The 71,801-nt window shown below is 47.8% G+C and overlaps 1 protein-coding gene and 1 pseudogene across 1 annotated transcript; one reads left to right on the forward strand and one right to left on the reverse strand.

Annotated features, from left to right (window-relative positions):
• Nucleotides 1-13,368: 13,368 nt before the first annotated feature.
• On the reverse strand, nt 13,369-40,625 carry OLFM4 (olfactomedin 4). Its single transcript, XM_075563572.1, has 6 exons — nt 40,209-40,625; nt 32,505-32,657; nt 25,463-25,675; nt 23,771-23,924; nt 15,410-15,415; nt 13,369-14,171 (listed from the first exon to the last, which is right to left on the reverse strand). The coding sequence occupies exons 1-6, from the start codon at nt 40,623-40,625 to the stop codon at nt 13,369-13,371; spliced, it is 1,746 nt and encodes a 581-aa protein (XP_075419687.1).
• A 5,895-nt stretch (nt 40,626-46,520) lies between these two features.
• On the forward strand, nt 46,521-47,102 carry LOC142461693 (farnesyl pyrophosphate synthase pseudogene; annotated as a pseudogene).
• The last annotated feature ends 24,699 nt before the right edge of the window (nt 47,103-71,801 follow it).

Raw genomic sequence — 71,801 nt, forward strand, 5'->3', positions numbered from 1 at the left:
GTCTGTTTGCAGCTCTGTCTTCTCTGGGCTATGTCTCCAGCACTCAGAGCTTGCTTCCCCATCTGCCTAAAGGAGGGATCCTCATTCCCCCCCAGGCCCAGGGGGCCCCCCTGCCCAGGCACCCCCCCCACATCCAGCCACAGGGTGCAGGTTGCTGGATCAGGAGGCAGGGAGCAGCACAGCAGTCAAATCCCTGCCACCAGCTGATTTGTATTTAAAACAGCATTCCAGAAAGAAAGAAAAAAAATGTCCATTTTATTGCCACCGGAGTATTTGATTTTTTTCCTGCTGGGAGAAGAAAGGCTCTGTGCATGCTGTATGCACTGGGGCACTGTTATTACATATTGGGTTTCCCAAACCTACTCCCTGGGCTTCTTCTGTCAGCATTCCTCCTCCCAGGGCGGGTCACCGGTGTGCCTCTGAGCTGCTGCGAGGAAACCTGCAGCCAAACCAAGAACCCCAACAAGAAGCAGCTCCTCCCGCGGGGCTGTGGGCCTCAGGCTGCAGGCCTGTCCTGGATGGCTCGGAGCCAAAGCTAGACCACGAGGTGTCATCTGAAAGGAGCACAGGGCTGCCCTCGTGACTGGCCAGGATTCCCTTTAGATGCAGCTCAGGGGCTGTTGAAAGACCCAGGCCTGTCCTGGGCTGACCTCCCATCTCAAGAACTCTAAGTGAAACACCACCACCCAAGAGCAGTCTATTGGCGGGAGAGGGGGGGAAATTATCTGATAGTATTTCCAGGGATGATGAACAGGGGACATGAACAGAGGCATGAGCAACCCACATCCTGGAAGCTCCTAGACGCACCACACATTGAAGAGATGGCTCTGGTTGTGGGCTGCCATGGGGTCAGCCCCCACTCAGGATGAACGCAGTGTGAGCGACAAGGTGGAATGCTCTCTCGGGTTGGCTGGGCTTGCAATGGTCACAGCTGCAGAGCACAGGCCCTTCTTCCACGGAGCAGCTCGGTCTGCTTGAATAACCAACCTCCGGTTATGAGTCGGGGACAAACCTCTGGCACCATGGAAAACTCCTAAATGAGGCTCTGATCCAGAGGCAAGGACCCCGACTCTCCATCGTGGTGGGTCCCTAAGAGGGGTGCTAGTCAAAGTAGGCTGGAGGAGGCTGACAGAGGGCTGCCAGGTCGCCAAAGCTTCCCTCGGAGTGCGCATCCGGAGTGGTCACCCACAGCTCCCAGGGGGATGGCTTCAGGCAGCACCCTCACTGGGCAGTGAACAAAAGATTCTTCTTTCTTTCTTTTCAATTTTAGCACTGGAAACTATGCCTACAGTTTTCAAATGCCAGCAGAGTGGGCCGGTTTTAGGAAAGTGTGCAGACTCAAACAGACGAGAAAGAAAGGCCAGGTGACAGGTTTTCCCATTGGGGAACACTGAGCGATGGGGAGGATTAGAAGCCGCCACCAAAGCTAACACGGGGGCAGCGCCAATGTGGACACAGCGCTCATGCAGCAAGGACGCTGCACCGGACACTGGCACAGAGAGAGGCTGGTGCATTGACACCATTTCCAACCTCGTTCATCATCTGCCCTGTGTCTCGGGGACTGGGCGGGTAAAGCTGCGTGTCCCAGGCTCCCGGGAGCTGCATCTCCGGGTGCAGTGAAGGCTCCGGCAGTGAGCTCTGGGTACCAGGTCAGGGTGATGGAGGGCATGTGTTAGTCGGGGGACAAGGGCATAAGCGAGCACCAGCCCAGGCAAGGGTCTGAAGCAGAGGGACTCCTTGTTCCATTGGCAGCTTCCCGTCTGGGGCGCGCGGGCAGCACCAGTAGCAGCGGCAAATGCAGTTTCGTGATTTCTGGATTCTAAGCAGTTGCGGCACTGCGAAGCCAAAGTTAAAAGCCAGGCGCTGGTTTCTGGGCCTTCCAATGGTATTGAAAATACAGAGTCTCTAGGCAGCCCTGGTGGGCCAATTAGTTAAGGGGCTCAGCTACTCCCGCGAAGGTTCATGGTTTGAATCTACCCAGAGGGACCTCAGGAGGCCTGGCGATTGCTTTGGAAAGGTCACAGGCATTGTACTCTCTGTGGAACACAGTTCAACTCTGAAACACCTAGCCTCACCCGACATTGGAAACTGCTTCTTTGTTTGTTTCTCCTATTGTTTAAGTTCTCCCTGGGAAGCCTGAGTGGGCACAAAGTGTTAACAGCTAGCTGTTAACTGAAGGGCGCCACTCAGAGGTGCCTCAGAAGAAAGACCTGGAAATACACTTCCCAAACATCAGCCATTGGAAATCCTACAGAGGACAGCTCTATGCTGATGTGAGGTCACCAACTCACTGGGCACTGGTATTTTTGTTTTTAAAACATTCTCTTGCAATACCTAGAGTGGGGAGCTCCGCTAGAGGCTATTCCTCAACCTGTTTTCCTTTCCCCGGTGCACGCTGCTAGCCTCTACTTCCCAGGTCCACTTGCGATTAGCTATGACCATATGCTAATGGATTGACTTGATACCACTTCTGAACCTGACCTAAGCAAACCTCCTACTTAAGATGTGCCTGCTCGTCTCCCCTCTCGCTGCCTGTTCTAGAAGCGCACAATGGCCTTGGGAGCCATGGTGGAAGGTGGAGGAGCCCAAGATAGAAAGATCCTGGGCCTGTGAGTGACATTTTGGAAGAACTTCCTTGTGCAAGGACCCTCCGTTCCATCGAGGAGGTAAGAAGTAGTTTGGCACCATGTCAGGCAAAACCACGTCTGTGCAGGAAGCCAAGGTTACTGACATGGGGGAGCGAATGCCGGCTATTGCAAGAGCGGAGCCACTGAGGCCATGAGATGCACCTCGTATAGCGCCTAGCAGAAGCCAGGTTAAAATCTGCTTCTGGGGATCCAGATAGGAAACTGATTGTGGCATCAAATGTCCAATTCTGCTGGAAGCGATTGAAATATGGAATAGTTTGATATATGCATTAAGCCCATTTAATAATAAGAACTGCTTCTGTTTCTTGCACTGAACCCTGATGGATACCACCCACCATGGCAGAGTAAGTTGCAGGTAATACTGATGTAAAAACCTCTTGGCCACTACTGAAAGAACACGTGGGCTGCCATAATTCAGCTGAAAGGGGAGGATGCTGAGGAGATCTTGAGTCGCTAAAGGTTAGGGAATCAAATTTCGGTAAAGACAATATAAACCTGGGCCCTATCCGTCATTCAGTCCGTATCTCCTACTACTTACTCTCCACAGACACAGAACTCCAGTCAAACCACTTGGAATCCTCCAGACACACACATCCAGGGCCTGTCCTCTACTAGTCCTCAGAGCAGCCGAGCTCTGGGAAACCATCCTCACATACAAGTCCTGGCTCCAAAGGGTACAAGGGTGGCGGTCTAGAAAAGGCTGCTCCTCTGGACAGACTGAAGGCCACTTTCTCCAGAATGAACCTTCAGCTTAAGAAGTACTCCCCACATGAGTTCCAGGAGCAGATGCAGGTCTCAGAGACAAGTGGGCGCCGCATCCTGAGCTCCAGATGTGGGCCTGGCCATGGCGCTGACAGCTCTCATCACATTTCTCATGGATGAGTCAGGACAGCTGGTCTGCTCCCCTGGCTGGGAGGGCGCCTCCGGAACGTGCCTGCCAGTGATTTTCCTGACACAGGACAACTCGCCCTTGGGTTGTTCCAGGACATTCTGCAGCACAAGGGGGCTAATCAATCGTCATGGCATGACATCTGTATTAGTCAGGGTAAGAGATATGTGTATATGTGAAAAATAGATATGCGTGTTTATTATGATGTATATATATATATACAAGGATCCTTCAAAAGGCCTGTGGGAAAATGGGATAAAAAGGTAAAGGAAATTTTCTATGAACATTTTGAAACCCTCTTTATGTGGGAGATAGGGAGGTGGGTTTGAAGAATTGGTCCATTCAATTACAGGAGATGATAGGTCCAAAATTTATAGGTCTGTTGGTAGTCAGGAAATGTCATCAGGATATTTTAGTCTTGAATCGGAATCCTTCTCTCCCAGGCATCCTGAGTTTCTTGCTTTTAAGGCTTTCAACAATAACTGACTGGGGCTCACCTACCTGATGGAAGGTAGTCTTTATTATCTATTGTCAAACAATGTTTCAATGGAACCACCTTCATAGAAACACCTGGCCTAGCCACCATGGTACATCACGTTAGCACCACAGCATCTGTGCGAGATGACTGTGTGCTCAGGGGACACTCAGTTACCTGTGCCCATCTCTTCCAGGCTGTCTCTTCCAGGCTGTCTCTTGGTTCATAAACCAAGAAGAAAATACTCATAAGGCTAGTGATATTGAGGAAAGTTGAATGATAAATATATGTTAGTTAAAGGAGGGTGCACAATAAAACCCCATTTCTGCTCTGAGAAGATTGAGTGATGTAACTAAGAAAGCATCCGTATCTATCTGGGTCCCAGCTGGAGGGATGCCATGAAAGCTAGCCTCCAATGAGGGGTTCAGAGACACCCCTGCGAAGAGCAGAACTGTCCTAGGTTTCTACTACTCTAACCTCATCGCTTTTGGGGTCAAGATATAGGAAGCATCAGAACTGAGGACTAATCTTGGAATTTAGGACAAAGAGAGGATATTCTAGCTTTTGGAACTCTTTCATGCCAAAATGGCCAAAATGGCCAGAATGGCCGGCCAGGACAAGTGATGGAGGAGAGAAAATACAATCCTGATCCCAGGGAAGTTTATTTATTGTTACATCGCGTTAACTTTATTTATTACCAATCCAACGACCACCCTGAGCCTCAAATTCAGAGTGAGAAACAGGGATCATAACTCTTCATTGGGGGAAGATCATGTGCCAAAGACTGTATTAATCTGTTTATAAATGGAGAAACGTCAAAAGGTTCACAGGAAAATTGAATTAAAAGATAATGGCATTTTTCCATGAAGTTTTTGAGGCCATCTTGTACTTAATATCACTTAATTCACCCCACAGCTCTCTGGAGTAGTGATTCCATCCCATTTGACAGCAGAAACGCAAATCGAGTCTCAAAAAAGTTAAAGAACCTGCCCCAAATCTTGTATGCAGCAGAAACAAACATTAAATCCTTTTACTTGACCTCTAACCCTACGTACCTCACCACTACACATCATTAGTTCGTATTCAGACTCCACCTAGATGGAAATTCTTGAGGCACAGGAATAGAGATTGGAGAATAGAAACCTTGACTACAGCTGGGGACAAGGGATCATCTGTTTGGGGAACTTAGGTGACACAGTGGATTCGGCAGTGTTAGACCGCTACCTCTGAGATCAGAGCTTCAAACCCACCAACCATGGGAGGAACTTAAGGCAATCCTGGGAGAGAAAGATGAGGCTTTCTGCTCCGGAAAAGATTCCCTGAAGCCTCGCTCTCACTGCCATGGAATTGGTACTGACACATATCGAGGTGCCCTCCAGGACAGGGTAGAACTGCCCCTGTGAGTTTCTGGAGCTGTAACTCATTTAGAGAGCTCGGTCTCCCTCCCATGGGCCGGCCTGTGTTTGAACTGCTGACTTTGCAGTGAGCAGCCCGACTCTTAGCCACTATGACACCAGAAACTCCTCTGTCTATCGGTAAGTATGAGTCAGCATCAACTTGATAGCAGTGGATTTGGAAGTGGGGGAAGGGAGGACAGCTGTTTTCTTTTGATAAACAGATGTCATGAATAGATCAAAGCCCAAATCTAGGCACTCCTGTCCCTACACAATTCTCAGTTTCTAGGAAAAGCAGTAGGCCCTCACAGCTCTCTACCGCCCTCTATCCAGTCACCAAGGCAAACAAGAACACGGGCAAATGCTGGTGAGTGTGCAGAGCAACAGACGCGCACTCATTGCTGGGGGAATGCCAAAGGAAACAGCCACTTCGGAAAACAGCTTGGCAGTTTCTTAAGAAGCTAAACATAGTCTGACCGTCTGATCCAGCAATCATGTTGCTAGGTATTTATCCAAATGAGTTGAAAATGTTACATTTACACAGAAACCTGCATGCAAATGTTCACAGCAGTTCCATGCACAGTTGCCGTAATTCCACACAACCCAGCTGTCCTTCAACAGGTGAATGGATAAACAGACTGTGGTACATCCATACCAAGGAGAATTGTTCCATGATAAAAACAAATGAGCAAGCACGCTATCGAAAAGGCTTGGAGGAACATTAAATCCATACTGCGAGGGGAGAAGCCAGGCTGAAAACTCTCCTTACTGTATGACTGCAACTAAATGACAGTCTGGGAACGACAAAGACTATAGCAAATCCAATGGCTGTCAGGGGAAGAGGTTAATGGGTGAAGAGCCTGGCATTCCAAAGGCAGTGAACTTCGTGATTCTGTCATGTTGGTTACATAACGGTATACATCTGCCAAAGGCCGTGACACCGCAAAACCAGAGTGAACGCTAATGTAAACTCTTATTATTGTTAGGTGTCATCCAGTTGGTTCTGATTAAAAACAACCCTCTGCACACCAGAAGGAAATGCTGCCCTGTCCTGCGACATCTGCAAGCACGTGCCTTATGGAAGCCCTTTGTTGGCAGCCCTCTGTCAGCCCATCTCCTTGAAGGAGTTCCTGTTTTCTGTTGGCCCTCGGTTTTTCTCCATGTTCTTCTTCGGGGACTGGTCTCTCCTGATATGCTGTCCAAGGTAGGTGAGATGAAGCTTCATTGTCCTCACTTGTTGGAAGTAATTGACTAGAAGGTCTGTTCACTCTTCTCGCAGTCATCAAGTTGATGCCGACTCACAGTGGCCCTATGGGACAGGGTAGAACTGCCCCCTGTGAGTTTCTGAGACTGTAACTCTTTATGGGAGTAGAAAGACCCCTCTTTCTCCCCTTTTTCTGAGATTCCAAGGCATGTTCAATATCCTTCAACATCATAACTCAAAGTCGCGATTCTTCTTCGTCTTCCTTCTTCATTGCCCAGCTTCCACGTGCATGTGAAATGATTGAAAATACCATGGCTTGGGCCAGGTAAGCGTTCATCCTCAGAACATCTCCTTTGCTTTTGCACACTTCAGAGTGGTCTTTGGGGGAGATTGGTCCAATGTAATACTTCATTTGACATCTTGACTGTTATTTCCAGGGCATTACTTGTGGATCTAAGTATAATGAGATCCTTGATAACTTCTATCTTTTCCCTGTTTATCATTATGTTGCTTATAGTTGCTATAAATATACAATCGAGGGGGGGGGGTTCTTTCTGTTGAGGGGGTTTTGCTCTCTTTACTGAAGACTGTCATCTTTGATCTCCATCAGTAAGTGCTTCGAATCCTCTTCACTTTCAGCAATCGACGTGTTTCATCTGCTTATCACTGGTTTGTCGGTGAATCTTCCTGGTCCTCGGATTGGATTATAGCTTCCAATCAGTTGGCCAGGTGGCTACTTCCAAAGTTCTTGGCACAGCCAGGTGAGCACTGCCAGCATTGTTTCTATTTGCTGAAACATCTCAATTCATCTTCTGTCAATTCCGGGAACCATGTTTTGGTCAATGCCTTCAGGGCAGCTTGGATGTCTTCCTTTGAATACTTTCCTACCATCTGTTCTGGCTCATAGGCCAGCTCTGTAAAGAGTTGACATTGACCAATACCTTTTGGTGCAATACCTCTGTGCACTCCTTTCATCTTACCTTGATGCTTGTGTCATTAGATATGTTGTGCATGGACTCCTTCGATATCGCAACTTGCAACTTCATGTTTTCTTCCAGCTCTTTCAGCTGGACAGCTGCTCAGTATGTTCTTCCCTTTTTGGTTTCTAACATCATGTTTGTGCATATTTTGTTATAACTCTTTACTTTGTCTCTTGAGCCACATTTTGGGATCTTTCTCCTCCGCTCTTCTTATTCTGTTTTCTTTTGAGTTATTCTACATTCGAGAGAAAGTTTCTGAGGGTCCCTTTGGCCTTTTCTTTCTTTTCTATCTTTTTAATGCCGACTTGCTTTTTGCCTGAGTGATATCAATCCACAACTCATCCGTTCTTTAGTCATTTGTGCTAAATGGATCAAATCTATTCTGATAAACTATGAACTTAAGTTAATAATAATGTATCAGTATTGGTTGATACATTATTCCCACATGCAAAATAAACATTAAGAATGCAAGATATTAATAACAGAGATTATGAGTCAGGGTGAGGTTGAAAGAGACCTATGGAAACTATACATTCTGTGTAATATTTCATTTGGTAATCCTAAAACTACTCTAAAAATAAAATCTATTTAAAGTATTTTAATTAAAATGAAATAATGAATCCCAGAATCCAAGAGCTACTATCACCATCCTGCTGCCCTCTGGGGCAAGAGAAACTTCCGGTTCTGTTTTTCAAGGAGAAAGCTGAGTAGTCGGACGCTAATGTCCACACACTGTGTGACTGCATTCCGATGACATTTTGGGAAAAGAAAACTCTAGGGACAGAATAACGAATGAGTGGAGGCCAGGGGCTGAAGGGTGGGAGTTAGGGTAGTCAACAAAGTGGCCCATGGGGAAGTTTAGGAAGAGAATAGAAATGTTCTGTTTGTTGCGTTGTGGTGGGTTTTTACATGACTGTACACATGTGTCAAAGTCGTTGAATGGTAAGCTCAAACTTGGCAAATGTTGCCATATGTAAATTACATATCAGTAAAGGATATGTGTTTTGTGTGTGTTGTGTGTGTGTGTGTGTGTCTGTAGACACACATTTTCAAAGGGGAGTTAATGGCTCGAGCTGAGATTTCTATTGAACAGCTGCATTGCAGTAACGCCGCATACACATATCCCTGGGTCGCATAGCCTTCCCTGCGGGGAGAGTTCCTGCAGGCAGCCGCTGCACCAGGTCCAGCGGGAAAGAGCCTCTGAAGTGGATCCACGGGCAGAAACGTCTGTAGCCGTTCCAGTAAGAGGCTGAGTGCTGGGGTTACCTTGGCTTCCTGTCTCGCTTCCAGAATTTTCAGAGGTCATGTTGTGTTCTTGGTGGAGACATTCATCTGGGAAAATTGCCTCCAGTAGATTAAATATACATCACGGTTTTAACCTGTATCTCACATGACATACATGTCTTTATCTTCATATCTTGTTGCACTGTGAAGGCCATACCTGTCTCTGCTCACATCACAGGGAAGGTGAATTCTGCTAAAAATACCAACAGTATAGCTACCACGTTCCTCAAAAGCTTGACAAAAACAGCCTTTCTGGAAGACTAGCTTCACTAGTCTATCTGTCCTTCTAATCTGTAGGTCAACTACACTCTGCACATAACACCCTACACACTACATAAAGTGATCTCTCACCCAGCTAAATCCAGTCAGTCCCTCTGTTTCCAGTCCCAGTCTCTTGTTTGGTGGCCATCCAAGGCTTCTGACCCATGTTAATAGCTCAATTGGAAAAGGAGCATAAGCCACAGAAATAAAGTCTAACACTGAAAAATCATCAAATCAGTCATGCAAATTAATAAGCACATGAGGTTATATCCCAAGAGAAAATAGGGTAGTTTCATACAAAACTGCCAGAAGGAACAAATAAATTTTAAAGGCAAATGAAAATTAAAGTGCAGCTCTGACTTTAGACTCCAGCCATTGGTGTGGTCTGCATCTGGGCATGAGAGTGCCAAGGCCCTGGTGTTGGGTCAGGACTGGCCCAGACTGACCCTGTGACACTGAGCAAACCACTAAAAGCGTGCAGCAGAGCAACCATGAGTGCAGAGCAGTGAGCCCCCGAGGGAGTACAATGGACAGACTCTGGGGCCAAAGCATGGTACTCCATCGGACCTGACTAAAGGACACGCCTAGAGATCAAAAATCAGACCTTGATCTATTTACGGGTTTTTCTTTTTTTTAATTTTTTTCTTTTAATTAATTTATTCTTCTATGGGCAATTGGTTTCCTTTTTCGTTTTCATAGCTGTGTTCTAAATCATTGCCTGTCTTGCTATGACTTGATTTTTTGTGCATATTATTATCTGTACAGATCTATCTGTATAAGATAGACTAGATGAATAGTCTGGAGGAGAAAACAACGGAAACAATGGTTCCAGGGGGACACGGGAGAGGGGTATGAGGGGGCAAGGAGATGGTGCTGACCAACCCAGGGACAGGGGAGCAATAAGTGATCCAAAATCAGTAGCAAGGAGGGTGTGAGTGGCCTGGTAGGGATTCAGCAAGGGCAAGGTAACCGAGAGAAATTACTGAAACCCAAATGAAGGCTGAGCATGGTAGTGGGACAAGAAGAAAGTAAAAGGAAATAGAGGAAAGAACTAGGTGACAAAGGGTATTTGTAGAGGTCTAAAGACTGGAATGCACCTATGTAAATATCTTTATAATAGTGTAGGGAAACAGATCTATGTGCATATGTTTACAGGTTGAGTACTAAGGCAGCAGATGGACACTGGGCCTCCACTCAAGCACTTAGTCAATGCAAGAACACGTTGTTCTATTAAATTGGCATTCCAGGATGCAAACCTTCCTGACAAGATTGCTGCAGAAAATGGGTGCATAAGCAAATGTGGTGAAGAAAGCTAATGGTGCCTTGCTATCAAAAGATATAGCGTCTGATGTCTTAAAGGCTTGAAGATAAACAAGCGGCCATTTAGCTGAGAAGCATCAAAGCCCACATGGAAGAAGCACACCAGCCTGTCTGACCACAAGGTGTAGAAGGGACCAGTTATCAGACATCAAAGAACTAAAAATAATATCAGTGTGTGTCCACCTTCCTGATATGATAGCAAATGTAGTGAAGAAAGCTAATGGTGCCCGACTATCAAAAGATATAGTGGCTGGGGTCTTAAAGGCTCAAAGATAAACAAGTGGCCAACTAGTTCAGAAGCAACAAAGGCCACATGGAAGAAACACACCAGCCTGTGTGACCACGAGCTGTCAAAGGGATCAGGTATCAAGCATCAAGGAACAAAATATCATATCATTGAAAATGTGGGTGAGTGCAGAGTGGAGACTCAAAGCCCATCGGTAGCCAACCGAACACCCCTTCCTGAAGGGTTGTGGGAAGGAGATCAGCCAGTCAGGGTTCGGGGTAGCAAAAATGAAACATATAACTTTCCTCTAGTTCTTAAATGCTTCTTCCCGCCCCTTCCCACTATCATGATCCTAATTCTACCTTACAATTCTGGCTAGGCCAGAGGATGTACATAGGTACAGATAGCAACTGGAAACACAGGGAATCCAGGACAGATGACTCCTTCAGGACCAATGGTGAGAGTGGCAATGCCTAGAGGGTAGAGAGAGTGTGGGGTAGAAAGGGGGAACTGATGACAGGAATCTATGTATAGCCTCCTCCCTGGGGGATGGACAGCAGAGAAAAAGGTGGGTGGGAGATGTTGGACAGTGTAACATATGACAAAATAATAATTTATGACTGATGAAGGAGGCAGATGACAAGGGGAAGAGGAGAAGAAAGAAGGAAAAAGAAGAGGAAGAAGAGGATACAGAGAAAAAGGTATAAGACCAGAGTTAATTCAAAGCACAATATAGTCATGTATTAAATGACTATAGTAAGGAGCCCATGTGATAGATGTACTTTGGACATATTTTCAGGAGATACTAGTCTCTGGGAAAAGACCTCTTGCTTGGAAAAATAGAGAGGCCACCCAAAAGAGGAAGTCCATCCACGAGATGGACTGACAGCGTGGTTGCGGCAGTGGGCTCCACCATAAGGGCTGGGAGGCTGGCGCTGGGCCGGGTGGTGCTGGTTGGGCTGTGCACAGGCTCGCTCTGAGTCAGAACCAGCTCTGAGGCACAAACAACAGCAACATCCTAGACATGAGGGTCTGAGAACGACATCCCAGGCTCTCCTACATCTCACCCTTGCAAAGAACTGGGGGGAGTCTCCACACTTTCTGAGGTAGTTAGTTTCTTGTGCCACCCTGGCCGATAAACACGTGTGGGATTAATTGAAGGGCAGAGGGATAAATGGCTTGATGAGCCTCGTCCTTTTAGTTCTCGGGTCCCTTGCTTTCTGATGGTCAGATCAGGGTGCAGCTGCCTTAGCCAGTTCCCTGCTTCAGCTGGCAAGGCTCACTTCCTGAAAGTCTTCCCCAAGGAGAAGCTACATGGACCTAGCCTGATGCAGCCCTGGGTGCTGGAGCAGCCATGTGGAGACCCCTGCCAGCGCTGAGATGCTTACATGTTCAGTTCACTGATTCGGTTTTCCTCTTGCAGTCGGCATCATAGTGTGTGTTTTGTGAGATGGAGGAGGACTTTGTGGGTTGGTGTCAGACATATGAGCTAATGTTAGACTTGTGGGCTTGGGCAGCATTGGGTTGGGATGTTTTCTTGATGCGCACTTAACCTTTATATTAAACTCTCTCTTATACATGAGTTTCTGTGGATTTGTTTCTCTAAAGTACCCAGACAAACACACCTTCTAAGTGCCAAGCTTAAATGAAGGGTAAAAACAAAAGGATACATTAAGAAGTTGGAATGTAACAATTGCTACAAGAATATTTAAGTTACCAGGGACCACTAAAAGAACAAACTAATCTGTCTTGGAGGATGTGCGACCAGAGTGCTCTTTAGAGTCCAGGATTGTGAGATTTCATCTGACATCCTATAGACAGGTTGTCAGGAGAGGCCAGTTCCTGGAGGAGGAAATCATGCTTGGCAAAACTGAGGGATCATTGAAAGGAGGAACGCCCTTGATGAGGTGGATTCACACAAGGAGCTCAGGCATAGAAACAATTGGGGTGGCAAATGACCAAGTAGTGTTTCCTTCTGTTACATATAGGGTTGCAACCCACTCAAAGGCATCTAACAAGAATAATGGAGTCCTGGTGACCTTGTCAAGTAATCATGGGATGGCTAACGGCAAGGTCAATGGTTCACTCCCACTAGCTGCTCTGCATGAGAAAATGGAATGTGTCTAACTCCATAAAGATTGACAGCCTTGGAAACCTTCGATCAGATTGAGATGAGTCAGAATTCCCCATAAAGCAGTGATTTGGGTTTATGAGGCAGTTCTACTCTGACCTATAGGGCTCCTGGGAGTCAGAGTTGACGCAGCAGTAATGGACTCGGTGTTAGTTTCAGTCTTGAGTTCTTTGTAGCCAGGGAAGATTTTGCTGGGCGACCTGAAGGAGAACTGGACTTTAAGCTGTCCCTACTGTACCCAAAATCCCCAGAAACCACACTGAGTTCGCTCGAGGACCTTCGATTTCCAGATCTCCCTGCACTCGCGGATTCCTTAGACCCATCGTGCCCCCATCTCTGACAAGCCCAACCAGGAAGCAGGATTTCAGTTGGAAGATGCATCCCAGGAGGCAGGCTTCCAAGAGAACTCATCAAATCCAGGCAGGTCTCCTGGAGCTGCAGTGTGGTAGCACCAGGCTCCCCACGGCTCAATGAGCATGCATCTGTGTACCCTTGCAGCTAAGTAAATACGCAGAGAAGTTCGTTTGGCAACACATTTTATTCCTCTCCCCTCCATTTACTGGGGTTTCTGCAGGAAGAACAGGTCATAATTCAGGAGGTAACCATCATTATAGACATAAAGCTTCTGCTCTATGGGGTGATAGTTAATACTCTGCACTTTTTCCTGCATCTTATACATGGGGATGCTCAGCTGGCCCTCCACGCTCGTGTTTGTGTCATAGTAGTAGAAAATCTCTTCCATTCTGGTGTTCAGAGTGCGAGTGGCGTACAGAACCCCGCAAACCACGAAGGCATTGGAAACAGATAGCTTGAACTGCTTGGTCTGCCAGGTGCGCAGCACCTCCAGCGTGGTGTCATTGAGTTTGCTAATCACGATGTTACCGGTGCTGGCTTCGGTGGAATAGATCACCCACAAGCCCGTCTCGTCCACAGTGAAGTCAATGTCTTGCCACTCGATGTTTGCATAGGAAAAGCGGTTGTTAAAGGCAGCATTGGGGAGTGTGTATGTCACATCCATCTTATTGGTGGTCAAGTTCAGCTTGACAATGTTCCGGGTGTTGTGGAGGTTGAAATACATGTTGCTGTTGTAGACAACAGCACCGGCGCCCTGGCCGTACATGACTCGGCTCTCCCGGGAATGCGTATACAAGAGCAAGTCATCCCAGGTGTTGTAGAGTCTGTAGTATTCCATATACCGCCCCTCCGAATTCAGAGGTGCCACCCAGTACAGCCCTTTCCCTGGATGCTGAGGAGAGTAGTCCTGGCCCCAGACCCCAGACTTATAGGGGAACCCTCTCCAGTTAAGCTGCACCACTGCTGGCTTGCTGATGTTCGCCACTCTGCCGTGAGCACAGCTCCCTGGATGAAAGAGATCAGAAGGCGTTCTTAGAGAAAGGAAATGGCAAGATACAAACCTTCCGACGCCTGCAGGAGCCAGGCGATGTTGAAATCCATTCCGACTCGTGGCGACCTCAGTAGGACACTGCGTGTCCGCAGTAGGACACTGTGTGTGTGCCGCAGTAGGACACTGCGCCCGGCAGTTCTCAAAGGCTGGTGTGTTTTTGCTTTTGTAAGATATCCCCAGGCCTTTCATCAGAGGCATTTTGGGGTGAACTCGAACTGCCAACCGTTTAACCATGAACTAAGTGTATCCACCGTGTGCATCACCCAGGGCCTCCTCTAAGCAGGCACTCTAACTGCCCTCCAGTTGATGGTGACCCGTTGGGACCGGGGAGGGCTGTCCCTGTGGGTTTCCAAGACCAAGAAAGCCCCCTCTTTCTTCCTCCTTACTGACTGGTGATTTCAAACCGCTGACCTTGTGGTTAGCAGCCCAACACGTAACCCACTACGGATCCATACATATTTTCCCTGTCAAGGTTCAGTGGCATGTTCTGATGGAAAAAAGCCAAGATCTCCTCCTCGTTTCAGTGTGAACGTGCTGTGGGTTCACGAGCCAAGAGCTGCTTATCCAGGGTGGGTTTCTGATATGGGAAATGAGGGTAACGAGACACCCATGTTTCCAAGGCTTGAGAGCCCAGAGTAAAGGAAGAGGGATCTGGGTAGAGTTCCTGAATATTTTGTCTGATCTGAAAGCATTTTGCAAATGTTACCTAATTTCATTTTCCTCACAGGAACATCAAAATAGTCCGACGGTCCCAAACCCTAGAAACTTCTCCCTAACCAGGCCAGCACCAGGGAAAATGTCAGGAAGGTGAAGATTATTCTGAGCAATGTCCATGCCCGTCCCCCTGAACCCTTCCATGGGACAGCAGGTACAGACCCACCCCAGGCACCGAGCCTGCTCCAAGAGTTTTGCAGAAAAGAGTATTGATGGAGTGAATTGTGTAGCCCGGAAAACGCATGCTGGGATCCCAACCCCTGTGGGTATAGTCCTGTTTGGGCGCTGGGATTTCTTTCTTATGTTAATGAGGGCAGAGCCAGGCAGGGTATCCTAACTCTAATCATTTCTGAGTTATAAAAAAGGCAGGTCATGCACAGAGACCAGAGCACCCACTGGGGACGACAAGGGACACGTGCAGGTCCTCTATAAGGCCAGCAGCCAAAGAACACAAGGCTCCAGAAGCTGAAACAACGACCAGGACCTTGCTTCCTGACAGCCAACAGAGAGCAACACTTCCCTCCCAAGCCTGTGTCCAGAATCCAGCCTTGTAGGCACGTAAGTAGTGAGGAAAATGTCTTTCTGTTCTTTAAAGCCACCTTTGGGTGGTAATGCTGTTAGCGCAGCACTAAGAAACTTAAATTTTAAATATAGACATCTAAAGATCCTGAAAGATGGGCCTGTATTATCAGGATTGCAGCCATGAGAAGTCATTTTAGAGGGACGGTGCTCATTCTGTGGCCAGGGCACAGCCCATTACAGGTGAGTACGGTGGCTGTGGGCAGTGAGGTCGCTCCTGAGGTATGAAACCCACACCCAGGTGTGCCAAAGCACAGCAGGCAACCATCGCACTGTCCCCATTCCAGTGCTGTTGTGGTCACGACATATGGGGACAGTCAAGTGAGTCCCAGTGTCACTGACCCATTGAATCGACATTCCCCATAACAGTCGGGGAGACGGCAGCCTGGGCCAATGGTCCTCCATATAGCATTCCTTCGGCAGTGCCTGCCAACTCAAACCTGTTATGAACTCCAAAACAATCAAATAGCATTCCTCCCATATTTTTATAGTGACTACGCATGGAGCTGAACACACATTTTGGGGGTTCTTAACGAAGACCCTTGGAAAAATGGATGAGATGGTTTATTGGTGAACAAAGAAAATTCAAACTCAAGTGCAGTTGAGGTCACTCCCCGCTGCTCGGAGCAGAGCAGGGGAGGGGCAGAGAGGGCAGACACTGAAGCGCTGGGCCTGGCTTTCAATGCTGGGAGGGAACCCAGGGGCCATGGAAAGCTCAGGAGGTGTGCTGGAGTAAAAGCAAAGCTCCAAAGAATGGGGGGGATGGGGGGCGGGGGGAGCCAGGTCAAGGGGAACCAGCATGCTAGGCTCTGCCTGCCTCTGACTGCTAAGGGAAAACCCACTCCTTTCCTTGTCAAATGCCTTCTCCTCTGGCTCAAGGACTGCTCAGAGGTGAGGCTGTTGCTAGAAATCCTGCTTTTATTTCCCCAAGCTGCCGGGGGCTTTCTGGTTCCAGAATTAAATACGTGCCTCTTAAATGCTCTCATAAATCTGCAGTTGGTGGGGAAGCCAGCCAACCATAGAACAGGTAGAGAAATGAAACCGCTCGGTACCCAGCCTCCAATAATTTTGCATATCATTAAGCAGAACACAGTCGCGGGTTTATTTTAATAATGCATGCTCCATTTCATAAATAAAAAAGCAACGTGGTGTTCAGCCAAGAGACTGCTCTTCACTAAAGAAATAATAAATAAAATTATAAATTATTATTTCTTCTCCTAAAAGTGATCTCTCAGATGAATGCCTGTTTGCTTTTGTTTATGAAACAATGCATGAATTATTAAGATGAAGTTAGCATGGTGTTCAGTTTAACGATAACCCCAAACTGCTCTAGTTTCCAGATGCTGCAAACTAAATTTACTCACTAGGATATCTTTCCAAGGACTTATTTATTCCACCATGTTACACTGTAAGGAAATAAAGAAACGGAACGTCTTTTCTTTCAGGTTGGAAGACTTAGGAATTGCTGGCTTCATTGAATCATGTCTTACCAGAAAGGGAGTATTGAGACCAACAGCAGCCTAATCTTTAAGGAAAACGTCCAATGCATGTTACCTACTCAGACATTACTATGGGACATAGATGAATAAGCGATTCTGTCTGCAGGTGTGGAAATCCTTAGACATGAAAGAACCAAAGTCAACTTCTCTCAGGCACAGGACCGGGCCACTTGTCACCCTGGTGTGCACGGGTCACCGCACGATGGCACTGACGGTCCTGCACCCAGCCGCAACAACCCCGTGACTCAAACAGAAAGGAGCCTGGGAGGAGCGCTGCTTCAGCACTGACCTGCCAACTGACAGGTTGCCAGTTCCAATCCACCAGTGGTCCCCAGGGAGAAAAGCCCAGGAGACCCGTTTCTGGCAAGATGAGCGCCTAGGACCCCCTGTGGGGCAGTTCCAGCCTCCCGAGTTGCTAACACTGGAACTGCATAAATGGCACACAAGAACTAAAAGTAAGCATGGCTTATCATGTCCTAAGTAGGACCAAAAAAAAGACCCACCTCACTGTCTTTCACAACCACCTGAAAGGATAGCACGGAACCTCTGCTTAGGGTTTTGGGGGCCGTTTCTCCCTCAGAGTGGCTGGTGGGTTGAAACCCCTGCCCTTGTGGTCAGCAGTCCAACATGTAAGCCACCCCCAAACCGGGGCTTCTTGAATTTCCCCCCAAACACCCCCCTGCCATCGAGTCGACTGGTCTCAGAGAAGCCCTGCCGGAAGGTGCTGTAACGTTTTACGGGAGCGGAGAGCCTCACGCTCCCTACTGCACAGCCGATCCGTTTAAACTCAGGCCCTGGGGTTAACGCTCCGACTTGCCCACAGCAGCAGCACCAGGACACACCTGGAGAGGACGTGAATAAAGGTACCCAATATAAACTGCAAGTGTATGAAAGAGAGGTTTCCTTTGCTCGCCTCTCACCCACTCCTGAACACCCTGCTCCTTTGCCTTACCCCCTCTCTATCTCCTATGAGCCTTTTTTGGGGCCCCTGCTGAGGCCACCGATGACTGGGTGGCACTCACAGGGCCACAGTCAACTGCTAGCCAAAAGGTAGAAAGCTGAGTCCACCCCGAGGTGCCTCAGAAGAAGAGTTTAGCTTCTTACCTCCAGACAACCAGCCATTGAAAACCCTACGGGGCAAGCTACACCGTGAGTCAGAATCAACCTGATACCGGCTGAAATCGGTCAAACCCCAAACCAAGTTCACTGCCACCGAGTCAGGGCTGACTCATAGTGACCCCCGTTGGGTTTCCAAGACTGTAACTGTTGCCGGGAGCAGCAAGCCCGTGGAGGTGCTAGTGGTTTTGAATGGCCAACCATGAGGCATGCAACCGTGAGCTGTCCTGGCTCATCCACCCTTCTAGGACACAATACAAAAGCTGAGAGACAGCTGGCCCATGATCCACTGCTCAGCCAGTCCAGCCAAGGTCCCGGCCCCTCATCCCTTCTACCAGGGCTGTTCCCAGAGCTCTTTGCCTCGCCGCTGACCTTCCCAACTTCCTCCTCCACTCCCAGGTTGTAGAGACACCACATTCCCTTCCTGCCCCAATTCCTAGCCCAGCTTTAGGCTGCCACTCATTGCCCAGCCATGGTCCAAGAATTCTGATAGCTCCATGATGCGCATCGCATGTTGGCTGGTGGACGAAACCATGAAGGCAGAGAATGGCCAGATTTAAAAAAAAAAAATCCCTGTTGAGCTGCTGCACCAGCAAGGGAGCAAAGATCATTTGGTGTTTCTGGGGTTGATGGATTGTTGGAACATTGTCATCCTCGCATCAGGTAGGATGACAGGCACATCCTTTTACAAGGCTCTCTAGGGACAGCAGCCCAGCATAGCTGAACGTATCACCAGCAGTGGATCAGACAGATTCCAGTTCAAATCCTGCCTCCTCTAGTTGCTAGCTGTGTGTCCCTGAGCACGTTACCAACCCTCTGTGAGCCTCGGTTTCTCTGGGTTAAAACAAATGATAATAATACTTATTCTGCAGGATTCTAAAGGAAAATAGAGAGATTCCCCCGATGTCTGCAAATGGTCAACATGCTTCCCTATAAACAAGTGTTTCCGTGGGGAGGGGTGGACTTCAAGTCTACCCAGAGGCACCTCAGAAGAAAGGTCTGGCGATCTACTTCTAAAGAAACAGACATTGACAACCCTACACAGAACACAGTTCTTCCCTGACCCACCTGAGTTCACTCTAAGTTGGTGTCATCTCAATACCGGGTTAGTTAGTTACCATCATTCTACGCACACTGGGCTCTCATTAAGGTTTGCATGCCTGTCTCCCTTGCTGAACTGTGGTTTCTTGAAGGTTTTGTTTTGGGGATTAGTTTGCTTTCCTATTTTTTTGTTTTTACCCATCCCGGTTACCTACCCCCAACCTCAGGACAGGGCTGGCCACACCATGGTACCTAATTACGTTTGATAAATAAAGAAATGAAAAAGCAACAAATCTAAACCCAGCTTTCCCTTGTGTATAAAGCTCCAGGCCTCCCTCCTGCAACACGTCTGTATGTTTCTGTGTATCCATTACTCCACAGAACACCGTGCAACGCTGCCCGAGTGGGGCTTTGGTTGGCAAGCATCATGGAATGTATTAATATTGCCACCAGATTCTGGAACTATCCTGGGATGCCTTAATTAAAATGGGACTTTGCAATACTCTACATTGACTTATTAAAAGCATTGCGATCGATCTAACTCGCAAACACACTGCCGTCGGGTCAGTGCTGACTCACAGCAACCCCCGTGGATCACCGAGGCTGTGACTGCTGCAGGGACAGAAAGCACCATCTTTCTAACAAGGAGCTGCAGGTGGTTTCCAACCGCTGACCTTGGGCATCGCAGCCCAGCACAGAAACACTGCACTGCCAGGGATCCTTATTGCAGTTCACAGTGTCCAGTAAATGAAAGCTAAAATGCCATAGGGCTGCAAGGGCCTTATTAAGCCTGTCACCTGGACAACGGTACTTTACTTAAGCTGAGAATAAAAGATGCTACTGAGAATTCGCCAATTAAAATGATCAAAACCATTAAAGGTTTGAAACGACACTGGATCAGAGCTACAGGCTCTATGCTCTTTGACATTGCACTCTTCTCTCACCTTGGGATTTCCATGTCATTCCATGCCTTCCTCCCACTCAGTCATCACTATTGACTAAGTACCTACTATGTGCCAGACACAGCCAGTATAGCCCAGCCAAATGATGAGCTAACCCTGACCATCACCATCCTATTTTGCCTACATGTAGTCATCCTGCTTCAGGGGAAAGTTGCAAGCCAGTTGTTTTAAGATTTTGTTTTGTTTTTTTTAAAGAAGTTAATGAGTAGAAGGTCAATTATTTTAAATTATATAAGTGTATTAAATGAAACAGGAAAGGATTCCATTTTCACATAAAATAATAAAAATAAAGCAGGTTTTTCTGAACCCAGAGCCATGGTGGCATGGTGGTTACACGTTGGACTGCTAACTGCATGGTCGGCAGTTCAAAACCACCAGGTGCCCCAAGAGAGATAGATGAGGCTTCCTACTCCCATAAAAAGTTACAGTGCCCGAAAGCCCAAGGAGCAGCTCTATCCCGTCTACAAGGTCGCGGTGTGCCAGAACCGACGCAATTGCAGTGCGCTTTTGGAACCTGAACTGCAAAGGGACCGGAGACTTCACACGGGCGGCTGCACTGGAAGGCCCCTCAAGCACAGGAGGGCTTGATCGCTGAGACCTGCACACAGTCTTTTCTGTCTGTGCAACTCCTCAGTGGCTGGGGGCTAAAAAAAGCAGCCAGGCCACATTTTAAAGTCCCCTAAGAGTGAGGAACTTTAATTAAAGTCTCCACAGGCTCACAACTTGGTGGTGCCTGGGGATTTTTCAATTCTGCATTATCAACCAATCCAAACAGAAAGGGAGCAAGTGAAAGAAATTGATTTAAAAACATGACAAAAAGATTAATATAAACATCATAAATATAATATGAAGAAAGCTGGCGGAGGGCCAGCTGGCTCAGCAGGGAGTCCAGTGCGGTCAAGGTTGTGGGCAAGTGAGGGTGACCTGGGCCCACTTGGAGCACACAGCACAGCTGCATACAGCTGCTGCCCCACAGGCTGAGCCAGAGGATTTAGGAGAAAGATGGGCGGGGGGGGGCTGTTAGGGGAGTGGAGTGGAACACAAATGATCCAGCAGGCTTTTGTGTTCTTTTCCTTGGATTCCTATGCCAGTTGGCATCATGTCATCCCTGACCCACGGTCACCAATATGCTGTAGGAGGAGAACTAGGCTCCATGTGGCCATTCTTCAAGAATAGCCAGGACTTTCTTCCACTCAAACCATCAACCTTTCAGTTAACAGTCAAGTGTGTTAACCATTTACACGGCCAGGAACTCTAAGTCACATGATTGTCTCCCTTGCCAATACCCCTGACGAGAGCTTCGATGGCATAATGGTTACTCACTGGCTGCTGACCACAAGGTCGGCTGTTTGGAACTACCAGCCGCTCATCAGGAAAAAAGAGGAGGCTTTCCACTCGGGTAGAGAGTTGCAGTCTGAGACACCACAGAGGCAGTTTGACCTTGTCCTGGATGACAATGACATTGTCACTGGATGACAATGACATTGAGTTTGGGAATGTGCCTGACACTTGGGTTTGGAGACAGCCAGGGAGTAAGAGTCCTCGTCCTTCAGCCCCAGCAAGGCACTGAACTCCCCTCCTGATCCACAGTTTCCTCATTCTAAGGGGTCTATAGAAATCTGCACTAGAAAAAAAAATCACTCTCCTGAGGAAGAACTCAGGAATTACTGGGTCTTATCAGGGATTCTCCTGGATGATGCAAACGTCCAATAGACTCGGCTGCTTATCAAAGAGATAGAGGTGTCCACGCACCTACAGGCAGCTCTGAAGATAGGCCCGGCCAGCTACCTCCTCCAGATGCAGCCATTGTGAATCAGCTGGCGTGCAGTTCTGCTCTGACAACACTGGGTGGCTGAGTCTGAGTCCACTCACCAGTATCTGAGGCTGGTCCCTGGTTTGTCTCTGGTCCTCGACGAGCCCCCTGTGGTACAGTGGAAACAGCCCGCATTTCCAACGTGTGTCCCCACCTTGGACCCAGACCAGATCTAGCCTGAGTTTGTTACAGAGGAGAGAGCACACTTTTGTACGAAACCTCCTCCGCACGTCAGGCCATGACACAGTCCCCACTGCAGCAGGAGGGGGGAAGGGTTATCACTATGTTGGTATCTGTTAAACCTGTGGAGAAGCCCCTTGCCAAGGATCTGGAAGTGCCTGTTCTGAAAGGAAACAGGCTGTGAAAGGATAGCACCCTGTTCAGGCAGAGGCCAGCCCACAGAGCCACCTTCTCTGCAATGTCGCTGAAGCACAGGGCTCAATGCTGCCCCCTACAGGCTGCCCGGCTCACCTGAGGACTGCACTCGGCGCCAGGACCCTGCATGACTTTTGTTCACCGAGTCTTTGCTTCTACTGTCACTTGGAAAGCCCCATGGGGGTTAGCTGCCATGTCTGAGCCACTTACTCAAGGCACCCCAGGGAACACTGGCATAAAGCCCTGCCTGAGATTGGTGGTGGAGCAGCCTAGTGCAACCCACCCGGTTTTCATGAACTGGTAGAAACAGATCACCAGGCCTTTCTTCCTAGTCTTTCTTTGCTTGGAATCTGCCGTGAAACTTGTTCAGTGCCACACAAGCCTCCACTGACAGGTGCAGGGTGGCTTTGCTTCAGGGGAACTGGCTGGAAGTCCAACCCAGGTTTCCAGCCCAGAAGGTGAGAATTCTTCCTCCCCCCCCACCCCCCCCCACACACACTTTGTGGACAGGGCACAAGGCTCTGGGATTTCTAAGCACTCTCACTAGTCCTCAGAGAATCACTGTAAGGAGGGTGCTATTCTTCTCCCTTGAGGAGATTCAGGATCGTGCCAACGGCCGTGTGACTTTGAGAGTCCAAAGCCACGCTCTGGACCCCTAGACAGCACTGCCTCCATTCCGGACTGTCTGCATGATCCCCACCTCACTACCCCATGCTCCCTCAGCTGAAGCCATCGTTGTCTTGGATTGGAAAAGTCAGGGACGAAGCAAAAGGTTGGAGGTTCAAGTCTATTCAGAAGGCCTGGTGATTGATCAACTTCCCCCAAAAAAACCCAGAGACTCCATCTTTGCCAGTGAGGAATCCCCCATCCCTTGGTCCGTTCAGCAGGACCGCGTACTGGCGCACCATCTACGGCTCATCCCTGGTACTCCCCCTGAGCCTTGGGATGCAGGATGAGCTGGGGCTCAGTCGGGGGTTCTGTGTTTCCAGAAGGAAGAGAGGGGGACTCTAACAGGCAGTAGGAAAGAAGCACGGGGTAAAAGAAGGAAGGAAAATCCAAGGAATCAGCCCAGCTCTTGTGATAAAGAAACCAATCAGTGCTTTCTATCCACAGAAGAGCCGAGCTTGCTAACTGATTCCAGTAGCATGCACCTGGGCCCCTGTCAGCAACTCTATCTCCACGGAGAGCCGTGCTTCCCGTTATTAAATGCAAAGGCCATCTGTGGGGCTTGTGCTTTTTGTTTTAAATCAACTCATTGTTTGTGCCTCTCCTCTGCGAGCCCCAGAAGGTGATAATACTTAGGCCTGCAAGTTGAGATTTACAACACGGAAGCGTCCCCCCCAGCATTACCACTGCCACATCCTCCCTTCAGGGTGGCAATGCCCAGGGCCTCCCATGGCCCCCTGAGACACCCCAGGGTCCCCGTTCCAGGGTCGAAGATCCAGACTGCTTACCCGGAGGGGGAGGGGCAACCGGGACATTCTCCCCTTTGGAGGCCTCACATTCCTTCAGTTTGTTCTTCAGCACTGCCACTTCCCGGCGGATGGCGAGGACGTTGTTTTTGTCTAGCGTCTCAAGCTTCTGCACCAGGAGACTCATATTCCTTATCTAAGGAAATAAAAATTCAGAGCGATTTTATATTATTGTGCAATTCCTTTCATAAACATTCCGGGGCTGAATTTGTCATTTAGTGAAACATTGCCAGCGAGTACATCAGAGAATCCCCTGAACGGTTTCATTTGGAAGAATACATTTTATGGTTTAGTGTGAACGCCTGTCAGATCTCCGGCAGATGTGTGTGTGACAAGAAGAAAATGGCAAAGATTTTAACAGCTTTAATAACAGAGCCCCGGCTCATTCGAGGCATCCTCAAATGTCCATTAAAGTTCGTTTCTAATAGCCTTCTCCCTATAAACTCGTGTTTACTCATGTGGTATTATAATTAAGTTTCTAGTCAATGCTGAGGGCCAGAGAAAATTTAAACTCTAAAATATGCAACTAGAGTTCTCAATAATAGCTCATGACAGGACTGAGCTAGTAAATTCTCATTGGCATAACTTATACAACACTTATATAACACAAATGGGATGGTTTTTATCAGGAGGGTTTTGCCAAAACCTACTCACAAGAAATCCCTTTAAAGAGGGCCTCAGGTATTTGTAAAATGGCTCCAAGCAGTATCGAGGGTCAGCTGATCTCTCAGAAGAAGAAACCCCCTAGCAAATCCATAATCAACTACCTCGTGGATTTCTAGAAAAGGTCTCTCGTGAGGATGATCTAGAACAGGGAAAATGCCTAATTTGTTTTGGCCACGAATGGTTGTTTGAATTAAGTCACCTCCTTTCTAGAGGAGTTAAAGGCCATTTGATTCTGGGGCAGCCTTCTGTCCTGAGAGGATCCCTGCTCCTCCATCCCTGGGTTGTGAAAGCAGCATAGCACTGCTCCCCCAAAACCCAGCAGACTGAATCCACCCGGAGGTCCACCACCTACTGGAGTGTGGATCAACGCTAACACATGTGGGCTCGCCATGAGTCAGAACCAACTTGTTAGCAACTGGTATTGGTGAGGTGTGGTGTGATATGGGATGGCATGGTGTGATGGGATGGGATGGGATGGGATGGGGTGCTGTGGTGTGGTTGGGTGTGGTGTGGTGGTGTGGTGGTGTGAGGTTGTATAGTACGATATGGTAGCTAAAGAATGATATGATTAGGTTTGATATAGTGTGGTATGGTATGGCTCTATAGGGTAAGGTGTGGTGTTGTGTGGTATGGTTTGGTATAGTATGGTATGCAGTGGTGGGGTACAGTGGGGTGTGGTATGGTTTGGCTCAGTATATTATGATATGGTAAGCTATGGTGTGGTGTGCTATTTCATGGTATGGTACGGTATGGTATGGTACAGTATGGTATGGTACAGTATGGTATGGTATGACATGGTCCTCAGTCAACAGGTTCCAATGTGTTGACCTTCTATTCAAAGGCGGGAGTTGGCCAACAGCAGAGCATGTGATATGGCATGTGGTCAGGAGAGAGCCTACATAGAATCAGAAGTCCCAAGAGAGAGATTTCATCCAGGCCCTAGCATTGGCTCACAGTCACAGAGAGGGAGGCATCGTTAAAGTACAGAGACGAGATTTCACCCCTTACCTCCACCTCCAGTTGGTCAACAATTTCCGAGCTCCCAACAAAGTTCTCCTTCAGCTCAATGATCAGCTTCTCCATCTCCTTCACTTCTAACTTAATTAGCGCAAAGTCCAGTTCCGTGTAGGAAATGGAATTCTTTTCCATGGTCTCGACTCGGACAGTGAGGTTGGAGAGGTGCTTGGCATACACACTGATCATTTCAATATACTTGTGGACCTACAGGGAATTTCAAGACACAAGTTAGTTCTAAGACCTATGCCACATAATTTTCTCCAGGACCGGGCCCTGAGCACTACTTGACTCTAGTCAATCATATTTTGGTAAAGACATAGAAAAAAAAATTAACAGTTTTTTTCCTACTATCCAAATATGAACTAAAAGAATCTCTTGCTACAGTTTATGGCTGGGGATGAAGTGTCCTTCAGATTCACTCTTCACTCACAAATGCCTTTAAATCCTCCCCTTGCCTTGCTTCAATCAGAGACTCTTGCCCTCCTTCCTCCCCACCACGCACACATGTAAATAAAGGTTGCTCATTCTCAACACTGTTGACCTTGAAGCTAGATCTTTCCCGGGGAGGGGGCAGGGCTGGCTTGTGTACTGTAGGATAGGAGCAGCAGTTCTTGTTTCTTGATGATAGAGGTATCTCCCACTGGTGACAACCAAACTGTCTCCAAACGTTGCTTAAGTCCCCTGGGAACATAGCTCATCTCCACCCTCTTTTAGAACCCTGATTCTAACTCAAAGGTTTTTCTATAAGAAAACCAAAAGTCAAACCAAACCCACTGCCACTGAGGCCATTCAGACTCGCAATGACCCCACAGGAGATAGTAGGACTGCCCCCTTTAGGTTTCCACGAAAATCCTAGCCGAAAGCCTAGGATTGTGAAAAGATTGTATGAGGCCCCAATAAAATGATTTTTTTTTTTAAATAAGAAGGCCTCATGTCTCTCCCTTAAAGAGGCTCGTAGATTTCAAAGGCAGACCTGGCCGCTTCAGCCCAGCTCATCGCCCACGACGCCATTGTAGGGCAATGCAGAAGGCAGAGTTCCTTCTCTCAACACTACAGAGAATTTTCCCACCTCCACCTCTAAATTGACCTGAAGACCCATCTTCCCACATAACATGTGAGTGTAGGTGCAGCTGAAAAGTGCACATTTCATTAAGTGCGCCTACATTCATCCTGAGAACTGATTAGCGCAATCAGACCTTTAAATTACACCTTTGTTGCATATATTTGAATGTCTGATCATTAAGTTAAAATATTTCCCAAAATTCCCTGGGTGGCTTAGTGTATAATTGGAATCTCCAAATGGATATTTCAATAAACACGGTTGGTGGTGCTTTCTGTATCTGATCTCGGAAAGGAACAAACGCGGCTGCTGCTGCTTCGTTTTTAAGAACTTGCTCATTAAAAAGTTGCTGGTTTTACATCCTTTCCAAAAATGTGGACGTACGTGGGACTTTCTCCCCTGAACTGCGCTGATGTCGATGAGCTGATCCACGTGCCAGGATAGATGCACAGCCAGATGCTGGCCTCTACTCCTCCTAGCTCCAAAGGAAACCCTACCTTCTGTCATTTTAGCCCTTCCACTTAACCCCACTTTGCAAATCAGAGTAGGCTCACAGGCTGTGGACCTGAAGGCTTCAGGCAGAGAGGGTTTGAATGAAAGTTGAGCACACGGCCCTGGGCACTGCTAGCTAGAATATCTCTTCAGGCAACCGATGCTCACCACCACCCCAGGGACCATCACGCCAAGCTGCCAGGGCTTGTGACATGTTGGTGGGTAGATAAGTTATCTATGTACATCCATATATCTAACCTGGTCTAACTAGTCCTCCCAAAAACGCCAACACAGATAAAAGGTGGCCAGGCTTCCATTGCTGAAAAAGCCAGCCACGAAAATCTTGCCTGTGGTAAAACAAAAATTAAGTGTCAGCGCCTTGCAGAGATGAAAGTCGAAGGGAGCTAGAACTCTGTGTGTTGGCCTGCTTGGGCCTTGCCAGCTTCTGGATCAAATGAAACACCCTCCACCCTCTAGGAACATTCCGGTGGCACATCGCAGCTATTGTTCTCCCCCAAAAGAGTGAGCCAATCAAGGGTCATCTCTGCTACAGGAAACCTGGCTCTACCCGAGGCTCACGGAATGTCCAGGGGGGAGCTGGGACTTGCTCCCTAGCAGGATGTGTGCTGCCCCTGTCTTCATGTGGCTGAAGCGTAGCCCCTATCAAGAGAGGGCTTGCCCACCTCGGCTGCTGCAAATGGATAGGGCGCCAGGCTGCGAACTCAAAGGTTGGTGGTTTGAGTCCACCCAGGGGGCGAACCTCAGACCTACTTCGGAAAAACCCACCATTAGAAATGCTAAGGAGCATCCTTGCACTCAGACACACAGGGGGTCACGCTGTGTCTACAGCAATTGGTTTAAAGGTCTGTGGTGGGTAGGGGGATGGGGGGGGACTCAAAGATGTTTCCATTTGACATTTAAAGGAATGCTCAATGACATTCTGGAACTCGGGAATCAGCCATGAAGCCGTGGAGGCGAGAAGGCGCTTGGAGAAGGGCCAGTGAGACTTCACGGTCCGAGCCCGCACTCTATTAAGCAGATGATTCAGCTGAGCCCTTCCCTGGGGCAGGGGCTGTGGCCTCGAGTCAGAGGGGGCCATTCTGTGGCGGTGCCGCCTCAGCAATGGCGGCTCAACCTCCCCGAGAGGTGGAGCAAGAATACGGGTCTAAGCCTGAGGGACGCATCTCTCCCTGTCTCAACATATTCACCACGAAGCACTGTGTCAGTAAACGTCTGAACACTGGAGAATTAGAAGATGCCTCTCTGCTGGCTCTCCAACATTTCCGTGTGCTCAGAATGCACTTGGAGTGTCATCGGTGCGTTCGGAGGGCCATGGCTTGTTTGGGGTTTGTTCTTGCAGTGGGGCAGGGGGTCAGTTCCTTTGACTGAATGAGGCCTGGTGATAAACAAGGGAGGAGCGCAGCTGGCAACGGAACTAAAGAAGTCGCCTGCCTCCTGCTTCTGCCCATCTTTCAACCTGTGATGCTAACCACGGCCGGCTTACTTGAAAGAAGCAATGTACTTCGGAACGTGCGCTGCAGTCCCCAGATCGCTTTAATAAACGAATACAAAGTTAAGCGAGCCTTGAAGTCCTCATCCAAACACGGGGACATGCTGGGAAAGCCATGTGCCTGGTGGGGGTTCTGGTGTTAGACTCGGTGGGCAAACCAGTGCCTTTCTGGAGGTCTCAGTTTCCCTCGGGGCACTAGGGGGAGGAGGAGTAGCTTGCGAGATCATTGCAACGGCGGGAGACCGGGCACACAGCAAGCCCGTCCTCCCTCACCGTGGCTGATGCGGGTGTTGTGGAGTACATTCCAAACCGTGGCGTGCGGAGCAGAACCCTCCACCGAGCTCTTGAGGCCATGGGGGAGACAGCCAGGCCTCTCTTCTGAGGAGCCTGGGGGCTCGGAGTGGGGCGGGGGGATGCTTTGGAGAGGGTGTTGAACCACCAACCTCTTATCTACTGGGTTCTTAACCATTTGTGTCGGTCACAACTGCTGCCAGCACAATCCCAAACCAACTCACAACCGCTGAGCCATGTCCAACTCAATGTATACAGAGTTGCTAAGGCTGTGAATCTTTGCGCAGCAGTCAGCCTCATCTTGCTCCCATGGGGCAGCTGGTAGGTTTGAACTGCTGACCTTGCTGTTAGTCTCCAATGCTCACCTCACAGGGCCACCCGGGCCTCTTGCCAAACATACCAGATGCCCTATATATTAAAGCAATTTTAAACAGTGAAGTCAGTGTTTCTCGATCTGGCTTTTTTATTTATTACATTTCACTTTGCCCAACCGTTGCTCCATCAGCGCTGTGGATCCCCATGGCCCCAATGCCGCCCAGGCTGCCTCCGCTCTCTCTAGGGTATGAGGGTCTGCTTGCAAATGTGTGGTATTAAACAGCTTGCCCCCAAGTCCATGAGTCTCCAGGGAAAGAGAAAACTGAGTTTTTATGCAGACCCCTCGCTAAGTATAATCAAAAGCAAGCAGATCATAAACAACAGAAAAGTCTAAACAGCTTTCAGCCTCGGATGCAAAGGCAGCTCCTCATCTTCCCTGTGAGCTGACAGATAATAAATCAGCAGAAGGCAGTCAGAAACCTTTCCTACTGGTCGACCCAAAGCAGGCATTCCCCCAGCCTCGAGATAAATGGTGATTTCCAAGGCCACTAGGGACAGCTACAATAATTCACCTGGAAACCCAAAAACCCCCCACTAAAGAGCTGTCCTGGGCTTTGAGGGCATTACTGCCCTGCTGCATCTCTTCTGGGACTGCTCTTGGGGGTGGAGGCAGAGAACAACATGGCCAAGAGAAACAAGAAGTAAGCGTCCATCCGCCTGGACCAGCCAGGGGACATGTGACCTTGGGCAAGCCCCTGCACTTTTACAAACCCCCAGGATTCCCACCCCTAAAATGGGAGAGAAACTCCCTGGCCTATCTGCCTTGACGGCTGCTTGCAAGCAGACTGGAGCTGGAGGCATTTGGAAGCTGGGGCTCCTGTGATTGCTGTTGCCCCCAGTCATGCCAGCCCCATTCTGCAAACCTCAGCGGGCCAGTTTCTTTCTCCATCCTCGATGGCAAATTGAGCTAGAACCGACTACTGACATGTGGAGAAGTAAACCTTTCCCTCCCTCCTTCGGGCTTCTTTCCCGCCGACCGTGAGCACGGCAGATGCTCCTCACCTGGCCCCCTGACAGGACCGGAATAAAATGTCCCAAAGCCACAAACCTGCCAAGCTGCACAAGGAGCACTGGGGGCGCAGTGGTTAAATACTCAGCTGCTAGTCGAAAAGGTCAGCGGTTCGAACACACCAGCCACTCCCCAGGAAAAGATGTCACAGGCAGATTCCATAAAGACTTGCAGCCTCAGAAGCCGTCCCCATGGGACAGGTCTCTCTTGCCTTCTACCTTGTCTTGTCGAAATCAACTCGATGGCAGTGGGCTCTGGCCAAGCGGCAAGCTGCCCAGGTGCAGGGTGGGGTTTCCTACTGCCCCGTGCAGGCCCACCACCAAGGAAGGCAGGCAGTGCCTCTGATTTCCCAGTCAATGACTCTGAGCGGATCTTTACCTAGGAGTCTCCTCCACTTGCTGTGTTTTTATGCATAACTCCTTATCTGTACTTGATTATGCTGAAATAAGACTATGAATATTAATGGGTGGAATTTATAATTTAGCACAGTGCCTTCTCTGCTGATTAATTCAAGGACATTTTATTTCTGAAGAAGGTGGGTTCCTGGAGTCATCAAACACCTCTCCCTGGACATTCACCTGAACCAAAGACTGTTTTTCTACCAGGTCATGTTGAAAGCAGGGTCCGGGCCTCACAATAGTCTTTGTCTCAAAGGATAAGCGTACTGGGCATGGAGGTGGTGGGGCTGAAATCTCAGGAAAACTGGCTCTGCATCTTGCAGGAGAGCCAGAACCGCCTGCACGCGGACGGCATTGTACTAAATAATGCATGCTGTGATTATAGCTGTGTTTGGGCTTCACCTGGGCAGAACACGGGAGCTTCCCTAATTGATTTCTGACTCGACCGAGCAGGTGAAAGGGGTCAGCCCTGCACCACTGAGTCACATTGCCCCAGCCAGTGCAGAGACAGGGGAGCCTTGTAGGTGAACTCCAGCTGGCGAGAGGAAAGCAGGTGAGCACGGGGCCGAGGCAGGGTATTGACTAAATTCTTTCCAGAATGAGTGGCCTACAGGCAAAGTCCGAAGCAAACTCCCAGGGCAACCTTCCACTTTGGTTTCATGCTAGAGACAGCTGTACAATGCTCCTGCTGAGGCCATCGCAAGCAATGGCCCAGAAAGGGGTAAAAGGGGAGAGAAAGCTGGCACAAGAAGAGAGTAGCAAGTGGAAGGAAAAGAGGGAGGGCAAGAACAAGAGAAGGAAAATGTTGGAAGGAGGGATGGAGGCGCCTGGGGCATTGGTGAAGTGGTGGTCAGGCGCTTGGCAGCTAGCTGAAAGGTCACCAGTTTGGATCGGCCAGTTGCTCCCTGGGAGAAAGAGGTGACTGTCCACTTCCACAAAGATGACAGTTTTGGACACCCGAAGGGGCCATCCTACCACATCACTATGGATTGGGACCGATGTCATGGCAATGGGTTTGGAGGGGGAGCAGAAGGAACAGGGGCTGGGCAAATGTGAGAAAAAATGGTCAAGCATCTGGGGATAAAAAGAGGAAGAATCAAGGAGGATGGGTAAGAAAAGATTCGGAAGGACGGACAGGGCCGAGGGTGGGGGCAAGGAGAGAAATAGGACATCAAACCTGGACTAGGAATCAGAAGAAAAGGAGAAAGAGAAAAAGAGGGAATTGGACACAAGGAGGCAGGGAGAGAGGAAATAGGTGGAAGCAAAGGTAGAGGGGAAACCAACAGACACAGAGAGAGAAACACACCAAAACTGCAGGGGTGAGACTTGCTGGGAGAACAGGAGGCCAGAGCCCTGTGACACTGAAGTGAGCGCATCCATCTCTTCCCGGGTTCTCCTTTGCCCTGCCTCAAGAGCTCCTTAAGGTGCTCTGGACCAATAATGGGAACAGCAGTTCCAGGAGGAGAAGGGGACAGTGGGGGCAAAAAGGGGAACTGATCACAAGGATCCACATATAACTCCCTCCCAGGGGGACGGACAACAGAACAGTGGGTGAAGGGAAACAGTGAGGGGGGGGGGGAATGAGCTCATAGCAAGAGCTCAAGTAGAAAGAAAATATTTCAAGAATGATGATGGCAATATATGGACAAACATGCTTGATACAATGGACGTATGTATGGATTGTGATAAGAGCTGTACAAGCCCCCAGTAAAATGATTTTTTAAAGGCACGTACAATAAAAAGGTGCAGTGCAAAAGAAACAAGGCGCTTCCCAGAGATACAAACGGCCTCCCTTTGATGAGACGGAGGAGGGGCTGCTTATAACGTGCTGGGGGAACGGCATGTTTTGTCTGTTCATTTCTGTCTAGATCATGTTTAAAGAGAAAGAAAATGCTTACTTGAGAGAGTTCTTTCTGGAACTTCTCGGAGAGCGTGTGAGCTATGGAGTCCAACTGCTCCAATCTGTCAGCAGGAAAGGTGGTATCTGGCAGGAGGACGGAGCACTGGCAGGTCCCATGTTCATCCAGGGAGCCGTTGAAGTTGGAAAATGGCTGTAAATGAAAATAAATTCAACGTCAATCCTAACCTGGAAAATGTCGCCTGGGATAAGAGGAGTAACAAATATCAGCTTGTCACAAGAGCGCTGGTTTTGCCGTTAACTGTGGCCAAGTAGGCCCCCAAACAGGGTGACCCCAGGCACAACGGCACCATCTCCAGGATCAGTTACAACCGAGACTGCTGTGATCCACAGGACTTTGATTGGCTGGTTTTCAGAAGTAAGTGGCCAGGTGTGTCCTCATAGTCCATGTCGGTCAGGATGCTCTACTGAAACCTGGTCAGCACCCTAGCAACCAACAGGAACGCTACCACTGACAGATGGAGAATGGCCGTGCACTGGCCAAACCAGGAGCCAGGGGTCCGCATGGAAGAGCTCTTCATGAAGCCACCACTGCTTCCACAAGAGTGCTTGGAGGCAAGTGAGTGGGGGACATAAATAAAGGAAAATACTGCAGTAGCCGGGTGGTCACCAGTGGTGACTGCATAGTATTTAGCCCCGTCTTCACCTGTTTGTCCACGCCACCATGTTGGCAGCCTTTCTCTAAGGGAAATCCTTCATTCTTGCCGAGTCTGTAAAGAAATGAGGACTGTCGCTATTTAAAGAAAGTCTTACTATGCCTGGTGGTGCACACAGTCCAGTGCTTTACTGTGCAAACTCCCTGAGTGTCGCTTCCCTGGAAGTCATCTGACCATCTACTCCCAGAAAGAGGTCAAGCTAGGTGCTCTATGGGGCAGCTCTGTTCTGTCCCATGAGATTGCTAGGAGAAGAAACTGACTCAATAGCACGTAACAATAGCAGCCACCTGAGTGGAAAAAAAAACAAAGACTCATGTCCAGAGACCAAAAGAACTAGATGGTGCCCAGCTACCACTACCAGCTATTCTCATTGGGGTCCCAACAGATGTGCCCTGATAGATCAGGAAAGAAACATGCAATTGAATTCCTATTCTTACAAGGCCCAACTCACTGGACCAACTGAGACTAGAGGACTCTCTGAGGCTATTGTCCTGAAATATTCTTCAAACCCGGCCCCCGAACTCATCTTGTGGTGAAATAAGAGAGAGGCATACAGCACAAAGGCATCCAACATAAACCCATGCATACAATTATCTATTTAAATTTTTTAAAAGCAAACTCTATGATGACACCAAAAGCCAACACGCTCTCTAAAGCAAACCTGAGGGGAAAAGACTAGGGAGAGCACCGCCAGAAGGCAATTACAGAGATTGCGGCCTGTTGTGAAAAGTATAACTGATGCCGCTGCATACTCTGTGTGGAAATTGCCAAACGGCACCTGGTGTGTTGTGTAATCTTCCACCAAAATAATAACAAGAATAAAATATAAACTTAAAAAAAATAAAATATAAACTTTAAAAAATATATAAAAATATAAACTAAAAAAAAAATAAGATATAAACTTAAAATGAAAAGAAAGACACATGGGAATTCTGGGTTTTAATTCCCGTTCTCTGATTCGATCGACATGAACCTGCTTCAGGCTCGGTTTCCCTTTCCATGAAATAAAGACAAGTTACTTTTCAGTTTTGTCCTGAGGATTAAAGGAGTGATGTAGGTGCCTAAGAAATGTCACTTTCCCTTTCCTTCTGCTGCCTCATATGCCTTCAGTTTAGCCCAACTCCAACCCAATTCCTCCACCCGGAAAGAGGAAATCATGGAGGGTGTGGATTACAATGGAAATATAAAATGCACATTGCTGTTCATTATTCATAAGGGAAATTGGATAATTATGATCCTACCCACCAGAAAGGTTAGAAACAAACCATTCATTTGAAAGACACTGAATGTTTTACGAGTTTGGAGGCTCTGTGTACATATTTTTTTTAATAAAAGTTTTCCAGTTTACCACTTGCTGGAAGGCCATTTCAGAATAGTTGCTGTTTCTTTAAGATATTCAGGCTCACACGTTGGTGCTGCTGCATATTTTAAAATGACAGGTTGGAAAGATCCTGTGTTTCTTTTGTCCCCTCTGAACTTCCCCAAGGGGATACTGTCACAGTGAATTTTTTATATTATTATTATTATGATTACTCCTACGTCCTTCCAGAGGAACCATTGGCAGCCACCTGGGGGTCCCTTTCAGTGAACTCATCTAGTGGCCAGCCCACAGCTCACCATGTGGGGCATCTGCCTGAAGGGTGTCTGAGTGAGACTACCAAGGGTCAAACATTTGGAGAGACTCGGGCCACTCCTTCCAAGTTCAGGAGGTCAGCTGGCTGCAACTAAGGCTGTCAGCTCTCCACACGTACCCACCTTCGCGACTCCTGAATGAGATGGAACTAGGTGCCTCTATGCCAGTTGTCATTAAGTCCATGCGAATTCATGGGGACCACCTGTGCGTCACAGTAGAACTGTACCCACAGTGTTTCCGACAGCTGTGATCTTTCGGAAGGTGATCACCAGCATGTTCTCTGTGCCACCTCTCACTCACTGCATCCAGCAGGGGCTGACTCACAACAGCCCTGTAGGACAGAGTAGAACTGCCCCGTAGGATTCTGGGGCTGCACATCTTTATGTGGAGTAGTGGGTTTACATGTTGGTCTGATAACAACAAGGTCTGTGGGGGAAAAGTTAGGCTTTCTGCTCCCATAAAGATTTACAATCTCAAAAACTTACAGGGACAACTCTACTCTGTCCTCTAGGGTCGCTGTGAGTCAGAATCAACTTGATGGCAGCAAGTTTGGGGAAATACTTGTGGGAGCAGAAAGCCTAAACTTTCTGCCATGGGGCAGCTGGTGGGTTCAAACTGCTGACCCGATGGTTAGCAGCCCAACCTGTTGATGTACTGCACCACCAAGGCTCAGAAATGCACCTCTGGGGAGATTCAGACAACAACCATTCATTTACTAACTAAATCCAGGGACCCCTAGATGCTTCTACGGTCAAGACTTATTCCATCATCGGCCTCTGAACCATTGAGATTGTCAGCAATGAGGCTGCTTTTTAATCTAACCTATGCTTCAAAATGAACAGAAATACAAAGAAACATAGACACATATACATAGGTACCCAAAACAATCTACTTCAGGTAAATTATTGCCATTGACCACATTTTTCCTTTCCAATCCCACCCCTACACCTGCAGGAATTGAGATTTAAGGAGAAATAAAAATACATTTATGTTTGCTGACCCAGAGTGGGGTGTGGGGCAGGAAGGGTCTTGAGTAGAGAAGATGCCAAGACTCCAGCCCACGCATCGCAGGGCATTTACAGGAAGGGACACCATACCGTGGACTTTTGAAGAAATAGCTATGATAACAACTTTTATAGGGGGGTGGGGGGACCTTCCGCTGCATTTTGACAAAAAACAAAAATACCGAATTCATTGCTATGGGAGTTTATTCCAATTCAAAGCAACCCCATAGAACAGAGTCCACAGGTCCTGACACGGTAATCTTTCAGGAAGCAGACTGCCGTTATCCTTCTCCCTCCAGCCAGTCGGGGGGTTCTAAGTGCCAACCTTCTGGTGGGCAGCCAGATGCTTGGCCACTGCCCTGGCGGGGCTCCTTTGTGCATGTAGACACTGTCAAAGCGACTTTCCTGTATTGGATTCTAGTTCAGAGCTAGTCGATAGGACAGAGGAGAACTCCTCCTTAGGGGTTTCCGAGAGGGTACATTTTTATGGGACCCAACAGCCTAGTCCCTCTCTGGTGGAGCCTGGTAGATTTGAACAACCAACTTCAAGGTTAGCAACCAAACACAATTACACTTCCAAGGCTCCTTGAATTTTTGAGAAAAGCAAAAGAACCCAACATACTACCATCAAGTCAATCCATAGCCTTATTAGAGGAAGGTTAGTCAGATGGACAAGATAGAGCTGGGTCATGCTCAGAGTTCTCTGAAAAGTTTGGTCAACTTAAAAAAACAATAGCTCTCATCACACAGTCTCTAGACAATCAACTAGGAACTAGTAGCTAACCACTTTTCATCCTGAAGTTCACCTGAAAGGCAGGCAAATAATTATGAGTCCGGCTGACAGTCATTCCACCAGCTTCTGTTGAGCATCGCGTTGCTACGCCATGGACGGCCCAGCTCCCAGCCTGCTTATCATCAGCCCAGCGTGCTCAGCTGACACCAAAATGGTCCATAAGTTTGATCAGTGTCTCCCATTAGAGATATTTCTGCTCTCCACATTCAAAGACAATGAAGCTAATGGTGATGGGTCTCTCTGCGGTGAATGTTTAAACTCGGCGGGTCTGTAACGGGAGCACTGGAAAACTAAGACAAGTGCCTGTCCCCCTGGCCAGTGGAAGGGTATGTGAGCCCGCCTTGTGGAGGGCAAACAAGGTCCTCAACAGGACAGTCTGCACTGGTAGGTCCACACTCACTCGGCAGGTAGTCAATGAACATTTGCTGGTGTCGACATGACAGGCTACCAGGTGAGTCCGACCTATCGTCATTCTGAAAGCCCTGATTTTTCCCCTCAAAGCCGAATGGCAAAAGCACCTGTATTGTGGTTCCTTGCATGCCAGTCGCTGTGTGAGGCACAGAATTTAGCTGCTCCTCTGGCCGAGAGTGACATTTGCAGCATAGAGTCCTCCGAGCGCCACAGCAGAAGGTGCGACTCACATTTGTGATGTAAAATTGCAATTGGCTCTAATTAGCAGCCAGGCCTAAGTGCCTGCAAAGATTCAAGGCATAAAATAATGGTACTCAACATTTTCAAAGTACAGAAAATGATACGTTTGGAACTTGCTCGATGACAGTTATAAAGGGGTTTCCACTACTTTCCAAAGGGCTCATCAAACTGACAGCCAGACCCAGAAAATTAGGTTTCTAGTAGAAGTGACACCTCGTCCGTTATGAAAAGAAAAAAAGAAGTAGCGGTTGTGATACTGACTCACCAGAAAGAGAAAAGTCAATGAGGGAGGAGATGAGCGCCTCCGAACACAATGTAACCACACTTTCGGAGCTCCTTGTAAAGACTTACTTATCTTCTTAGCAGCCAGTAGGCACTTTTGATTTCTCTGTTTCTAGACTCAGGTCTATTTTGTGTTATTTTACCCACTGACCTCATCCAAAGTGCTCCTTTCCGACTGGTGAGGCAGGTTGGGCTTCGTCGTACTTATTGTTGCCAACCGCCATTTAAAATGAAAGGCAATGGATTCTAATCATTACCAGAAATCATCACTGAATAAAACAACGGTGGTAGTTACACAGCTTCATGCCAACTTGATACATAAGAACGCAGGGGCGGAGTCCAGCTTGCCAATCAGGTCACAGCCTGGTGATCCCTCCTTGTGGGTGTGGCCTTCTCATGAGGACCCTAGGAGTTTCCTCTCTTCCTCCTGTTTCACCCTCCTGTTGACAGGTCACACGGAGCCGCGAGGATGGCAGCCAGAGCCCTGGCGATGCATCAACTGCCACTGGAGCTAAAGGACCTTCCACCCAGCTGCCTGTCATCCTCCTGCATTCGCCATCATTGCATGTGCTGTGTGAGCCTAAAGAAGAATTTATGGTCTAATATTGGACTTATGGGCTATTGGACCTGATCTGCTCTGGACTGGGGTGTTTTATTGATGCATAATTACTTCTTGATATAAAGTTCTTATATATATATTCTATAGACTTGTTTCTCTAGTCCCCCTGGGCTAACAGAATAACATAACTGATTTTTGGCTATAGAGAACCCCTCTGCATATATTCATGGTTCTCAAGACTTTCTCCTTTTAAACATTAGCCTTTTTTAAAAAAAAACACAAAGTTTCAGCTAGAATGATGGTGAAGCACATGGGCCAACGAAGTTTTCCCTGCTGCTTGTCAGTCTAGTAAGCTCAGGCCATGGCGTCGCTGCTGTGAACTTGTTTGCATGTTGCTAAAATGGGACCCTCCATTTTACCTAACCTATCAGAGTCAAATAGCACAAGCGCTATTTTATACCTAACCTTCCCCTAGCATTTATTAGGCACTTGATGAACATGGCCACTGCTGTTTCTATCTGGGACCAAAAATAAGAAAACCAGAGAAAGAAACAAACAGAACTTCTTTTTTCCCCCTCTATCTCCATGTGCCTGGCTTTTAGACATAGTCATGTTAACTGCTCTCTGGAGATGAGAATGACCAGAGAAGAGCAGATGACTGAGGTTTGACTCAGAGGAGACATGTCCGAGCCAGGATAATCTGCAGACTCCTGCGGAACAAGCTGATGGCGACAGATGTGAAGTGAGGAATTGCTTCTTGACTCCTGTCACCTCGTCTATGCAGATTTCTGTCTCTGGAAAGGAGACCCTAAAAGAGAGATCCATCATCCCAGGATGGGGGCTCACTTAGCCTTCTGGGTGTGTGGTCCTCATAGAGCAAGGTTGCGTATTTCATTTCTCTGTTATTCTGAAGTGGAAATGACTCTCAGAGAGAGAGAGTTAGCATTTCAGGAAAACCAAAAGGTTGTTCAAAAGTACCAGTTGTTCCTCAGGAGAAAGATGAAGCTTTCTATTCTCATAAAGGGTTAGAGCCTTGGAAATCCACAGGGGCAGTTATATCTCATCCTTTAGGGTCAGAGTTAGAATCAACTCGATGGCAGTGAGTGAGTCATGCTGATATTGCCACATGCCTTCGAGTCTACTCTGACTCACATAGGCCTAGAAGACAGAGTGGAGCTGCTCCACCAGGTTTCCCAGGCTGTGGCATAGTGGTTACACATTTAGCTACTAAATGCAACGTCAGCAGTTCAAAACCACTGGTTGCTCCATGGGTGGAAAGCGGGCTTTCTACTCTCTTAAAGAGTTATAGTCTCAGACACCCACAGGGGCCATTCTACCCTGTCTTATAGGGTTGCAATAAATTGGTAATGATTGACCAGATAGTAGTGAGTTTGGTTTATGTTTGGGTTTAATCTTTGCAGTAGCAGGTCACAGGTCTTTTCTTGGGTGGAAAAGCTGATGGATTCGAACCATCAGTCTTTGAGTCAGCAGCCTAGCTGCTTAACCGCTGCACCACGACTCCAAAGCCAAGAGCTCCTCTCCCTCCTCCTGTCACAGGTCTTTGCTTACCAACAGAGAAATTGACAGGCCACCAACTCCCTGAATGGACTCTCCCACCCTGGAGGATGCTCCTTCAGGATTCCTGGTCCCAGCGGGCTACACCCACCAATGACGGCCACAGCTGGTCTGAAGGCTCCTTCTCTAGCGGTTCGCATCCCAGGCTCCATGTGAGGAGAGCTTTGGGAAAACGCCTGAGGTTTCCTTATGTCTGCGTCTTTGTTTTGAATCTGGTGGGTTCGGCGGGCAGACACCTGGACTTTTACAGTCCATGCCTTTTCTCATGGGCAGCCAGGGCTAAGAAGCTCTTCCCAGTGAGATTCGCTCCTGAGAGCCCCCAGCTAGAGAGTGGATAGGATCAGCTGGTGTGCACTCTCGTTTCCCAATGATTCAATTATTTCATCCGGGTTTTCATTGCTTTCCAGAAGCACCTAGTGTGAACACAAGGAGTTGTAAATCTTTTAGAGTGCCCAGACCTAGTCTTCCATGAAATTATATTCATGAGCCAAAAAAATGAGCACATCAGGGAGTGGGGGGAACAGTGCTCACCTGGGATGGGGTGTCAAGACCACCCTCAGGATGAAGGATGCGAGAGCCACTGCCCGAGCTGTACCTTCTACCTCCTCCGTAGCTGGAGCCACCTCCTATGCTGCCCGAGCTGGAGCCACCTCCTCCGTAGCTGGAGCCACCTCCTCCGTAGCTGGAGCCACCTCTTCCGCGGGCCGAGCTGGAGCTTCCTCCTCCATAGCTGGAGCCACCTCCAGAGCTAACATTGCTACTGTGGCTGGAGCCAGCCCTGGAGCTAGAGCTGGCGCCTCCTAGGGACACACCGCCCCCGCCTCCTCCTCCAAAGCTGGAGCTGCCTCCTGAACTGAAGTTGGCACTGGAGCCATAAGGCTCCACATCCCCTACAGCCAGGCTGAGGAGGCAAAGAAGGCCGACTAGGGAGAGGAGATGAGGTCTCATCTTGCCCCAGAGGCTGAATTCACTGGCTTCTGCACAGATCACTGGCCTTCTTATAGTCACCAGTGGGGACTTCCCGTCCTCCAATCTACAGGGAAAGAGGAAGTCACTGGGGGTCGGGGGGGTGGAGGGGTGAGCACCGCCCCCCCCAAGAGGTTCAGAACACCCAGGAACCTGAGTCACGTCCACACCTTGTCACCAGCCCCACTCTGTGAACTTCCCCTACATCCTGGTATCCCCTGCCAAATATTAACTCTAATGTGTGTTCTCAAGGCCCAGTGTCTGGTTTCCCCCTTGGTACACTTCCTGCGGGAACCCGGATGAAAGCAGTCTTTGTGGCTAAGGGAGACCTGAGGACCCCCAAGGGAAAGGCCACCATCAGTCCTTTGCCCAGAAGGCGCTTGCCGTTGTTCTCCGCTGGTTTAAGGAATTCAGTGACAGGAGCTCCAAAGGGGCTGCAGGGAAAGTGTGCGGCTGTCCGAAGCTCCCCTTTTCCCTCCCTACCTGCGTGGGAGTCTCTGATCGGTCCCTTGCAGTGTCTGCGGCAGCGATTTGCTCTCCAATCCCCCTCAGAGGCATTTTATCTCAGTTGACAAGGTCCAGATCCAACTCGACAGCGACCACTAGTCTGATCCAAACAAATGGCTCGGATGTGCAATGGTCCACTGGGCACCTGAACGCTCCACACCGAGCAGGGCCTCTGCCTGACCTCCAACCCCCAGAGCCTGCGTGAGCTGCCAGCCTTCCACAGCTCCAGCCTGGCTTTCTGGAGCCAGCACCATTTGCCCCTCTCAAGCGCCTCATACTCTGCCTCCCCGTGCTGTAAAGTGGAAAACACGAATTGGTCTGAAAATACAAAACCAACTCAGTCACTCAGCCCCTGTCACCCGGCCCCACCCTAGGTCTCTGAAGACCTGGTCTGAAGGGGGTCTTTCACAGCTCCGTCTCAGGAGCTCTGCAGACTGGCGGAATAGCCCTGTTCAAAACAACACAGGGAGAAAACATGGGGGCACATGGAAGAGAAGAGGAGACACAAATGGCTGAACAGAGGGTAAGATGGAGACTAGGTGTGGGGAGAAAGGACTGTCTTTCCAGTGTGCCCACCTGAGCTTGCACCCAGGTTCCAGAGCCTAATCCTGCCCTTGGGTTGAGAAAGTGAGTTGGAAGTCTGCCTCCCTCCCCACCAACCCCACCTCCACCTGCCCTGGTCTGCCAACTCATTCAGCCTCCCCATCTACATCAGCCTCCCCACCTACATCAGCCTCCCCAACTACATCAGCCTCCTCACCTACATCAGCCTCCCCACCTACATCAGCCTCCCTAATTTTAGGGACAACACTGGCCCAGCCATTCAGGCTGTATTTCCCACCTTAACCCAGCCCTGACATCTCCCGAAACTCCCTGATCTTGATAGCTACAGGCAAAGATTGGCAGTCATGAGATTTCGTCCTTGGCTTTGGTAGGCAGCAGAAGGGAGAGGGTCATGGTGCTAAAAGGTAGAGAGAAAGGCTTATCTCTGCAGACCCATATCCATAGCGTTCCACTCAGAACCAGAACCTCTCCCATAAGATTTCCGGAGACAATACGGTGGGCTGTGGCAAAGGCAGTCTGCATGTGGTGAGACTTGAGGTCGGGGACAGGTTGCCAGCCCATTGTCACCTGTGGGGTGTGCAGGGAGTGTACATATGGTGAAGTCCCATCTTGCAAATTGGGCCCTGGGAAGGATTGTCAGAATGCCGTGCTCCAGTGGGAAGGTGCCCGGATGGTGCAGGGGGTTAAGCAGTGGGTTGCTAACAGAAGGGCCAGCTGCTGGAACCCACACGTGACTGGCTGGGAGACAGATGTGGCAATCTGCTTTCAAACCCATCTCCCACCTCGGCAACCCTCCGGAGCCTCTGCACTGTGTTATAGGATGCCTATGAGTCAGAATTGCCTGGACAGCAGTAGGTTAGTTCAATGTGTATTTCAAATAAACATTTTTATTGGCTTGTCTTGGTAAAGTCAGTCACACATGTTGTGGGCGACCTACTAAAAATGTTACTTGTCATCCGAAATTCTAAGGGAAGTGAGCGTCTCGTGCGTTCTCCGGCAACCCCCTCCCCAGGTGGAGCACCCTGAGACAGGAGGTGGGCTACAGAACCTGTGTGAAGGTCACTGTCCCTGAGGGAAGCAACTCAGCTTTGGCCTCTTTGACCTCACGTTCTAACCATTCTGACACTCAGTCCAAAGCAAGGGAAAACAGAAGACCACGATTTACCATCCGTAACCTCAGAAGACACTAACCTTGAGTCTTCATCCTCTCCCACTCTTGCGGAAGAAAGAGGACCAGATGTCCTGCTCCCATTATTCCGAGTCTGAATGCGATGAACATGGATCTGGAGAGAAGCGCCCCTCTCCTAGCTCTCAGCACAATCGCCCTCTGCCTTGTGCCCGCCAAAGCAAAGGCCAAACACTCACTTGCTGCTCGCCTCTGCTGGTGGTTATAATGAGCCTGCCTGTCCTTCTCATCAAGGCCCTTGTCAGTGCCCTTGTGAGGATGAAAGCTCTCAGTAACCATGGTAGCCATTGGCAGCCATTGGCTGTGACTACCTTTGGGCTTGCCTATGGCCCATCATTCAGAAGACTCCTAACCAGGGGTGTTACATTCCTGCAGGGATGGGCCAGCAGTTCTCCCCAATACAAACAGGTCGCAGGCAGCAGAGCGCCCCCTCTCTACGGTGTTTGCAAGCTGCTTGGTTCCTGTGTGCCTCTCCCTCAACTCCAGAAGAAAACTTTCATCCCTGTGGGAACCTCACGTGCACAAAAGCATTGGTGATGCCTCAGTAATGAGATTATTAATAATAATAGTTTGATCAGTTCCTCTGCAAATACCTCTGTCCTAAGAAACCATGAGCCTCAAAGTTAGTTGAGAGTCTCAGATGCAGGAGCAAATTGTCAACACTGCAGAACAAACAGTGTATTATTTATAAAAAATGTGCTCGGGTGCCGGGCTCCCTCCAGAGGAATAGGTCACTGAAAATCACTGAAATCCTGCAGCTTTCCTCACTGACAGCTGGAAGGGAGGTCCCTGTGTAGGCACTTCATTAAAAGAACTCCCTAAAGCTGTGCTTCCTGAAGAGCTGCCGCATGCCGGGTGGATACCCAGACAGGTGCGACCTATCCTTGCATCCCTGCATCGTTAAAAAAATCAATGCCGAACATACTGTGGGGCTTTCAGGAGAGAATGCCTCTGGAGGCTCTGGAGAGTGCAGACCACTAGAGGCTGGGTTTGCTCAGTGGGCAGATAACTGACCCTTCTCGTGCCTGCTCACTGCTCCCTCATCCCTCTCTTAGCAAGATCCATATGCATATGTAAAAGCAATGATCCCATGACACCATTCATGTACCCCCAAAAGTGGGTTTTCAGAGAAAAATAGGTTTGAGGTACTACTCTGTGCCCCACATGCTAGTGGGACCACTGGTGAGTTACAAAGAAGGAAGCGTCATTTGCTGTTGTCAATACCTAGTCCCTGAGGGGAGGCAGAACCCTTCAGGGAACAGACTAACAGGAAAACAGCAAATTGAACCTAAAACCAATGCCATGAATTCTGAGGGATGATTGGATTGAGTGTGGTGCCCAACCCAAGTGGGTTAATGTGAAAAATCAGCAGGTGGCCAGCTTGAGGATGGAGACCACGGCCACATCAGCTCTGAATCTCCACTGTCAAGCCCGGTGCTTGGCATTTGCCAAACACCACATCCTGTATCACTGAGTTAATTCCAACTCATAGTGATCTTACATAGAGTTTCCAAGGAGCACTGGATGGGTTTGAACTGCCAATCTCACGGTTAGCAGTCCAACATTTACCCAACCCCATCACCAGGGCTCCTTCTATTTGGCATCTGGCACTTTGTGCTCAATAAATGTGCCCACTGGATATTTGCAGACTAGAGGAAGGTATGTACTAAATATGTGAGTGAATGAATGAGTTGTCTTTAGAAGAACTATGATGAGAATTCTACTAATTATTGGAGAAAACACTACATTTTAAAGTTAGTGTTGTAGAAACAGTAGGATTCACCGAATTCTCTCCAGGGACGTGAAGACACCCATACCTTCCAACTCATGATGCCTGTAACAACCTAACAACTCTTCCTTGGATCATGGGCCAGCAGGTTGCTCCTCAGCCTAATCAACACTCTAAGTCCCTAACCATACCGCCTCTCCCGAGTTACCTAGCTCTAACCCACCATGGTCTAGAGGCTCAAAGCCTACAGCACTGTATGGTCACTTCATCAAGGATCTGTAGCAAAATCACCAAGGGTGACAGAATGCAGAACTGAGTTAGTGAAAAACACCAATGGAAACTATTGCAAAGTTCTGTGCAAATTCTAAAAGGCAACAAGAGAAAAATATTAAAAGATTGTTGTTGGGTACTGCGGAATCAATCCTGACTCCCAGCCACCTGTTAGGAGTAGAACTGCTTCATGGGGTTTTCTAGGCTGTCAGCCTTGAGATCAGATAAACAGGGTCTTTTCAGGGTCTTAGAGTCACTGGGGAGATGGATGAACCACAACAGCACTAAGAAGTATTCCTGTGCCAGTGGTGAGACAGGAAACATCCCACCAGCACCAGCAGGGACTCCGGAGAAACCAAATGACGGGCTTACCCCTAGAGTTTACAGGGTGGAGTCTGCACAGAGACCTGCCTCCCACCACTCCATCAAGGCAAGCTTCATTTCATTCCCACGCCAACACCTCAGATTTTCACACCCTGGGATATCGTAAATCACCCAGTCACACCTCAGTCAAAGACCAAGTAAGCTGCTCAAAGACCAGATGTGAAAGTGTTCCTGTTCTTGCTTATCTTGCTTATCATGAGTCTCTGTTTGCCTCACATCTAAACTTCCTGAAATAAAATGCTACGGTTCTCAGCTCACCCTATTTTCTCCATTGTTAGTTGCACTTATCCAGCCACATGGACCTCTCCCTTGGAGAAAGAAAGAAATCATGGCCACCTAGAAATTTTAAATGTGACCACCTTAACCACTGTAGCATTGTCAGGTTCAGCCCTGTCTCTTATTTCCTCTTTTGTAGACTTCTCTGCCTAAGTCTTATCCAACTCTCTGGGTAGCATGATTTTGCAGGTCAATGTAGTGAGAAGGGCAAAGAGTTCAAAAAACTGAGCAAAAGTATTGGATCTGCCACCTTGTGACCTGAGCAACTTTGGACACATGAGCAGAGTAGAAAAAATTAGACCTGAGATTTTCAATATGGTGGTTTATACCTTCAATTGCCAAGAGAATGAACACATTTGTCTTAGAAAAATAGAATCAAGTAGGGCCATTGACTAGCTTATTTTGGACGCGTTATCAGGAAAGACCAATCAGAAGGAAAAGGCATCATGTTTGGAAAAGCCGGCTGCCAACGAAAGCAAGGGAAGCTTGCATTGACGTAGACTGACACCATGCTCAGAGCATGACACCCATGATCATGAAGATGGTCCAGGGATGGGCAATGCTTCCTTCTATTAGACATTGGAGACCACCATGAGTTAACTAAGAACAGCAGCCCCTAGCCCCCAAGGGATCCTGAACATTTGAGGACGCACGCAGGAACTAGCATCCTGGAACAAAGCACTTTGCTGCTCTCTCAGAATCAACGGACACCAGAAAGTGGACGATCCTGCCCAAGGAAAAGCAGAATTTCCTCCAGTACTTCTCCCATGTTCTCAAAGTGCTGACCGAGGATGAGCTGGGCCCCCAGCGATGGGACACGCTGTTGCCCACCGCAACAAGGTCCCAGAGTACGATGCCCTTGGAGACAAGCACGACTGAAGTCTGATGGTGCTAACTGTGTCCCAGCAGCTGTGACAGCACAGGAAGCAAGATGCTGGCAGTCTGCAGAGGGCCTGCCATGATGGATTCATCCCTCACCCGCTGGGGGCAGCCCTGCTGCTAGCAGAAGCCAGGCGTCAGTGTGGACGCCATCACTGACACCATGCTGCTGGAATCTCGTGTCTACCGCCTGCTGGCGCTCCACTGCTGGGGGCAGCCCTCCTCCCTGGACCTGCTCCAGCTTTTCCTCCAGAGTTCTTATCAGACTGCGATGGGAAAGTCCCTGGACCTCATCACTGCCCCCTTCAGCCCCATTGTCAAAGACAAGTCCCCTTTCTCCTCCTTTGACCTTCCTGTAGCTGCTGCCATGTATATGGCGGGCATTGATGGGGAGACAGAGAGGGGACTGTGCTGGAGATGGGTGAGTTCTTTCAGATGCAGGAGGATTACCTGGACCTCTTCTGTGACCTCAGTGTGACAGGCAGGGTTGGTTGGCACTGACATCTCGAACAATAATTGAAGCTGGCTGGTGGCTCAGTATCTGCAGTGGGCCTCTCCGGAGCAGCACCCGGTGCTGCAGGAGGATTACGGGCAGAAGGAGGCAAAGCAGGTGGCCTGGGTGAAGGCTGTGTTTGAAGAGACGGAGTTGCTGGCTGTCTTCTAGCTGGGCGAGGAAGCCAGGCCCATTGAGCAGTGTGCCGCCCCACAGGAGAGGCTGACACAAGTGGGAAAAGATCCGCAAGTGGAAAAAGTGACCTGGAGCCTGCAAGGGCAGGGAGGGGAGGTCTCAAAAAATGATAGTTTAACCTTGTTTAAAAAGAGAGAGAGAGAGAGACTGAACCATTGAAACGTGACTACATCAAAGTGAGCCAGTGAGCAAGTACAAGGCGCCCTAGTGGCAAGATCAGTAAGCACTCGCAGTTAGACAAGAGGCTGGCAATTCAAGTGTGCCCATTGCCTCCACGGGAGGAAAGCCCGGAGATTTGCTGCTGGACAAGACTACAGTCTAGAAAGCCCTATACAGGCCACTTCGTCTCTATGAGTCAGTCACACGTGGTCACTATGAGTCAAAGATCAACTCACCGGCACACAGCATTTTGTGAAAGAAAAGAATAAAATATATCATGAATAGTTATTGTATTGAGCACATACTGAAATAATAATATTTAAGATATACTGAGTTAGATGAAATATTAAAATACGTTTATTTTGGTTTACTTTTTAATGTGGTTACTAGGACTCTTTCAGTGGCGTAAGTGGCCTGACTAGGTGCTTGTTTCTATTGCTCGGTGTTGCGCTGGGGTGTACAGCAGGATTAGCTATAATGGAGAACCTTCTAGAGGTTACCAAATGGCTCTTTCCACTCACAGGAGGTTGGCTAATCAGGTGGGTTGCTGTCACTGGATTTCAAATTTCACCTTTCTTCATAAGTGTCGAATGTTAGAGAAATCTGCTTTAAAGAGCCTCAAATTGAAATTAGAGATCCTGTTCCTTTATTTTAAAAAGCTTCTTATCAGAGAGAAATGGGAAATAGTTCAGAGTTATTTGGGACCAAAGTAAAGGAATCATGTCAAGAATGATCTCTAAGGAGTGTCACATGTAATTTACTTTGAGCCTACATTTGAAAATCCAGAGAGTTTGCGTAAATTTTTCAATCTGGGGTTCCTCTTGTAGAGGGGGGGAGGCTCATGGCACAGGCCCACATTTCACATGATAACAGTGACTTCGAGTTGGGGGGCAGCTGCCTTCTTTACAGGGCACATGTCATCCCCGTTGTTCACACACACCCCCCCCCCATTTATGCCTAGTTTCCTTCCTTCGTTTACATGACCTTTATAGGCTTTGGGGAATGCAGCTCCTGCTTTTAGGACGTCAGCCTTGAAAAACCTCAGTGGCAAAGAACAATTTCTCAAAAAAAAATGTGGCAATTTGGAAATTGCATTTCCCCCATTTCATCAGAAGAACAGGAGGTTGTATTAGCAAGGATTACAAGAAAATTTTAAATGTATGAATTCTGGCAAGGAATCAGAACACAGCAAAACAAAATTTTGAAACTGCTATTTAACTGGAACAAAATTTAATGAATCATTGCATGAAACAATGGCCAAACATGTGCAAACATGATCACACAACTACCAAATAACTCGACCTTGTCTCTGACCTTCTAAGCATAACTGAGTTAGCAACTGGGTAGCCGAGGATGGTCTTCACGTCACACAGCTAGGCTTGTCAGAATGCGCTGCCCGCAGGGGTCTTTACAAAAGAAAAATCCTATAGTTCTCAGCTAGACCCCTCGTTGAAAAGACAGTGGCAGCAAACCCTGGGACCAAATGGAAGATTTTCTTGGTGCCAGCTGTGTGCACCCATGAAGCCAGCTCAGACTGAGCGAGGCTCACCATTCCTGCTGCTGAGTAACTTTCATGTTGTTTCTTCTAATTGATTAGATAATTGATTCTAGAGGATTGAGAAAGAATTTCTATAGAAAGTAAAATCCCAAAATAAAACTGGAAAGATTGTTATCTGTTATCATCTAAAACGGAACCTCCACAGCATCAGTGGGGAAGAGGTACTCTTGAGACAATGACTGATAGCTGTCACCAATGTGAATTGAGCAGTGATCAACAACAATTGTTGGGGGACCTGAAGGACCAGTGATACTGTGATGACCGAGAGTGTTAGTATTTGTTAGGTACTAGCTGGTCTGACTCATGGCAAGGAAAGTTCCCACAGTATCAAGAACTACCCTGAGATGGTAGCAAATTCTACCATCCTTACAGCCTTTGCTATGTTTGATCCCATTATTACAGCCACGATCAATCCATCTCATTGAGGGTGCTATTTTTCACTGGCCCCCTACTTGACTAAGCATGATATCCTTCTCCAGAAGTTGGTTCCTCCTGCCAACATGCACAAAGAATAACATTGTGAAGGAATTCCAATACTATACATATGAGAATCTCAGCAGAAACTGCACATACACCAAGAAGCAGTTGATTGAATGGAACCGAGGGATACTGCGTGGCTTAAAATTAGCAAAGGAATGAGTCTTCACAATGTTACCCATGTTTTCGTTTATGATCTACCCAGTCGAACAGGTGGCAGGTGCATATGAGGCAACAGAAAATACTATGGCTTGGGTCGGGGAGACCTTAGTCCTCAAAGAGGCATCTTTGCACTTAACACTTTAAATAAACCTTGTGCAGCAGATCTGCCTAATGAAACGTGTCCATTTGCTTTCTGGTTGCTGTTTCCATGAGCGTCATTGTAGACCGGAATAAAACGAAATCCTAGACAACTCCCACCTTTTTGCATCCGTCGTAATCCTACTTATTGGTCCAGCCGTGATGATTTTACTTTCTTTATGTTGATGTATTGTCCATATTGAAGGAGATAGTCTTTGATCTTCCTCGGCCAGTGTTTCAAATGTCCTTGATTTCAGCAAGCAAGATTGTGGCATCTGCATCTTGCAGGTTGTTCATGAATCTCCCTTCAGTCCTGCGAACATGGTCTTCTTCGGAGTCCTGCTTCTCGGCATACAGATTGAGTAAGGATGCTGAGAGGCTGCAAACTGAACACACACCTTCCCTCCTTTTAAGCCAGGCAGCATCCCTTGTTCTGCACAAAGGACTGCCTTGTGCTTTGTGTGTAGCTTCAGCATGAACATACCTAAGTGTCCTTAATTCCCATTCTTCACAATGTTATACATGTTTTTTTGTTTATGATCCACACAAACCCCTCTGCAAAGTCCATGAAACACAAATTATATTTTTCAGGTATTCTTTGCTTTCAGTCAAGAATCATCAACAATGATATCACTTGTTCCATGTCCTCTTCTCAATTTAGTTTGAATGCCTACTGAGGTACGGCTGCAACTGGTTTCCGGTCATTAGTGTTCAACGCATCAAATCTATTGTTGAGATAGTCTCTAAATTCTAGTGGAATAAATTCCAGGACATGCTTTGGCCATTTGGGGCTTGCTTTAATTTCTTCAGATTCAACTAGAACTTGTGTATGAGCAATTTATGATCTGTTCCACAATTACTCCTGACCTTGTGCTGACAGATGATACTGTTTTTCTGTCATCTCTTTCCATTGATGTAGTCTGTTTGATTCCTGTGCATTCCATCCAACATGGTCTATGTGTATCGTCATCCTTCATGTTGTTGAAAAAGGTGTTGTAATAAATAAGATGTGGATCTTGCAAAATTTTATCATGTGACCTCCAATTTTGTTGGAGGCCATATTTTCCAACTTTCTCATTCCAGTCACAAATAATCATCAATGAATCTGTACTGCATGTTTGATCAGCTCCCGACTGCAGAAGTTGGTAAAAATCTTCAGTCGTTTCACCTTTTGCATTAGTAGTTACATCATTCTGAGCATCAGTTGTATTAACTGGTCTTCTTTGTAGAAATATGGATATAAGCCTATCACTGACAGTATTTTACTTCAAGACATATCTTATAATGTTCATTTTTAAACAAAGAATCCAGCATGGTCCAACTCAAAATGGCCAATAGCATGACATGTCAGCTCTCTAATGTGTAGGATAGCCATCTTTACATGCTCTAGTTCATGTGTGATGGCTTCCAATGTTCCTAGATCCGTACTGCGTACAGTCCCTGTTATAATTATTAATGGATAATAGCTGCTGTTTCTTGTCATTTTGAGTCGTATCACAATAGTAAATGATGGCCTGAAAGCTTTACTCCCTTCGTGTAATTGCTATCGACTCTACTTTGAGGATGCAGCTCTTCCCAGTCGTACTTTGTGTGTCCCAAACCAGGAGGACTCATCTTCTGGAATATATCAGGTAATGTTTCACTGAAATTCAAAAGGTTTTCAGTGGTTAATTTCAGAGGTGGTCTGTTTCTACTCCCTAGTCCGGCTAAGTCTGAAAGCTCAGTTAAAATCTGTCCATCCTGGGTGACCCAGCAGCACAGCAACACACAAGCCACCACAGTACAAAACGCTGACAAATAAGTAGTAGAGAGACCAAAGCTCCTTTAATTTAATCTTGCCCTTAAGAATTTTGCACTCTGGTTGCTGTGTAATGGCATATTATGGTTTCAACCTGCCTTATAGAATGTAGGCCTTGCTGCTAAGAATTAAATGTTGAGTATTGCTTTGATTTGACCGTGAAAATTAGAATTTAATGAAAATGTTCCAAGAGTATTACAAAATAAGTAAAGCACTAACCTAAATTTTGTTTAAATTAATTGCTCAGTTACAACCCACTGGCAACCAGAATGTCCCTTAGTACATTCAAAAACTCCACACCCTTCCTGAAAGAAATCTGGTGCCACGGTAGTGAAAGTGCTTGACTTTAACACTGAAAAGTTGGCGATTTGTTGCAGCCTAAAGATTCACAGTTCTGCAAACTATGGGGCGGTTCCACTCTGTCCTCACAGAGACACCATGAGATGAAAATAGGCTACACTTAGCACCCTTGAGTCAAGCTCTGTAGGGATAAGTATTCCGGAGAAAAGCACCGTGTAAAGGCCCACCACAGGCATGTCTGCCAGACCTGAATGGCACAGCAAGGAGTCTAAGAATGGTTGGCTTGAACGAGATATCAGCGAGCAGTCAATGAGGACAGCGAGAGTGCCGCTCTGCCACTCAAAGCAATTAAGAGAGGTTGTGCTTTTATGCTGAGTAAATGGGAGCCAGTGAGGGGAGGAGGGGCAGGACCTGATCTATATTTTGAGAAGATGACTACGACAGCTCTTCTGAGAGCAGAGTGCACTGGGCAAGAGCAGAAATGGGAAATCAGCGTGGAGACCCCTGAACTGATCTAGACAGGAGACGATGGCTTGAGACAGAGCTATAGCAATGGAGATGTTGCGACATGATCACATTCTGCATGAAATCTGATGTTAGAGATGACAGCGTTTGCTGTAGGGCCGTGTGTATTAGCGGTGGTTCTCCAGAAAAACAAAACTATTAGAAGATTCGATAGATAGATGTTAAGGAATCGGCTCGCATGATTGTGGGGGGAGGCAAGCAAGTCCAAAACCCATAGGTCAAGAAACAGCAGCTATGTGTCCCATATTGGTAGTCCAGACAGGCTAGGATTCCCACGGGGTATCCATGTTGTGGTCTTGACCTAGAATCAATTCTCTTCTTTAAAATTTCCTATTTTCCTCTTAGAGTCCTCAATTAATGGAATGCGTCTCATCCATCTTATTGAGGGTGGTGCCTTCACTTGAATCAAGTGATTACAAATCTCAGTTATGGCTACAAAATATCTTCACAGTCAGAAGCATCTACACTAGTGTTTGACCAGACAGCCAAGGACCACAGGCTTCACATTGGCCCCTAAAGTGAGTCCTCACACAGGGAAGGAAAGAGAAGAATCAAGAGTGATCTTTGGCCCTAGCAAGTGGAAGGATGAAGTTGACACAAGCTAAAATGCGGAAGACCACAGGAAAAAAAGTGTTTGGAGTTAAAGTCCAGGATCACTTTGGAACTGTTAATTTTTATAAACATTTTAGAAACCTGTTATGAGTTTACTTGGGTTACCTTGTATGTGTAGAGATCTTAACTCCTCTATAGCTGTGGGTGTAATCTAATGTAATGTAATGATATCCCGTAATGGGACCTAATGTAAGGTGATCAGCAGATATGTTATCAGATTAGCATAGGGGGATGCTAAGCATAACCACTTCTGATTTATATAAATAACAGAATAGACATGGAGACAGATGTCAGAGAAGACAGATATGTTTTAAGGATTACCAAGAACCAAGGAACCTCCATGACTGATGGCAAAGGAGGAATAAGTACAGCTGAGACCCAAATTAGGGTTTTTAGCTCCAGAACCACAAGAAAATAAGTGTATGTTCTTAAATTCCATATCCTTCTAGTATTTGTATTATAGCAGTACTAGGACGCTAAGATAGCACAAAGTTGAAATATTCTATTGGGAGTTGGATTCGTGTATGGAGTTTAGAGAAGAAATATGGGTTGGAGATCAAATTTTACAAATTGTTAGTGCATTGATGACATTCAAAACCACGAGACTCAGTGAAATCACCAATGAAATGGATATAGATACAAAAGCCAAAACAGAGTCAATTACAGCCTTTCTCGCCATGTGGTGTATCATAATTCTGGACTTTTGCAAGTCTGCCAAGTGACTGTAAGCTTACTAGTGGCTATATCAAGAGTTATAAAAGCAGCTGACTTGAGTATTAATCACGTGTTTTGCATATGCCTGTGGCTAGGATCTCGTCTTGGAGGGTGTTCTCCATTTGCAGGATTAGGGTGGGATGTAGCCTTAGTAGATGGAACCTTTGCAGAGATGTGACCTAAGCCTCTCTCCTTTGTTTCCCGTGTGGATATGGTCTGCTGAAGGATTAAAGTCATACCTCCATCACGGCCATTCCTCTGTGTACAAGAGCCCTCTCAGAAGCAGGAACACAGAGAGAAATCCAGAAGCAAAGGAAGTGAAACACATTTGAGATGCACGTCTGATGCGGTGGAGGCCGAAGCCATAAGCACCAGCGACAGAGACTATGGGACAAAGCAAAAGGATCAGTGAGAGAGAGTGACAGGTGTGCATCCTGCTCCATAGAGGCACAGGCCAAAGGACCACCCGGTTGAGAGATACTTGGTTGCTGGCTGAAAAGAGGTGTTGCTGTGGACCAGTGACCGAATCCTTCCTGTTTCCTGAGACCGACTTGTGGTCGCCTATTAACGTCCCTAACAACCCCCCAGAGTTCTGAGGATTGTCTGTGAGGTCTGTGTGGCCACTGCACTGATTCAAATCCAGCCTGGAAACCGAGTGTCGTGGGAGGAACAGCGGTCAGAGGAGGGAAAGAAGGCTGGAGTGAGGAGACATAGAGAGAAAGTATGCATGGAACCAAGGGAAGCCCACGGAGTTCGGAGACGGCCCCGTGCTGTTGACTGCACCACCCGGGACCTGGGCAGCTCCAGCATCAAAAACCAAAGAGCTATGGAGATGACAGCAAAGGAGACGGAGAAGGAGACTCTCGCAAGGTCAGAAAACAGCCAGGCAAGTGAGATGACCGTGAAGTCGGTTGAAGAAAGGATTTTATAGGAGAGCGCTTTAAACTATGTCAAATGACACAAATGAGCCAAGTAAGGGAGAGACTAAACAATGACTATTGGAATAACCATGTGTCATTCAGGGCAACGTTTTCCAAGAGCGGTTTCCATGGAGCAGTGGCAGGGAAAAGATGATGGAGGGGCTTGGTAGAGAAAAATAAGAAAGACACGGGCAGGAGTGTACAGAAGCAACCCAACAGACAAGCCAGTGAGGGAGAACGCGTGTGGAAAGTTACAACCGCTCTGTGCTATGATTGACAAACTGAAAATTCTTGTACTCTGACAATGTGGTCTTTCATGAACTTCCAGGTTCAGTTGGAGCTTCATATTACACTCTGAAAACTTCAAGTGACTCACTATTTCCAGAACTTAACGTTTCAGGAGAGGGAAAAAGTGAAGCTATCAAGGGGCTCCATTAGCAGGCACAGCTAGCATTTGGCTTCCCAGAGGATTCTGCTCCCCCTGCCCCCATGGCTGTTCCAAGCAACCCCTGAATCCCGAGGAAATCATCGTTCAAAACTCCTGGCAGCGATAAGCAGAGTCTACAAAACTTCCTCCCACCCAGTTTTACCACCAGTCCACACCGGAGAGTACGAGGAAATCTCCAACCGTCTGCACACAAGGGAAAGTCCAGCTGCCTGTTAAGAAAAAGGTTCTTTGTTCTTCAGGGTTTGTTGACGCTGCTCACTTCTCAAGCCAATCTGTCGCTTGTTGGATTCTTGTACGGAGATCATGCAAGACGAGGACTCTTCCTGTCCTCACCTACTGCCACTGAGGGGGTACCTCCCTGACGACATCCACAGACAATGCAGTTGCTCAAAATGGGCGTTCAACCTGTTCCCAACTCAGAATGCCATGATCCTATTTTGGTCCTGGAGAAAGGGGCTCTGTGAGCGAAGGCAGGGTCCAGAGGCTGAAGGCACGGTGCTCCTCCTCAAGGTGTTTCATCCCGAGGAGACCCAGGCCCAAGCCAGCTGAGAGGCGCACCGTCCAGCACACTGGGCACAGGAGGGTGTAGGCTCACCCCTGGAGCAAAGTCAGCACTCACAGCCACATAAACGGCGGCTGAGGCTTTGTAGAGGCTCATCTACCGATGCGTTCATTCAACAGATGTGCCTGACAGTACAACCTGGTCTGGCACAGTCCAAAAGAAACATGATGACAATGCAAGTCTGCCAGGTGACAGTAAACCGTCTTGTGGCCATACCAAAATTATAAAAACAGTTAAAATGAGCATTAAACATGTATTTTAATTAATGCCAATTTCATTTAACCCAAGCCTACGTGATTATCTTATCATATGTATGGTGCAGAGGCATAGGGCTGCTCTCTGCAGGTTGCAGTTCAAACCACCAGCCCCTTCTTAGAGGAAAGATTGTGTTTTGTACTCTCATAATGAATTCCAGTCTCATCAGCGCTCAGGGCAGCCCTACCCTGATATACAGGGTCACTGGGGGGTGGAATAGACTCAGTGATCATGAGTTTAGGTTTTGGAGGTATTATCATTTTAGCAAGTAATCCACATAAAAAATTGATTGAGATTATTTAAATTTTTGTTTGTACTGAGTCAATTAAATCCAGTATGCATTGTGTACTTATAGCACATCTCAATTCAGAGAGTCACATTTCAAGGGTTCACTAGCCCCTGCTGCCATCAAGTTGACCTTGACTCACGGTGAAACCATGTGTGCAACATAGGGCTCTCATTAGCTGACTCGTCAGAAGTTCCTTTCCAGGCCTTTCTTGTAAGGAACTGCTGAGGGGAGTCAAAGTTCCACTCAGTCAGCAGTCAGAGGCATTCTCTGTTGGCACTACCCTCGTCTTCCACTGGCCAGTGGCTGCCATTGGGTTGCATAGCTCTAGGCAATGGAAAGTGCATAGCATGTTTTCAAAAAGCTTACAGACAGGTCTCAGAGAAGTAAGTAGGCTATTAGAATTAGTCAATAGAGACAAATTCAGAGTTTTACTGGACCACGTGAAAGTGGCCCCTAATCTAATCTGAGGGGGATAGGAATCAAACCAGGAAGAGAAGTCTAAGAGGGGACCCTAGAGGTAAGTAAGCACCAAAAGCAGGGGGAACATGAAAAATGATGAAGACATAGGGAACAGCAGCTGAAAAATTCTTGGGGTAAAAGGGAATGTGGAATATTCCAGAAACTTCAAGTTATTCTCTACTGCCAGAGCTTAGAATTTCCGAGAAGTGCAAAAATGAAGCTATCGAGGAAAACGGAGGCCAGATCAGAAAGGGTTTTGTGAACCAGATGAAGGATATCAGGCTTTGTCCCGCGTGTGATAGGCTGTCATAAGAGAAGTCCAAGCAGAGGTTCCTGGGAATTCGTTTTTCTAAGTTCATCTTTCCAAGCCACTCCCTTCTGTTGAGAAATGGGAAGACCACAGAAGCAGAAGTGGCATAGGTTGATTAGATTTCCCAGCTGGTTGATGGCAACAGAAACTAGAACCCAGATTCTGACCACCAACCCACAGGCCCCTTCCACTGCCCTGCCCAGCATGATGCAAGGTGGGGACTGAGCAGAAGGGGAAGCACCATTTCTCCACACAGCAGAAGTGGGGCAAGCGGGTCAGGAAGGGAAACAGGATTGTGTGGGAGAGGAAGTGGGCAAGACCCACCAAAGAAATCCCTTCTCGGAGAGAAGGGAACATGCTAATGAGAAGAGCCCGCAGTGTCAGGACCTGCTGAGATGGTTCAGGTAATGGGACTGGGAGCTGACTAGGCCCAGACATCCGGTAAGTGACCCAGCCAGTCTTGAACCGTGTCCCCCAAAGATAAGCGTTGAAGTTCTAATCTCTGGAGAGATTCCTGTAATCCTGTTTTGAAATAAGGTTATCTTTGGTATATAAATTAGGTCAAAACCAAATAGGGAAGGAGTTTGGTGGGGCTGTGGGCTGAATGTTGACTTGCTAACCACAAACCCACCAGCCACCCTGACGGAGACAGATAAGGCTGTCTGCCCCCATAGAGATTTACAGTCTCAGGAAACACTGGCGGAGATCACTGTGGGTCAAATCCAACTGGATGGCTGAGGGTTGGGTTTTACGTTTTAACCTAGGATCGGGGGAGAGGGGTGGGCAGCTAAATCTCATTACCTCTGAGTTATAAAAAGAATTGTTTAAACACAGAGAAGACGGTTGCCCTGTAAAGAGAGTCAAGATAAGCAAGGAATCTCCAGGGCCACAAAGACACTGACATAGCCAAGACCCTGATCTGGACTTTCAGTCTCCAGAATGTCAAGGAAATACATTTCTTTTACATTGTGACATTTCTGTTCCAGTGGCACTAGGAAACTAAGACAGTAATATATATACATATATATATATATATATATTTCATGAAAAATAACATTTAGAATGGACATAGCTTGAAACTATGCCACGTGCCCTGCAGCTTTTCAAACTCCTTTGCACATTAATGTCAAAAAACACCCTCGTTGAGGATACTCCATCTGGCCCTACAGCGAAGTGGACAGAGCTCACTGATCTACTTTCTTAGATTCTGGGAGGGCAATTCTCTTATGCCAACCAGGAAACTGGTGGAGAAACCAAGTTCAGACCCCAAATCTAGCTCTCTGACCACCATTGTATAAATGGGCATTGTTATGGGTGAATTGTGTCCCCCAAAACTGTTATAAATCCTAAGCTCTATGCCTATGGTAAGAAGCCCACTTGGGAATAGATTGTTTCTGTTACGCCAATGAGGAGGCTAAGTGTGCATGTGCTTTGAGTCAATCTCTTACAAAAGATAAAAAGAGCTCATTAGAACAAGCAAGGCAGAAGAGACCGGAAAGAGAGATGCCATGTCCAGTGAAGATCGCCAGAGAGCGGAGGGACAGAAGCTGAGGAGACAAGGACCTTCCTCCAGAGTCGTCAAGAAGGAGAAAGCCTTCCCCAAAAGCCAGTGCCCTAAATTCAAATGTCTAGTCTCATGTCCTGGAGGAGCCTTTAGGCGTAATGGTTATGCTTTGGGCCACTAACTGCAAGTTCGGCAGTTCTAAACCACCAGCCACTCTCTGGGAGAGATAGGACTTTCTACTCCTATAATAAGTTAGTTTCAGAAACTCACAGAAACAGTTCTGCTCTGTCCTATAGGGTCACTATGAGTCAGCATCAACTCAATGGCAGAGAGTTAGATTTGGTAATTGATTGAGAGGGGTCCTGATCACCCTGTTGGGTAAGCATTGGACTGCTAACCTCAAGGTTGATAGTTCAAAGCCACCAGTCAGCCCCTGAGAGGAAGATGAGGCTACCTATCCCCATAAAAATTTACAGGCCATAAAACCCTATATAAGGTTGCTAGGAGTTAGAGTTCACTTTATAGTAATAGTCACGGATTGAATTTTGTCCCTCAAAATATGTCAGCTTGGTTGGGCTACGATTCTCAGTGGCCCAGCAGATATGTAATGATCCCCTGTGATCTGTTCAGGGGAGAGTGGGATACAATACTCTTAATTCAGTCATAGCCTTGATCAGACCAGGGGTGTTTCCCTGGGCATGGCTTCAACACCTGCTAAAAGGAGTGAACAGAGAAAGGGGAATGTACTACCACCAAGGAAGAAGATGAGCTGAGAGGCGAGCACACCTCTGGACCCGGAGTCAGAGCACTGCGATGCTGGCAGACCCATCGGCCAAAACATATGGAGCACGGGCCTACAGATGCTGAAAGCAGACAAGCAGCCTTCCCCAAGGCGGGCAGAGAAAGCTCCCTGCAAGCTGGCTTTCTGAATTTGGACTTCGAGCCTCGTCAACCACGAGGGCATGAACTTCTCTTGGTTAAAGCCACTCGCTTATAGTATTTCTGTTCAAGCATCACTAAATAACTAAGACATCTACCACGGAGAAAGCAAGTTTCTCCTTGTGAAATCCATCCACGTGTGTTATTGCTCTCATAGCAAAACTAAATAACTAAGACAAACAGCAAGAACTACTGACCAGGAAAAGAGCTGGTGGGAACCTCGGCTCACACCACAGCCACGTGTTCAGTGCCTGCATGTTCCACCTTATCACTGGCTTGGCTCTTTTGAGTCTGGATGTGTTGGGTGACTCCAGGGATGCCCTTTGAAATAGACGGAACTACGTACTCTTAGGGAGGGTCCGACGTTTACGACGGTACCCACTAACAGGGGTGGTATAAGACCAGAACAAGACCAACAGAAGAGCTGTGGCTAAAATGCGGCCTCGGGTAGGCATGATGAGGCTCTGAAAGCGTGCTAACCAGTCGCCCTGGGATCAGTTCTGACCCCTGGCAGCCCTATTCCGTGTGTATGCAGGTAGAACTGGGCTCCACGGGTTTCAGATGACTGCTGTGATTTAGGTTGGTGTGTTGAGTTATCTTTCTTCAGAGGCAACTCTAGGTAGACTCGAACCTCCCAACGTGTGGCTAGCAGCTGAGCACCTGACCTCAAGAAGTCCTTAGGTGGTACCAATGGTTCTCATGGTCACCTGCTGATCCAAAGGTGGGTGGTTTGAGTTCACAGACAGGGGCCTCGGAAGAAATGCCTGGTGGGCTGCTTCTAAAGACCAGCCATTGGAACCCCGATGTTCCACACTGATGCACATGGGGTCACCAAGGATTCGAGTTGTCTTCAAAGAGCCTGGTTCGGGGCCGGGGAGCAGGCCCAGGGGGATGCGCCCTCTTCACAGACGTTGTGGAACCCAGGCTTGTGGCCACCGAGCAAGAATTCACTGAGCACGGGGTTTCACCCTGTGCGCCGACCAAAGAAGTGGGAGGAATGTCTGTCCGCCCTTTGGTGCTCAGCATCCAGCTGGGAAGGGTGTCATTTTCCATGGTGGTTGTAACAAGTTACCACAGAATTTGTGGCTTAAAGCAACAAAATGTGTATCATCTGAAAGTTCTGGAGGACCAAGTCCGATATGGGTCAAGAGGTGTTGGCAGGGATGTGTTTCTTCTGGAAGCTGTAGAAATGCAGCAAACTCCAAACTCGCTGCCATCGAGTCATTTCTGACTCACGGTGACCTTATAGGACAGAGTGGAACTGCCCCTGTCAGTTTCCAAACCCTTCACAGGAGTGTAAAGCTTCACTCTCTTCCAGGGTACAGCTGGTGGTTTTGAATTAATGACCTTGTGGTTATCAACCCAGCGAGTAACCTACTATGCCACTAGGGCTTGTGGAAACTGTAGAGGAGAATCTATTTCCTCATCTTTTCCAATTTCTACAGCTTACCTACATTCCTTGGCTTGTGCGTGCCGCCTCCATCTTCAGAGATCACTTGAGCCTTTCTCACTTTGACACTGACCCTCGTCCGGCTCTGTCTTCCACGTAGAAGGATCCTTGTAATTAAACGGAGTCCACATGGATTACCCAGAATAATCTAATCTTAAAGTCCTCTGATTAGCCAACAATTGCTCCTGTCACCTCGGCAGGTGATATACTCACCGGTTCTGAAGATCAGGATCTCGCCGTCTGTGAAGAGCTATGATTCTGCCTATGACAAGGAGGTTAAACACTCAGAAGTGAAATGAACCGGAACAGGAGGCAGTACGTGGATGAAAGTGCAGTGGATCTTGGGCAGGGAAGATGGCTCCTGAGGGGGGATCACTGGAAAGAGCTTGCCAGGAGGATGGACTGCATCACATGCTTGAGAAGACAGAATACCTGAGACATGAGGGACTCTATCTTTACGGTCCCCCTCATCTGTCCAGTTCTACTGCTACAATACCCGCAGGAGTAGCCGCAATAAAAGGACCAGGAACAGAAAAGGCCAAGCTGTGGCCAAGTGCATCCAGGGAAATTGCGGGCTCTGCATTGAGAAGAGTCACTGGGGATGCACCACGGAGGGCTTAGGATGCCAAGCCCGTGAGTGCATCCAGAAAGCCAAGTTTTCCCAGCACCGTAGTTTAACTCCTTTATTGGCATTCAGTTAACTACAGATGTTGGGCTCTCTCCCGTCAGCACTGAGCATCGATTGCAAGTGGACTAAAACCTCATCCTGTGCCGGGGCTTGGAAACATAGGACGAAGGATGCTGAGCTGGGAAGGACAGTGATGTCCGCCATCCAGTCAGAGGTCAAAAGGGTACCAGTGAAGGTGCAGGCAAGACGGCTGGGGAGAAGAGGAGGCCCCTGGACAAACTGAAAGCACAGTGAAGACTTGGGGATGGATGAGTTGAGGAGCGTTATGCCAGGAGAGGGACAGGGTGATAGGGGGGAAGGAAAGAGGTCATTTTCGGAGCAGGACTAGGAGACAAGTCTGAGGTCCTCATGAGGAAATGGCAGACTGGCATCTTGGCAGAGTCAGATGTGGTTGGAGTCATGCAAAGAAGTAACACTTTGGGTCAAGAGTATCTCGAGGCCAGCCCACCAATGTTCTTGGCAGCCCTGCTCACCATGGCTCAAAGGTGGGAGCTACCAAAAGGCCTATGAGCAGAGGACTGGGTACAATTGAGTATGAAGGGAAGAAGAGATGTTTCTGACTTGAGTCAGAAGGAGAGATCGTGGTGATGACTGCACAACTCTTTAAAATATAGTTAAGACATTGAGTCGTATTGTGAGTGAGTTATATGTCAACAAAATTGTTTTATAAAAGAGAAATGAATAGGTAGTGAAATACAGATGATTACAATAAATCCTCCAAAATGGAGTCAGAAGATGAAATCATTGAGGAATTTAGATACTATCAAGGGCAATATTTATTTTCTGTAACTTATTATAAAGTGATACAAATCACAGAGAGAGAGAGAGAGAGAGAGAGAAAGTCTTGCTACATGCCATAACAAAAATGTACATAGAAAACACCATGCTGAGGGAAGTAAGTCAGTCACAAAAGGGCAAATGCTGGCTGAACGCACTGACATGAGCTCAGCAGAGAATCTCCAACTATCGGTTTTAACCAGGCATTGGAGAGAGGTGTAGGAGAGCTATGTGTAGAGAGGTGTGTTTAAATTAATGGTGGTGAACTGGTTTGGAAGACGACTTAGAGAAACATGACACGAAGAGTGGAATCCATTCTTTGCCTGGAATTCAAATATGGATGTAGAAATGGGCTTGACACAACAGATGGATGCATAGCTTGTGATAAAAGTTGTATGAGCCCCCAATAAAATGATTTTAAAAAGAAGAAAAATTCATGTAGAGATTGTTGGAGAAGGCTCTGTAGCCCTGAGTTTCTGTTCCTGGTGAAGAGGATTTGGCACCGAATAGCAGTTCAAAACCACCAGCCACGTCATGGGAGAAAGATGAGGCTTTCTACTCCCCTAAAGGATTACAGTCTCAGAAACCCACAGCCGCAGTTCTACTCTGTCCTGTACGGTTGCTATGAGTCAGCATCCACTCAATGGCCGAGTTGAGGGCCACAGCAATGGATGCCCGACACAACACTGATGTGGTTGGTGTCCCTGGATTGTACACATGAGAAAATGTTGAATTGGCAAAGATTGTTTTGTGTATATTTTTACAACAACTTATAAAAGGAAAAGAGATTTATTAAATAAAGAGGAGGACGTCTGAGGAGACAATCTTGGATAATATCCTATTTGGGGGTATGGCAAAGGAAAGAAACCAGGGAAGAGGATGAGAGAAAAGAGGCCCAGGGGCCTCCCCACTGGTAGTCAGTTGTTGGTTGTCTGAAGGCATCATCAAGCTATTGTGAGCTTGATGCGTGCATCACCACGCAGCCGGCTTTGACAGGGCGGCCCTGTGTGCAAGTGCAACAGAAGAAAGCACAGCCTGCTCCTGGAGCATCCTCGCAATCATGGCTCTCTTTGAACCCGGACCTGCAGCCGCTAGGTCAATGCCCATCCTTGAAATGAATTATTGTCAAGGGATTAGTGCCTCATGTGGAAGGGATAAAAATGGAAACAGCTGTTACTCGGCAGCGACCAGTCTAGCAAGCTGGATGCCTCACAAGGAAGAAGACAGGCCCTGAGAAGGCAGACGCTGCAAACAGGCGGGGTGCTGGCAAGCGGGGAGAGTTCAGGAGGGTAGCTCTAGGGCCATGGCTCCCCAAGGCAGACCCGGAGGGCTGGTGCAGGCCCTCGGTGAGAGGCAGAGTGGAGAGCGTCTGCTGCTCTTCCTCCGCTGTCGGCCCTCACCCTGCCGGCCGCTTGGGAACACCTCTGGGGCAGTGCTGTGTGTCCAGCGGCTGGCCCATTGCAGTCCTCGCCGTGTTTCCAGTGATAGAGAAGGATGGGAGAAAGCCTTCGGGGAGATTCGGCCTGCCGACCTTAAGAAGGGGCGTCACGGGCTTCACCGCTTGAGTCACTACATGCTACACACGCGTATGCACATGTAGGCACACTCTCAGATATGTGATAAAAACTAAAGATGTCATTTTTATGACTAAGGCGCGCCTAACCTAGACCATAGCTTCCATGCATGCAAAAGCTTAACGATGAAAAGAGGAGAATTGACACATTTTAATGATGGGGAACAATGTTAAATGCACCACGGATTGCCAGAAGAACCGACAGATCTGGCTTGGCGGAAGCACAGCCAGAATGTTCCTTCGAAGCGAGGATGGTGAGACTTCATATCGTGTACTTCAGATAAGTTATCAAGAGGGACCCCTCCCTGGAAAAGGACCATATTCTTGGTAAAGAGTCAATGAAGAAGGAGACCTTCGGTGGAATGGGCGGGCACAGTGGCTGCAACAATGGGTTCAAATGGAGCAACCATTGTGAGGATGGTATAGGACCGGCCAGTGTTTCTTTCTGTTGTACATTCCATAGCCGTGCATCAGAACCAGCTTGACCAGCTTTAGCAACAACCTATGTAGAAAAAGAGATTGATTTTAAAACACTGGCTCACAAGCTATGGGTGGGAGAGGAGGGGTTGGGAACAGACAAGTCCAAAGTCCGTAGACCAAAGCCAGGCAGAATGCAAAGCTCTAGCAAGCTGTCCATTATAGTCTGGAGGAGAACGCATCCTAGAGAACTAGCTCCCATTTAAGTCGTATGGCTTTCAACTGACTGGATAACATCCAGCCACACAATGGTAGGTAATCTGCTTTACGTGGACCAACTGATTTAATACGTTTTAATCCTGATCTAATACTTCATAATGGCATCTAGTACTTGACAAACAACTGAATTAATACTTCATAATGGCATCTAGCACTTGACAAACAACTGGGTAACATAGCCTAGTCAAGTTGACACATAGTTATGACTTAAACATCCTACACGATTCCATTATATTAAATTCAAAAATCAATCAATCGATGAAGGCAGAGGTGCAGTGAGGAGCTAGGGGTCAGGAGAGTGGTTACTCTTGCGGGTGGGGATTGGGGACGGGAAGGGGGGGGTGGACAGAGGGTTCGCTAGAGCTGGGATGTCCTGTTTCTCCGGCGGGGACTGGTTCCATGAGGAGGCTTGCACGCTGGTGGTACAAACGGTTCACACACTCGGCTGTTGACTGACACGTTGGAGGCCGAGTCTTTCCAGAGGGGGCTGGGAAGAGAGGCCTGCTGACCCGCTTCAGAAAGCTGGGCCGTTGAAAACCCTGCAAAACCCAGTTCTCTTGCCCTCATGAAGGTGCCCTGTGTCTGAGTCAACTCCAGGGGAACCGGTAAAAGGCCGGCAGGCAGCTTCTGAAGATCCTCGCTTTTTCCTCTGTGCACAGTCTACATCTAAGCAGCTTGCTTGTTTTACAGTGCTTTGGCATGTGAGGGTGCAGCGGCGGCCTTGGGGGGGAGGTCAGGGGAGCTAGATGAGGAGGCCAGAGTGGGACCAGGTGAGAGTGGGAGGAGCAACCCCACCCAAGTGAAATGGGCTTTTCTGCCAAAGAGGGAATCTGGGGACGTAGGCTCCCTGGGCATGCCCTGGGGTGCAACATTTGTCCTCCCCGTGAAGGCAGCAGGGCCTGAGTGCACCCAGCTGCCCCTCCTCTGGGAGTCCAGAGCATCTTTCTGGGGCTTCTTCACGCAGCACCCCTGCTTTGAGGCTGCAACCTCTTCAGAGACAGGTCCTGGAAGGACAGAAAGGCCCCACCCACCACCCATGCAGGGATCTGCGTGTTGCCTTTGTCTTCTCCAGGCAGCCAGCATCAGCCAGGCTGCAGTACAGGCCTGGAAAGAAGGGGGGAGGGCTGGAAGAAGGGGGCATGGAGGAATCTGGCACACCCCCAGGTTCCCCGGCTCGGGTAGCTTATCTGACTTTCTCTGAGTCACCAGAAACCGCAGACAAACAGCCGTGTTCCTGAAGGTGTGCACCGGCCCACCAAACCCTTTGCCCAGTTTGATACAGCAGCGGGATAGGGTGAAACAAACAGGGATGTTTGTAAGGGGGGTTTAATCTCCACCAAACACTGAAATACTGTGGAGATGTTTTATCTTCCATAGCACACAGAGGAGATTAAAAAGCCGTGATAAATGGTGCGCTCTCCAGGAGGGGCTGCCATATATAGGGCAGTACATAATGTCCTGCGTCTGCTCCCATTCGGGATAATTGTCCCGGTAACGTGAGAACAGGAGGGATATTAATTTAAGATTAAAGCACAATTATAAGCCCTGTCATACTGTTAATTTCTTTTAAATGTTCCTCTGAATAATTCCACCTTTGGAAGATGGAATAAGCACACAATTAAAATCTGCATTAAATAAATGAATAACTTATTAATGAATAAAAAGGACTCTGGAAGTGAAAACGGGCCATGCAAATCCTGAACAATATAATTTTAACAAGGGCCCAATCGTCATCTTTCAGATGGTGAAGGGATATAGCTGGGTGCAGACAGAGAGCATAAGTCCCCATGTCACCATGCCTATGTGTGCAGCTGTTCACTGAAAGAGCAGTGGTGAGAGCCACCAGCTGCTCCAAGGGAGAAAAGACTTGACAATCAACTCCCATAAAGACATGAGCCTATATCAAAAGATACAGCGTCTGGGGTCTTAAAAGCTTGAAGGTAAACAAGCAGCCATCTAGCTGAGAACAACAAAGGCCACATGGAAGAAGCACACGAGCCTGTGTGATCATGAGGCGTTGAAGGGATCGGGTATCAGGTATCAAAGAACAAAAAATCAAATCATTGTGAATGAGGGAGAGAGTAGATTGGGGACCCAGGGCCCATCTGTAGGCAACTGGACATCCCTTTACAGAAGGGTTGCAGGGAGAACACGAGCCAGTCAGGGTGCAGTGTAGCAACGATGAAACATACAACTTTTCTCTAGTTCTTAAATGCTTCCTCCCCTCCCACCCCACCCCCACTATCATGATCCCAATTCCACCTTACAAATCCGGCTAGACCAGAGGATGTACACTGGTACAGAAGAGCTATCATGTAAGATTGTCTTCTCCGAACCAAATAAGTAGCAGTAGAAATGGAGACGCTCAAATGCTGGCGAAGAATAATGAATACAAGCAAATGAAGTAACTAGTCTTAGAAGAAACAACACCAGAAATGTGGTGAGATTTCAACGTGTTTACTCTGGACACAGAATTAGGATAAAGCAATCTGTAGGAAAGGTCATCATATTTGGTAAGGCAGAGGACCAACAGAAACAAGGAAAGTCTCACTGAGATCCAGTGCCACAATAGCCAAGGCAATGGCTACGCCGATGATGGTGCAGTTGGCTCAGGCCCAGGCAGCACTGTGGTCCCTCACACACTGGGTCACTGCCAGTTGAGGATACTAAAAGTCTACCAAGTTAATCATCTGAGGCAACCCCGCTGCTAAAATCTCTGTCCATCTGGATCCAAAATCCTATGCTTTTTCAACCACGACACTCACACAGAGACCTTATGGGGAGGATATGAGTGTCCTCGTTTTTAAGATGAGGAAACCAAGGCTTTCAGCAGTTAGAGAATAAGCAGAATCATACAGTAGCTCCGGGTGTTAAAACTATCAGGTGCATTCAGTAATGCCAGCTCCTTGTCCTGAGTAGTGCAAACCCCCAGGTTACTAACCAGAAGGGTGGGAATTCACGAAAGAAAGGCCAGTCCATGGACTTCCCCCTGAAATCAGTCACAGAAACCATGATGGAGCACATGATGGAGCTCTAACATACATGGGCTGGAATGCACTGGACAAAAATTGGTTTGTGTACTGAGTGTTGGATGGCAAGAGAAGAGGCTGCAATGTAGCAGGGGAGCTTATAGGAGCCAGGAAAGCCCACTAACGTGGTCCACAAACAATATGCAGCCAGCTCAACTCCTCGCCTCTAGATTCTCACAGGATGTACTGACCTCGCTCTAAGTCAAGTCACCAGACCTGGGCAAGCATCCAAGTTACACCTCAAAGCATTATTTTCATATCAGTCGAGCCTGCTCTAAATGCCGTTGATAAGAGCTACAATTAACAGCTCTGCTATCAGTGGCAGATTACCCACATAACCTGGGAGAAGATGAACAGATAACCTGCCTTCACCATGTGCCAGAATACTGACCTTGAGCAAAGGCCTAGAGCTCAAACCCCCAAACTGTTCCCATGAGTATAACATTGCTGTTATTGCTGGGAACCTTCAAGTCCGTTCCAACGATAACAACTCATGGACAACAGAACAAAGCGCTGCCCTGTCCCGGGCGATTCCCACAATCCACTCATTGTGACACCCATGGTATCAATCCTTCTCAGTGATCAGCTTCCTCTTTTTCACTGTCCCTCGACTCTACCAAGCAGGATGTCCTTCTCCAGGCACAGGTCCCTCCTGCTAACATGCCCAGAGTCTGTGAGATGCTGTCTCTACATCCTGACTATTGTGGTAGCGCTACAATTCTCAACTCACTGCCATTAAATTGACTCCAACTTTGGGTGACCCTACAGGACAGGGCAGAATTTCCCCTGTGGGTTTCTGAGGCTGTAATTCATTTCGGGAGTGGAAAGCCTCTTCTATCCCCTGAAGGTAGCATTGTCTCCAAAACCAAACTCACTGCCTTTCGGAGTTGATTCTGACTCAGCGTGACTTTGGAGGACAGCAGAGGTCTGCCCCTGTGAGTGTCTAAGACTGCAACTCTTTATGGGAGTAGAAAGCCCAATCTTTCCTCCTTGGAGTAGCTGGTGATTTCAAACTGCTGCCCTTGAGGTTAGCAGCCCAATGCACAATCACTATGGTACAGATATCACAAAAATCAAGCCTTGTCTCAATCACTCAACTTCTGTGGCTCTCCACTAAAGGCTGAAAGTCTGCTGGCAACCTGATATGTGTGCCCATCTGGCCAGATCCTCTCAGTGGGCCACCAGCAAGCAGTCCATCATGTCCTCAAAGCTCTCCTGCAGGCCACTCTCCTCCTGCTGGTTCACCTCTGGCCTAGCTCCACATTGGCTCCCGGCTCCTCTGACATCCTGTTCTCTTGAGAACTTTATTCACCCCCATCCACCCAAAGCTTCTCAGACCTGCTCAGGTTCCCACACAATGCCAACCCACCAAGACTATTCCCCATTCCTCCATACTTCTCCCTGCACCTGTGTCCATCTCCTGAATCTCTCTCCCATACCTACTGAGATCAACTCACTCACAACACTGCAGTTATTACGTTCCCTGTACGTCATGGTCACAACGGTCCATAAAGCACAAAGCCCACAGGATATTACTTAGCCTGCTCATCCTTTCAGGCTCCCATGGAATCTGGTTTGAGTTCTTTCTTTGGGGTAGGTTTTGATGGAAGGAGAGGAGAGGGGAGCATGAAGATTCTGGGTGTGAGGAATGAGTCAAGGTCTAGAGAAAGAGATGGTCGATACAGAGTAAGGAGCCTGGGCTTTGCACGGAAGTGCATGTTGTTAGTTGCTATTAAGTCAACTGCAGCAGACAGCAACGTCATAAACAACAGAGCAAGCGTTGCCTGATCCCGTACCGTCTTCACAACAGTCACTGGGTTCAAGTGCACTGTTGCTGCCGCTGTGGATTTTCAGAGCCTCCCATCGTCGGGAGCTCATCTCTCAGCATGATATTGGACAGTGTTTTACTCTGATCCACAAGGCTTTCGTTGGATTATTACCAGAAGTAGATAACCAGACTTTTCTTCATCATCTGTCTCAGTCAATCCCTGCAACCTGTCTGCCACAGGTAACCCTACTGGTATTTGAAAGATTGAGGGTAGAGCCCCAGCATCATAGTAACATGCAAGCCACCACAGTTGAACTGAAAAGCACAGTCAGACCCTTGACAGGCTCCCACTCAGCTCTAAGTGTCTCTGGAGGCAGAACTCAAATTGTATTCATATATATCACACACACCCCTCAGTATGATATCTTATGCACAGTCAGTAGTCAGAAGCAGTGTTCAAGATAAAGGGTATAATCACAATTCACAGACGTTTTTGATTGCTGTCTTAAGATACTTAGATGGACAAAAAAAGAATCAATAAGTTTTCCATCTAGCTGGCAAATGTGCATCTTAATGAGAACTATAAGCCTTTAAATCCTCACTTCCTACCTCAGGTGCCCCCCAAGACCCTAATTAAGATTTCGGTTCTTGGAAGGCCTAAGAGGGACATATTTGAAAGAGAAGCCCCCCCCCCCAACGCATACTACATATCAATCTCCTAACTTGCCACATACAAGGTGGTCCCTAGTCAACCTATCTGGACTACCCACACAACAGCTCAGGGGACACCTGAGCTGTTTCTCAAGAATCTAAAACTAGCAGCCTAAAACCACTGAACACAGTCCTCGAATGTTTTGTACAGCCCCACCTAGTTTCACCAAAGAGTACGTAGTGGGAAAATGCATGTCTCTTTTACCAAAGGCATCACCATTCTCTAGTGCCTCATATCTGATCCTAATCCAGGGGTTTGTGTTTCTTGTTTGATTCCTGAATCCCTTAAAGTGTTTGGGCTTTCAATTCTTAAAAATGATTTTAAAACAATTTGATGTCCACAATCATCCTATAAACTAAGCAGAAGGGAGAAAATAAAACTCCAAACTCAGTGCCAATGTGTGTTTTCCAAACTACAATATAAATCTTTATGGAAGCAGAGAGTCTCATCTTTCTCCCTTGGAGTGGCTGGTAGGTTCAAACCACTGACCATGTGATTAACAGCCCAATATGCAACCCACCCCACCCCAAGGTTTCCTCAAGGTGAGGGGGTCTAATTATTCCCATTTTGTTATTAGACAATCTAAAGTCCAGGGAAGAGGTACTGTATATACTCGAGTATAAGTTGACCCAAATATCAACCAAGGCACCGAATGTTACCACAAAAACTGCTTAAAATGTGCTGAAAAGCTTGGCTTATGCATGAGTATATACGGTAAGTGACCTTTGCATATTTAAGAATTTCTTTCTTGTGGTCTGTGTCAGGCTGACTTGCAGGTTAAGGTTCGGTCAGTTTTCATCACCAGTGCTTGCCTTCAGGGCAGGGATGAAATCTAAAGTCCATCTTCCTTTGAGGGAGCCTAATCTGGCCCCCCATGGGTTCCTGGAGATTTTAGCTGTAGGGCTTCAAGAGCTCCAGGGACCCCTTGAAATCACACACAATTTTGCATGGCTGCTGGGGAATTATCTACAGCTTGAATTATCTTCTCACAGAACCCACAACAGCATCTAGAGGTGGCCACTTGGTTGGCAATCATTTCCATGGGAAGATCATTCTGATGCCCATCATGTGCAAGGCCACCTGGAAGGGCTGAGGGCCTCCCTGGTGGGGGGGGGGGGTAGGGTTAGTGGTGAAACATCATTACCTGTTTCTGCCTCTCTATATAACTGAGAACTGGTGGGAACTGAGGTGGGGGACCAGGGCTTGCCCTTAGAAGAGTCTCACTTAGAACGGTACTGTGATAGTTGGGTTTTGTGTCAACTTGGCTACACCTGTGGGATGGTATGGGTGGAATCCAACCTCTTGGTCAAAACCCAGGTTGATGATGTCTTCTTGGCATGTGGCCTATAATATAAAAGATGCCCCCTCTCATCCCTGCTTGATTGAATCCAGTGTCTGACTTCTGGGGCTGGTGGTCCAATGTGACCTGCTGCCTGGGAACTGTCAGCACCCTGTCAGGTTCCTGACAATCTTAGATCCATGTGACTCTGCACCCAATGGCCTGTGTGATCTCCCAGCTTATCACTTGCCTTCCTGCTTCATCAGCCGGGAGCTGTGTAAGTCTGGAAGGGCCTCCCGTTCGCATGTGACCCATAGATTTCAGGTCGCCTGGGCTGGGCTGCTCCCTTGGTATAAATATCTTTCTTGGTATAAAGTTCATTCTTATGTGACTATCCCTGGTTTTGTCTCCCTAGAAAACCCAGCCTAATACAGGCACCCAGGCATTTATGGATCATCTGCCACTGAAAACAACATAAAATATTGCCCAGAAACAGAAGAAAGAAGAGACAGCGTCTCTGCAAAATGTATCAGATCCAACGGGACGTTATGGTACTGATAGTTTCCAGAAGATG

The sequence above is a fragment of the Tenrec ecaudatus genome, chromosome 11 (assembly GCF_050624435.1).
Source record: "Tenrec ecaudatus isolate mTenEca1 chromosome 11, mTenEca1.hap1, whole genome shotgun sequence".
NCBI classification, from domain to species: Eukaryota; Metazoa; Chordata; class Mammalia; order Afrosoricida; family Tenrecidae; genus Tenrec; species Tenrec ecaudatus.

Bases quoted from the DNA above. Each gene is read 5' to 3' on its own strand.
- OLFM4 (XM_075563572.1), bottom strand. From the start codon at position 40,625: ATGAGACCTCATCTCCTCTCCCTAGTCGGCCTTCTTTGCCTCCTCAGC. The intron at 32,658-40,208 runs GTGAGCACTGTT...TTTCATTTACAG, and splicing joins GTCTTGACACCCCATCCCAG to CCATTTTCCAACTTCAACGG. The intron at 25,676-32,504 runs GTAAGCATTTTC...AATTCCCTGTAG, and splicing joins TCCAGAAAGAACTCTCTCAA to GTCCACAAGTATATTGAAAT.